The 72,089-nt window shown below is 40.0% G+C and overlaps 1 long non-coding RNA gene across 1 annotated transcript; it reads right to left on the bottom strand.

Annotated features, from left to right (window-relative positions):
- Positions 1-12,608: 12,608 nt before the first annotated feature.
- LOC144471430 (uncharacterized) lies at positions 12,609-65,327 on the bottom strand. Its single transcript, XR_013494277.1, has 3 exons — positions 64,971-65,327; positions 23,252-23,299; positions 12,609-12,836 (listed from the first exon to the last, which is right to left on the bottom strand). It is a non-coding gene; the product is annotated as an uncharacterized LOC144471430 (long non-coding RNA).
- Between the last annotated feature and the right edge of the window lie 6,762 nt (positions 65,328-72,089).

The following is a 72,089-nucleotide window of genomic DNA, read 5'->3' as shown; positions in this document are numbered from 1 at the left end:
AGTTATTTTCTTCAATGAAAAAATGATTGTACGTACCAAATGCCGATACAAATGGTAACTATGGTACCATATAACGGTGGCGACAACGTTTGAAGAACATGCAAACATACCGCGTCCTTGTGCGCTACGATTTCCGCTGTGCGAAGTACGGCGAAAAAAATCTGTTCCGCTAAAACGTGGCGGTAAATTGCCGCGGCGTCGGATTGCCACACACTTCTTCGCCAGCACTTTTCTGTGCGTGCCCTTTTTCTGATAAACGTGAATTTTTGCCGCCGAATTATCGCCTCGCGTAAATCGCTTCGTATAAATCGTCGTATTACTAAAACGTGGCGGCAGGGAGCCACGGTCGAATGTTTTTTCGACGGAAAATTGCCGCGGTGGTAAATTGTCGCAAATCACTCGCCTGAAGTTGTCCTTATGGTCGAAACATGCGTTGTCTGTGCGGCAAAGTATAGTCCGGATATGGTGCGTGCGCATTGTCAGTGCGTCGTATGTCTATACTATACATATTATAATTTCGATTAGTAACAGATCGGATCGACACCTGATCAGCTGAATTATTCTGCGGTTGAGGAGAAATTTAAGGTAATTGTTTTGTTGTCAATATTTCATTTCCCGATTTGTTGGAGTGCGTTTTCATAGGGCGATCTACGATTCTGTTTAAAAGAATTTAGTACAATCATTTTAAAGCTGTCCTGTCGAGCCATGTTTTTTAGCCGAGAAGTTTCTAGTTTCATACATATATACTCAAGACACTAATAATGTATACAGAGCGTGCCTTTTGTTCGAAAAAAGGTCCACAGCATATCGAGACACTTTCGAACTTCGACACCGAGTAATACGATTCGAAACAATTTCGAAACATAACCTGGCATAACCTGCCAATGTGTTTTCCCGGTCCCGAGATCTTGTTTTTTTTACCGAAACGACATCAGGTTAGACGTATCTGCCGCTACGGAAAAAAAACGTTATTCGCCTTCGCTCTCCCACCCCAGAGGAGCCAATTAACGTATATAAAAGATAATCGCGAGGACTCGTTAATTCGCACGGAAACCACCTGTCGTTCCAACCGAAGATGCGTTTCTTGCGACACGACGCGGTGGCGGTGGTTGAACGAAGCGATTTAAGCAATCCCTTGAACATACATCGCGGAATCGCAAGATCGGTGACCATGCCACCAAACAATAATTAGACATTGATGGAATCAAAAATGGAATCAAAAGTGTAGAAAAATGGAAGAATAAGATAAAAAACTGAACAATATTAAAAAATTTAAAAAGGGTTATCGCTATACAATATTTTATCGAAATAAAAATATACTAAACCGTTGCAAATAATTTGATTTCAAATTAAATAACTGTATTTCGACGAAACGAGTAAGTGAAAATAGATACACTGAATTTAGTTGACACACTGTTTTCATCGTTATATTTCTATACGGTATCGCGATTAATACTTCCGATGATTTATATCGAATTTTATAAGGAAAGTCAACGACGGTTTGATAAAGTGCTAACGATCACGTGGAAAACACTGTGGCCTCGGGCGGTCAAAATCGCAGTGGAATATTATTTGTACGTTTAAAGCGCCTGTAATCGTAAAAGTCAACGGAATAGCTGAGCGCTATTTCAGGTGGTCAGAAGTGCCGCTCGAACGTCTTCGCTGCTCAGGCACCTGTCGCGCCGGACAAAGCGATAATGACGGCCGGCTATCTCTGGATTTGAGTCGATCCAAAGCCACTGATTGGTCGTTTCAAAACGCACTTCGCGTGCAGATCACACTTATTATTTTCCTATATACCGGCACAAATACGGCGACTATAACTTCCAGGAAAGGACTAACCTAAAATCGCTTCTGGTTCAAAAGTATTTGAATTTCGATCCTGCTTGCAAAAGTGAACTCTTTTTAATAAATCAAATTTGTACTTTAACTCCTTGACCACGCCAGACTTGTTACGAGAATAATATATTCAATTTTTAAATATTTTTTCTATATATAATGTAAATATGATATATATTATAATACAGTATAGAATACTGTAGCATAATGTACTATATATCCTATGTACACTACAGTATAGTATGATATATTATATTATACAGCAGAGTACAATATAGTATAGTATAGTAAAGTACAGAATATTATAGTATAATATCCTTTTTTCCTATATTATACTATAATATGGTATAGAATATAGCTAATACAATACTAGCATAAATTTACGAGCGGGTTCGCGAGTATTACATCGAAAATAAAATACAAAAACATCAAAAAATCCGAGCAACGAAACGAGCACAGCGATTCATCATTTCGGTTGCGTCGGTCGTTCGGCGAGCCATCAGAAATTACGTCCCGAGCTTTTGCAGTCACGAGTTTCTAATTAATTAATCCGAGGAGCCAATAGAGAACCTCGAGCTACGGATATTAGTGCGAACGCGCTTGGAGCGCATTAACTTTCAGGCACACGAAAGAAAGGAACACGGGACGGCGCGCGCACGGCCGAGTAAGCAAACTTACGATACCTGAGAGCGCGTACTACGCCCCGGGCTGGAGAAAGTCCTTGTGGCCGTACGCGGTCGTATGCGGTTTGTATACAGTCGTATACAGTCGTACACAGTCGTACATAGTCTGTGCGCAGGGACATTGCAGGAGTATACAGGAACTGCACTCGCCTGCGTATGTAAGTACACAGATTTACACGGATGGGAGAATATCGCATGGTTTCGCATAACGCGCATGCCGAACGACTAACGCAAGTAATGTCGCCACCGAGGTCTTCGATGTGGACAGTGACGAGTATATACGGCGATTATGATGTGTTCGCGAAGCTGAAAAACCCACGCAACGTAAGCTCCGCATAAAAATTCGTGGAACGCAAATATACACAATGTGACAATTAATTTTTATTTATATATCAATAATTTATATAATAAAATAAAATATAATTATAGGTTATGTTCGCTTGCGGATTAGCAGCGTTTCGTTGACCGGAGGGAGTTTCTGCTGAAAGCAATTGGAGTACAATATAGCAATGATAGCGGGAATACCGCAAGCAAATTATGGTAATTCAGGAACGAGGCGTTTACCAAGGGGAGAAATCTTTCAGCGGCGATGTTCGCGCGTCGTTCGTCCGCGGAAACACGCCGATTCCCTTGGATGCGCCAAAATTTCATTTGCCACCAAATTACCGCGATAACAAGGATAATCAAAAGACACTGTGGCGTATAGCTGACCTCAACGCGAGATTTCTAAACAGAAGAGAAATCTATGGAAGATTTTATCGCGAATGTTCGCTCCTTTATTCCGGAAGGATCTTAAGTAGGACGTCATCGAAACTCCACTTCGCGTGGCTACGTGTGCAACGCGTATTCGTCTTCTTCGAACGAGCCTCCATTTGAAAGAGAAAATTATCTGCGTATCGGTCGAGAGAGATACGGGCATATTGTCCGTCGTGATTTTCTTTTACACTTTCATTTGAATTTCAAGTTCCACTTCGCTCGTTCAATAGATTGGAGAAGGAAACACACGCTGCAAAGTTTAATAAATAGTAATAAAAACTAACACTTTTACCTGAATAATAGATAACAAATTATTGGTAGAAATCTGATTTATCGGCTTCCAGTCAGTGATGTGTTAACGTTTACAGCGATTATAATGTATAGTATGATTCTCTCTCTCTCTCACTCTAATTGTTTGCACTTGTTCTCATGGCACACTTCACTTGTAAATGTTTGACATACTTGCATTAGCAATTTGCTTTCCGTACGAATAAAATGAATTTTATTCGGTGAAACTTGAAACCAAAAAGAAAAATTATAAGATGTGCGACGAATAGATAAAAAAGACGATCAGAGCGACTTTTAGTTGAAACCTGTTCGAAATTATTAGTTGCGAGGACGATCTGGTTGCGAGTTAAAGATTCTCCGAGTTGTAGCCTCAATTGCGTTGCTCCACAAACTTGTCATACCACCGGTATTATAATATCGAATTACTATGCGTTCATAAAGAATTTTATATCGTGCTGGAACAGTTCAATCGTTAGTTTAATATTACCACCACAATTATTATTACCTTGTTCATATTGTTATTCAAGGAATTGTATAAAGTAATTCAATTATATTTTTATTCGTAATTCAAATCCCCATTCAAATAAATTACAATGTAATTCGAAATTGCAATTCCAATAATGTTATCAAATAATTAAATTACATTAATTACGAATTACGATGCAATTGAAATAAAATTACAATACACGTTCCCAAAGGTATTTCCACAACGATGATATTAAAGCATGTTCAATTTTTGGCATTTCCATGCTCTCGGTTCTTTGCCTGCGGTATCTCGGTGAAACAAGGTAGGTGGATTCGACCGCGTTGCAATTCACACGCGAGAGCGATTCGACGAATCCGCCGAAGCAAGAATGCGCATTGTGGGCCGAGATTCAGTCGCATTCCGCTCGCAACGGGTAATTTAGATTACGAGTGTCCGACAGAATGCGACTGACGCAATTCATCGGGAAACAATCGTGCGTTGACATTTACCGTTGACTTTTCAAAACGTTAACCAATAAACGATCTTCTTTCTGTCTTCGCTGTGTATATACCGTTAAAACTCGATGCCACATCCGGTCTTTTTTTTCCAGTATAATTCGTGCGTATTTTATTTCGCTCAATGTTGGTTTTCTAATCGAGTCCGCGTTGCTACCTGTCTTACAGGATGTCTTCTGCAGTTTGTCGTTCCGAGTTGGAACTCGTTTCTGGTCCTCGTCGAGCAGCTTCTTATTTACTATTAATAACGATCTTTTTTCCATAATGACGTTTCTGTACTTCCTGATAACTAGCTCGAATGCGAACAGTATTCTTGAAAAATTGTCCAGCCTTGGTATTTATAGACGTGCGCGTCTTTATCACAAGGTCCACTCGTAGAATGATTTACCGCAAAATTGTTGCGTTATTCGTTTCAATTTCCATTTCTCGCTACTATATTTGTAAAAAATAATTCGTATAAATATGTCAGTCCTTCGTAAAAAAATTATTGCATTATATCTGTAGGGATTCACCGTGTCTTCGAACGTTCTTAGAAAGACGTGTTTTGTTTACGCGCTGCTCTGCGGCAACGGTCAAATCGAACTGAAGTGCAAAGCGGGCGATACAGCGGAACAGACGGCGAGAACAGCGAGCGTATTTTGTTTTGTAGTATCGTGTGAGTGTGGCGAGAAAGTGAGAACTATTTTATAAAAAGCGAACGTTGCAGTCTGTATTCTAACTGCGCCTAACAACCGATAGGTTACACCCACATAACGCAGTGTCTTATATCGCCATTTTGTATGTATATTTAATCGGGGAACCAAATTTCGACACCTTCTAAATATATAAATTAATTGATAAATGTACTCTTATTTGAAGCAGCTAATAAATGGGATCATAGTTAGATAGACAGGCATTATAAATACATATAAATTCATTTAAATACATACCATTCACTTGTTAAAGCTCCATAAAATTAACTTCGAAATAAATTAAAGATATCGTAATAATGTCCTATCGTTTTTCCAAATTTATTCAACATTCTATAGCGTTATAATACTTTTGGAGCTATAAGAGGATTTTAATTTGTAGAAAATGAATCGAAATTATAAATCAACAGCAGAGTTATTAAAAATAGGTTTTTATGTAGGACACTCCGGCATCTGTTTATCGAGCAATCAGAACTCGTTACGTTCGCGCGAGATTTTTCGGCCGTACTGCAACATCATGACTGATACGCAAGTGCGAACGAGCACCAATCCGCTGGACACGTTATTACACAGTTAATACACCTGTTACCATACGCATTGCGTAAGCCTCTTCAGACGCGAGCCCTCGGCTGAAACCCGGCCGCAAGAATTCTGTACTTTCACTCGTTGCCTGTAGAGAGAGGAGGTGTCGCGATATATACACCGTGACGTTCGATAGGAGGGGGGAGGGGGAGAAGGAGAGAAACGTTTGTTGCATACCTTGAAGTCGGCCAGTTAACCGGCTAAATTAAAGTGAAATTAATCCTGGAAAAATTACGGTCCGTTGCACGATCAATGGGAGCGCGAGAGTCGGCTCTCGTTTGTAACCTTTGTGTGTTCCTCGCGTGTACAGAAAACACCGCCGCGTCCCATCGGCTGTGCTTTGCATTCACTGAACCAATGTAAGTAAATTCGATATTATTGATGCTGGTTCTGTGTTTTGATTTTGATAACCTTTTTGGAACGAAGCTGCGGAGCTTGTTTATACAAATCGTTTCGTATAATATACTTAGAAATCAATCGCAACGAACGATTTTTATGGACGTTCAATGGTAACTGATGTTTCATATATTTTACTCGATTTGGTATAAAGATTTCTTGAGTTATATTTACTGTAGCAAATGATACACAAAATGAAGGACAACTTCTACTTTTCAAACGGGCGTCATATTTTTCTACGTCAGAAAGATATGAATTCGAAACGGTACAGAATGCGAATGACATAACCTGACAAAACTCAATAGTCGTGTCTATCACTATACGAGTGTATCGCTTCGCAGAAAATGCACATCACAACGGTAATTGTTATAAATAATCGTATATATATTATATCGTACATATAATATATCATATACTAAAATATCGTATATTAAAGCGCGATGCATGTTCGCTTTGTAAAACCGTTTAACATAAAGTGAACAGCGAACTTTCGTTAATTAGAAAGATAGGAATAAACGAATTTTTTTCGGCGCTGATTCCTCGGCGCAACAATGCATCGCGAAACCAACATTCCTCGTGCAAAACGCGCCGCAGAATATTAATCGATTTTTACATTTCCACATCGATCTCCGCGCAGCAATTATTTCGAGTCGGATTGCGGCGCCCGCTTTCGTTTGCATTACTCTTCCTCCTCAGTTACGCCTTCATTATTCCGAACAAAAAAAAAGTTATACCCGGGCACGGCATTCTAGCACACCGGGGTCCGCGCTTCGGCGCCTTAAATTTCTCGCATTGAACATGACATAACGCGCTATGAACGTTTCTTTAGCTTTCCCCGACCCTCGTCAAACGCGGCTCGTTACGACTATAATTTTCGAGCATTATACGCTCCGCGGTTTCGTACATCGATATTCTTATTAGTCCTGTAATTTGAAAAATATCCGAGATTTCTAATCGACGATCGTTTATTACGTGTTCGCTTGCGCAATCGTTTTTCGCGGGGATCTTCGATGTTATAAATAATACGAAACAAAACTCATTTATGATAGAAATGACTAGACTGGTTTTGTTCAAAGACCAACAGTTTAGTCATGGAAATATATTTAAGTTAGTCTTAATATATAATTAGTTAATACTTAGTATTTAGGTATTATTATTAAGTATTTGCGAATACTTTTTTCACTCATTGTATATCAACAATTCGTTTGCAATTCAATGTATGATCACACTTGAAAGGGAATTTTATAGAACCTCGGTTCGACGATTCGTATATTGTATTCAACTGGCATCGTACATATATCGGTGGCAGTGTATGCTTTAAATGTCCCAGACTCGTTCAGTTTGGCAACTGGGCGTCGCGAGCACGGAGCAAATATTTCTGGCTCTGTAGAATTCCGTTTCTGCGGCAATTAAATTCCAATTCCTCTGTTAAATATTTGGGTCGTGGAATATTTAAAGGGAGCGGTATAGTACTCGTGCAAGAGAATTACATGGAATTTAATTTCGCATGCTCAACCATAGAAAATGAATGATATTTTAATAAATTTTACAGTAGGTTTGAGTAATTGTCGGGTACGTGTTATCGATGTTTCGCATGCGAGACGATTTGCATTCGAGGAGTGAAAGCAAATATTCAAATCTAACTCGACTTCGTAAAGGATTTTATATGCTGGTAGTCTGAAAGGCTAATTGCGCGGTGAAAACAATGCAGAATTGTAGCAGTAAAGTATGCAGGGTGTCGCAAATGTTATTCACAGTCGGAAATTATTATTATTTTTCAATAATAGTATAATAAAACTAACGCCACAAAAATTCGAAATATCTTTTAATTTCCTTCGATTTCAAGCAGAAAATATGATTATTCACTTTTTGTCCAATCGCTTCGAAAGTTATTTCGTCTTCGTGTCCGAGACGAGAATAAAAATTCAAAGCAACGAACTATCGCCGTTTCCAACATAAAACGATAAAATAGAAATGGAGAAATTTTTTCGTAACTAAATTTTTCATGACTGAACACTGAAACTTATGAATCGTTTTACAAATACAAATTCGACGAACCGATATATTTCCTTACTCTAGAATTGCATAAACTAAAAATTCCTCAAAGGAAATATATACGTCGCACGTTTGAAATTCTTCTTTAAAAGAAACACCGCCGCCTCGGGTTCGCCAGCTCAGGCTCCGCAATAAAGATCGCGGCTGGAATTTCGTTGCTTTTACAGGCAAGTTGTTCGACCGTGAATCGAATTCGCGTTGCAACACCGATGTGATTTTCCTTTCCCCTGAATTACACAGCCGCGGCGTTACCAGCGTTCTTGTTCTCGAATCAAAGGAGAACTTGAACCTTGACTGTAGAGCAAAGATGACGAAAGTTATGAATTACTGGCCATTTTTTCTTTTGTCCAACCGGCAATGTAGCAATAAAATTCCGAATAATCTTCCAATCGAGAAGAACGGCTTCCAATCGTTTGTTCGCATAATCGGCTCTTTTACCCGGTTATTATGACGTGTTTTCCAAACGATTGCGTTGCCGGTGGGTTAAGGTTGTTCGTATCGTTACTGTGTGTGTGTAAGTAGCTTTATGCCTCGTATTCCAATCGTTAATTATGTTAATCGAGTGCCGGATAACGATCTACGTTTTCTGCAGCGTTTTATTCACCTGTAGAATACAGCCCCCCCCCCCCCCCACCCTCCACCGCCGCCTCTCTTTTTATTGCTAGGAACAACATAAGTAAGCAGCGTCGCGCGAGTCCTGTAATTTTCAATGATCTATTAATTTTCGAAGCGCTGTTCGATAGTTTTTATCTCTTATCCGTCGTCCGAATAATATTGTTAAATATAATATAATATTGTATATATATATTATAATATTAACACTAGAAAGACGGGAACTTGAAGACGGGAAAATGAGTGCTTTCGGCAATATAGGTATAACACATATATATATACCGGAAATGAAGGAGGGGGGGGGGAGGGCAACAACAATGATTTATAAACGCATTTATATGTTGTAGAAAAAGTCACGAAATTATAAGAAGCTGTGTCATTATTTACATAATTATTCTTCTAATTGAAATTGAAAAGCAGTCAAAATGACTTGCCTAGGCAATCTAGTGTTAAATATAATATTGTAATATTGTTAAATATTATAATATTATAATATCGTAATATTGTTAAATATTATAATATTGTTTCCAAACTCTCCGCTTTCGAAAGTAATTGAAACGAGTTGTGCAAACAATTTCGCGACACCTTGTAGAACAATTAACCTGCGAGCCTCTCCAGGAAAGAAACAATTACCTAAACCGGAGCCAATCTTCGCGGGTCGAGTTAAAGTAATCGAAACCACGGAAAAATTCTGTTCCAATTGATGCGCCGGATGCACGCAATCCTTTGATCGTCCGTGGAACATCGTTCGGGGTCTGGAACGTTGGTTTTTCAGTACGGCCCCACGAATCGCCTTGGTTAATTCAGATCGACTCTAATCGCGTCGGTCGCTTAATCACAGTGCCTGTTCGGTCGCGAAACGAACGGGGCCCGGCCAAGGCTGCATGAAAAACTTAAACGCGAACTTAATCCCTAAAGAGCCGACTGTAATTAGACGGTCTTCGAGCGGGACTTCTTGCGGCGCGCGCGCGCGAGCGCGGGCATGGGGCACCATCGATTCAACGAGAGCTCTGTCTACTCGCGGGACGGTCGTTAAATAGAGCACGGAGATTCGCTTGATATCGTAGGAATTTCTCTGTCTCGTCGAGCATTATTTCACGGATATTTCGAACATAATCACTATAGTCAATTACTACCAGAGGGAACCACAGTGGGACAATTTACAACGTTTAAGTAAAACGACTCGTATCGTAAATAATCATTGTCGTACGAAAACGTTCTTTCGTCGCTATCGAGACATCTCAATCATCCGCATAACTCGGCGACGAACACCGAAAACGGTAACCGAGAGATAAAACGGAACAACGCTACCGTCGCGCATAACTACGGCTAAATGCATGAAATTTAAATGAACGGCGCGTTATCATTACAAGTCCGCATTCTTGCGGCACGCGGCGGCCGGCAATCAAATACCAGCCGACCCAAGATAACCAAGACAGCGAACGCGGTAGCTACTAATGCACAGCCCACGATACGATATACCAACGGACCACAGAGAGTTTTGACAAACTGCGAGCATAGGATACTTATCGACTTTTACCACTATCCGCGAATTCTTGGGACTCGGGAACTGCAAATCTTCCGTCGAATTTATCGTTTCGTAACCGTAAATTTTTGTTGTAATTTTTTTCTAAGTTATCGAGTTTTTTCATAAATAACAGCAACATTTTTACGAGAATTTTATTCCATTCGATGTTATTTAGTCTAGTTTATATGATTTAATAAAAACAAAATTTTCTGTTCAATCACCGTTTTCCATTTTGCGAACGACGTGAATTTTACGTAATTATTACGAATTTTTACGTAGTTATTTCACCATGAAAATTCGCATCCTAAAAACATAAAATCCAGAAAATGTTTGTAATTGAAACAAACTGTGCGAAAATCTGTGTACGCTAATATTTTTGAAACGTGTCGTTGCAGAGAATAAAGTGGGTTGATAAAAAGTACTTAGGTCGTGTTTTTCTAATTTGTCGACGCTTCTAAAGTTTCCTCGCTGAAAATTCATTCGTAGAGAGAAGATCAACGAGATAATCGCTGGTATCTTCGAAGCCGTAGAAGTCGTCCCGATGAACTTTCCGCTTTCTCAAGCCCTATAGAGAAGCCCGGCCGTAAATAAATAATAGAATTTAGCCAGAGCAGAAGCGACTGAAAGTTGTGGAAATAGATCCGTGCACTGACCCCGCGGATCTTCGATCTGCTACGAATCCCCCCGTAATTGAAGTGCCACGCAAAGTCGGCGAGCGCGTGTTTTTCTGCGCGAGCACTCCGCGCCTGTGCGCGAGTCTGGTCTATATCTATACAGTCAGTCCCATAAGTGTTCGTACCCTCGTTGCTTGTAAGAGAAATCTGTTGAAATCAAGGGACGCGTGTACAATTTTGCAATAAACTTTTTATTAGCTTATTTAATATTTATGGATGCGACGGGAGATTAAGAGTTTGTTATAATTTTTCCTTTTTTTATAATAAACATTCTAGGTATTATTATTTGTCTAAAGATATTTGAAGAAAACTCTAATAATTAATTCAAAATCAAAATAATTTCACATGCATAAATTATACTAAGTGCTATATTACAGCTGGTCGAAATAGCAATTTTGGATCTAATCTTAAAATTGTCCCGACTGCAAAGGGTTAAATCGAATCATAATCGAAAGTATTTAAAATAATATTTAAATATAAAGCCACAGCGTGAGAAGAAACCTACTCGATAAATTGTAAGAACGGATAAAGAAAAAGTAATTACTCTGCTTCGTTTTGTTAAGCAATTTATGTACATAACATGTACAATTCCTTAATTGACAATTATTCATGCAGCTCTACTGTTTCCTGTCACTCCATTCATAAGTTGTTTACTTGCAAGCAGCGAGAATCATCAGTGTCGTGTGAACATCGCTCTGTGACACGTAATGCGCCAATAGCGACCCAGACGTCACGTCATACCATAATAATTGCAGGGCTAAATATGGACAACCGAAGACGTGTTGTTCCTGATATGAATATTAACTCACTCTCCTAAGTAATACTTCGTAATTATTAATAGTAATTCGATGTAATTTACCACGCGTATAGATTATAATACTTAAAAGTAATCTTAACTTTACAATTTTCTCAATATTCTTCTACCGAAGAAGAAGATTTATTGTTAACACTTATTATTACATACCGCGCGGTTCTATTTGTAATATTTCAATTCATAACTCCGACACTATCGTTGCTTTGCCAATCTAGTAATGAAGTAAAATATATAATTATAATCAAGTAGTATATATTTATTTTGAATTAATATTATATTTTCAATTTACTTACATTTATTATATTAGAGATAGAACGAATATTTAAGATAGAACGAACATAAGATAAAATAAAAGAACAGAAGCATGACATCTTTAAATAATAAAAATATTCAAACTATTAAGAGAAGAGATAGTCGACTCTCGTTTCTTGTAATTTCTGCAGAAAGTTCCGCGGACTATTTATTAGCTTGTCAATGTGCGCCACGATTCTTCCGTGTTTCCTTATATCCTTGATTGTACGCGTTAATGTCATAAGATCTATTGTATAAAACTTTTATATAGTGCAGTCGATAAGCTTTATTTCCGTCGTTCTCCGAGTCTATGTCCTCGGCAACCCCTAAGCGATGAGACACGGTAATCGATATTCTTCGCGAATATGCGAAACTCGATACTCGTTGCGTGTTCGAGATATAGTAAAAAGTGTTAGAACTCTGCACTATTGCCTATATTTTGTTAGTCGCAAACGTTCATTTCAATCTCTTCTACATTTGTTGGAGTTAAATATTGGTAATGATTACCGTCCATCGATAAAATATGTTAATAATGTTATACCTGAAATGTACTCACAATATACTTCTACTTCGAAGAGAATCCAATAACCAGCAGTTTATAGCATCTTTAATAGCTGTTCTCGTCCTACATTTACTCTGGCAATAAATCTGAAACACAAATTATTTTCCATAGTGAATTTGTCGATTATTACCGTTTTCTGGTTACTATTAGAGTTCAATGATTATTGAAATATTGAATATTGAAATATCGAATATTGAAATATTAAATATTGAAATATTGAAATATTGAAATATTGAAATATTGAAATATTGAAATATTAAATATTGAAATATTGAAATATTGAAATATCGAAATATTGAAATACATTACACGCGATAAAAACGCACAATATTTTGCAAATAAGCTTCAACAATTTTGGAAAGAGGGCATAATGAGGCTTCCTGAGAGATGGGAGAAGGTTATAGAACAGAACGGTTCATATATAACATAATAAATCCTGAACAAATATCGTGTATTCATTTCGCATGAAAAAAAGGGAAGAAACATATGGGACATCCTAATACATAGGGATGGGGGCCGATGCGGCGTAACACCGCGTTCTTTCGACTTTACGCGACCGATGCGACGGCACGCCGCGGAAACACGGGGCGTTCGCGCGACCATAGCACTCGGAGCACGGAGAGGGTAATAAGAGAGGGAGGAAAGTAGACGAGAGAGACCAAGAGGGGGGATTGGCAGTGCGACAAACGGAACGCTGGAAATAGCCACCTGAGGGGTAGAGACTCCGAGTTATAGTTAGCTTCTCTTATAGTTAGCCGCTGACTAGTTCTCCGCAGAATGCGAAATGGGTCTCTCTCTCTCTCTCTTTCTCTCTCTCTCTCTCTTTCTTGTCGCTTTCTCCGCGACTTTTTTCCCTCGAAACCTTTCCGGCAAACGCTTTTGTATCTCTTATCGAATTTACAGACGTATTCTCGCGTCTGTCGTTTTGCTTTCTGACGCGTCTTCTTCGCTCTTCCGAACCTTAATCGTTCGTCCTTACCGCATCGGTCCGCGGGTACCCTTTCCGTTTTCGAGCTGGTTATTTTGTGCCTACGCGTTATTTCTGCACGGCGAGTCTACTGCATCGGGATCGTAGACGGTCCTCGAGCATGTCTTGGCCCAGACTCCGTGGACGTCGAGCGACGGAATTTTCAGAAAAAGAAGAGGCAGCACCGTTGCTCGGGGTCGGGAATGAATTCCGGGCGGCACGCACGGAACGGTATGGGATTTATGCAGGATCGAGGGGGGGTTGTAGCGAAACGAGCTGTTATGACTAATCGATGAAACGCTACTGAGACTAAATTCGTCGAAACGACAGCCCCCAGATTCTTTGTTTTGGCATTAAACCGGGGCATTACCGCTATCTCATAAAATTATCGATCTTAAACGATTGATTGTTAAGATATCTCGATAGGAAAATGAAGTATCGGTTCGGAAAACATTCCCGGATTATCTATGGAGATTTCGCTGAGTTCTCTCAATCTTCCCTTTCGTGACCCCTCAATTTTTACGTTTATAAAAAATTCTTAAACATCGCATCATTACCCAACAATCAAACAGTCAAAGATAGTTATATAATTTTGAGTAACTTGTCAGCGTGTTTTTTATTTTTCAAACTGCTCATGTTCGCGTTATGTTCACAGTTTCTCATTCACGTCGAACGATCAGAAAAGATAATCGGCCGGCCAACCAAGAGGCAGTTTTCCCGCGCGTGACTTCCGCCGGATTCGTGTCGACAACGCTTCCATCAATAAGTAGACAGACAGTGCATCCATCGACGTTTCTCAGACGAGTCGGCATTAACTATACAATTCGCGTGCGCGCGCTCGACAGTGAACGCATTCTGTATACGGGCGTAAGTATGTTACACCAATATTTAGATCGATTTCTTGAAATCGAATGCCAACTTGTTTTAAAAAAGATAGGGGAAAGCCGGGTAGCGCGCCCGGCGCAGCGAAGAAAGTCGACTACGCGAGGTGGTACATTGGCAAAGAGTCTAGCGCATAGGCGTAGAAGTCTTGACGAACGAAATGAGTCAGTCGCAGGCTTCAACTACTGTAAAATTGAATAAAATTAATTACATCAGATTATACAATATTTAGTAGAGAAGCGTTCGCTCGTAGTAATTAAATAAAACCATATAAACAACTGCTGCGAACAGTTGATTATTATTGCAACTTGCAAACAACTATTAATGAACCAGTGCACGACCACTCGAGTGCAAAGGGTTAAAAAGTCTAATCCGCATCTCTAATTACGCGGCCCTTCCGACAAGACTTTTACGACGGAGAAAGTTCTTCCGCGCGCGCGAAGTAACAAATATAACGTACGAGCGGCTGTTCGCGACAAAATAATTAACCCGGGAAAGGCGGTCGCGTCAATTCCATAAATCCTCCCCTGAAAGGATACGGAATCGTGACTCGCATCGGATCCCCCTCCCCGCTGCCCGTCCGCGGCCAACGCCAAATTATAAATAGATTGAACTATCCCATTAATCACCGTCAATAGAGCCGTAAATTTCGCGCGGTTAACTGTTCTCACTTTACCATCTTGCTCGCGCGGAGCTGCGCGAAGCGTTGCGAAGCGTTGCGAAGCGGCGCCGGGAAAAATTGTCCGCTAGCGCGAGGGTTTGCTAGTTTGCAATCATCCACGATTTCAGGATGCGACTTCGCGCGGCGGCGGTCACGGCGGCGTCAACAATCTCAGAGATTGGACGCCGGATAGTCCGAGCCGTGTTAAATGGTCGCCGCATCTATCTAGATCTCCGAAGTGCCTATTTCTGGTAAGGGGAACCCTAGCGAAGAGTCCCGGCGAAAAAAATCGCGGAGAGCCCCGGCGATCAACGTATTCTTACGTTGCCCGGGACAAAACCCGCGTGGCATTCCTGTTAGACGAGTTATCTCCTTCGTGTATTATGTTTCAACGTTATTTATTGGTACAGGATCGTTCGCGTCTTTGTCGCGTTCATCCTCTCCCTTCGTCACAGTCTTGTATTAATATTCAATTTATCCTCTTCCCTTATGTACATTACGTTCTAGCCTTAATGGCTTCCATGTTAGGTAATTATTTATGGCAAATAGTTAACCCCCTCCCGACCGCCGTTTCTCTCCTCGCGAAATGCGTTCTAGTTCCATTAATTGAATACCGATACCCTCGCGCACGACGGCGTTGCAATTACAACCGGACGAGGCGTGCATATTTATCGGATTCGATTTTAGCGAAACGCGCTCTGGTCGGCTTGTTGCTGCGTATTCTGGTGCTGGTTTCTTGTTATATATCGTCGCGAAATATCTATAATACTAGTTTTTAGCGAATGAGTTTTATAATTATAGCTTTTACTTAGAGTATTTTTTATTGAGATAAAATCGAATCTTCACGAAGGTAAAAATTTTCGTCGCGTGCCCGACTCGTCAAAGTATAGAAAGGGGTTTTACCCTTTGCACTCGAAGACATTTTATCTAAAAAATATGAAATAATTCTTCTGGCTCATGGTATTTCTATTCTGTACAATAAAGTGCACCTTTACGCTTACGAAATTGATTCTTGCGATTTATAGCAACAATTTCACTATTCAAACATTTTTTTAAATCTCAACTATATTTAAAATATATAAATAAATCTCAACTAATTATAAAAATTATTATCGAACGCAATAGAATAATTTTAGTGGTGCCTCGGAGTCGCCATTCGAGTGCAAAGGTTTAATAACACGGGGAGTCGCGACCGCGCGCGATCGGCTCCTTGCACCTACACGCTCGAGACACGCCGCATAAACGAACGGCGGTTGCTTATAGCTACTGGATACGAAGATCACCGCGAAGGTAATCCTGATCGTGCGCCTCTCGAAAGATTCCCCCCTCCCTCCGGCTAGATTTCTGCCCGCCTTATTTCCTTTTATTCCCTTTCCTTCTCTTTTCGTTTCTCAACTCTTTTCGTTTCTCTTCTCTTCTTCCCTTTTCTCTTCCTCTCGTTTCCTTCCCTTTTCCTTCGCTCTCGCTCTACCCAACGCCCCGGACCCGTGCCCGCAACACCAGGCGCGGCCTCCTCGATTTTTACGAGACGGCGCACACAGCGCCACCGACAATCAACGACGTAATTGTCCGATAAAAAAATTCGCTCGAATCTGATTTGTGGTAGCATTCCTCGGTCAATTTTCGTTCGATGCGATTTAGAAAATGAAGAAGAAACTCGTTGTACCGGTTTCAACTGCTGATTTAATAGATACAGAGCGACGAGGAGATCCAGGCTTCTTCGGTGTATGTATATATATGGCGAGCATCCGCTTGCTTCGACTCGGTTTTCGGTGTTGGGATTCAAATTGTACGGCCGTAAGGCGAGGGCCACGGTTACCAACATTATATTGTTATACAGGGTGTTCCAAAAGTCACTCATAACCGATTCCTGAAGTAGTTTAACACTTTGCACACGAACGGTGACTCTCAAGCACCACTAATATTGTTCTTTCGCCTTTCAAAATCATTTTTATAGCAACAATGTTTAATTTTAGAAAAATTGTTAACTGTTAGTATGAATCACGAGAATAAATTTCGTATATATATATATAAAATACAAAATGAAAATACTGTAAGACATTATTTTAGATTTAGAGCTAGAATGGCCTCGAGTGCAAAGGGTTAAAGCAACTTTTTCCTTAGCGAAAATGCGTTTAACATTAGCATCCGTTTAAGTAAACTAATTAGTTTAATCTACTAGCATTTCTGATTCTATTTCAATGTGTATCATCGACAGTACGAAAAAACTTAACGCCGAGCATAAAATGTTACCCAAACCGAGTGAGAAATTATTCATACTAAATTCATAGATTCACACTAAATCCGCAGGTGTCCGCTTTTGAAGAGAAGTACACAAGTCAAAATGTAAAATTCTAAATTTCCTTTCCAAAACACCAAATTCCAAGAACGCTGAAATTCGGGGCGACAGATATTCCAATTTCGGGACCAAACGCGATGCAAATCTGCTTTTCGGCCTCCGAAAAAACGCCAGAAAAAGGATCAACTTTTTCTCCCTGAAAAAGTTAATTTCACGGCCGTGTGTGTGTGTGCGCGTGTCACTTTATGCTCCTTCTTCCCGCGTCACGGCCTCCGTCGTGGTTCAGCCGCGGGTCGTTCTATTCGCTAAAGGAGGGCAGAGGAAGCAACCGATTAAGTTTTTGTTCCCCTCCGGAGAATTAGAGACCGAGAAGCCCGATGAGAAGGACCGAGGGATGCTGGAAGGTGCACGGAAGATGAACGGAGAAGGAGGACTGCTGGATAGGAAAGAAGGAGACCTGGATAGGAAAGAAGGAGACCTGGATAGGAAAGAAGGAGAACTGCTGCATAGGAAAGAAGGAGAACTGGATAGAGGAAAGAATGAGCTCTCCGGGCCCCGTCGAATGAACCAATTCGTGCACCTGTTCGACTCCGACGGCCGACTCTTGCCGGCTCGATTCCATATAAACGTTAACTAGCGTGGTTGTCACGGAACCCAGACGGGAATTATCAGGCTTCGACCGGCCCCCGAAGCCTTTGTTCTTCTTTTCCTGCCGACTAGTTGGATCCGATCTTCTTCCCTTCCTCGATCGATCCTACGCAATTCATTACAGGGGGAACTGCGTTAATCGTCCCGCAGACTGGCGGCCGCTACGGGATAATGGTCGCAACACGCTCTAATCATTTCCGTCAACGCGGTGGATAGACTCTTATTGTTTCATTATTATTATTATTTTTATTATTATTATTATTACTATTATTATTATTATTATATTATTATTACTATTATTATTATTATTATATTATTATTACTATTATTATTATTATTATATTATTATTACGTTTATTAGCACGGTTTTATGACACAGTCTAGAGTAAAAGCGAACAACTATTAATAGTTTTTGCTGTCGAAAATTATCGCATGTTTTTCATATCTTCCAATATATATCCAATTCTATTGAATTTTTAAATATTTCTATCTCACTTCGATAACATATTTATTTAAACTTTGTTTCATTAATACCTTGATGAAAATTGAGACAGTCCTTGGAGCGTTCGATATCAGCAATTATCAAATCGCTTACAAAATCGAAAACAAAACGATCGTACCGTGACATAGATAACTTAAACGATATCAACGAGAAAGTTCACGAAAATTTGCGAAAACTGTTTCGGCACTAAATTAACGTCGGCAAAAGTTACTATCGCTGTACATTTGTTGCTACTCGTGTATCGCGATACCACGAATGTCTCTCTCGATACCATGGAATATGATTTACCGCGACGCGCAGTGTTTAACATACGCGAAATTATATATTCGAATGTTTGCGTACGTTTGTCAGTAATTAATCTCGGGACGATGGTAGTCGTGGAGGGGGGGGACAGTAATCGATTCACCCTTTTAAATCGTTCCGACGTGGAACATACGCTTTAGCCTCCGCGAGGCAGCGAAGCTGTATTTTCGCTGAATGAACATTTCTATGCGGCCTTTTATCAGACATTAGACAGATTACGTGTTTCGATAAATCATTCGTTTCCGCTCGAAACCAGCGCGCGCGCGCGCGCCGATAGGGACAGTCTCTTTCCTCTTACGGGACTGTGCCGTGCGTATCAGGATAATACCATAGACTCGGTTGTATCGTTTCTCTCTTCCTTCTAGCGTGGCGTTCGCGATGTCGTCGAAAAGATAGAAATTCCGCCTCGTTGTTGTTGCACGAACGAAAGCATATTACGAATCCTACGCTGTGAATGAAGGAAATGTAATTCCTTGTTCAGCAAAGCCAACTGTATATATATAGTTATCAACAACTATAACGATATCGAATTGCAGACAAAATTGAGCGAACAGGTGGAAAGGAAATATATCATTGAAATTCAAACGAATTCATATGTCTCTTTGTATAATCAAAATTATATAAACGATAACCAAAATACTATTGCCAATTAAAAATAGGTTGCAATTATTCAAAGTTATTTATATCAACAATATTATAGAAATGTCCTATATATCTTCTTAATATTTTAATAATAAAAACTTGCATTTCTTAGCGCGCGTTCTTAAGAATTTTGCGACTGTTGTTTTTCATAAAATTTCTATCAGTTTAAAATTATTCTATAAATGGAATATTTTATATTATATGAAAATATAAAGAATGTTGCCGCCTTCTGGCTGAGATAACGGACTAGATTAGTAGCGCGTGACTTACGGTGCAATGCTCGACTAAACATTTATGATACGGAAGCAATTTCTTCTCCGTTTTTGGGATTAACGACGTTTCGAATAGATTCGTATTATATTTTTACTATGTTTATGCATTCTGTCCATAAGCGAAATAAAAACGCACCTAGATGAATATTTTGCAAATAAGCTTCAACAATTTTGGAAGGAGGACATAACGAGGAGGCTTCCTGAGAGATGGAAGAAGGATTATAAAACAGAACGGTTCATATATAACATAATAAATCCACAACAAATATCGTGTATTCATGGAGAAGATCTACCAAACGGGTTGGTTCGCTGTGAATGCGATAGTAGAATCGTTTTTTACCACTATTTTTAGCAAAGGCAACAAGAAATGTTATATATTTTTTATTAAACATATATTTCAAGATTTTAGGTACTACAAAGTTTGAGGTTATGTCAAGCTTTTAGGTAGTTTAAGGTACTTCATATATGGCATAATAAAACCACAATAAAATGTCGTGTATTCGTTTCGCATGAAAAAAGGGAGAAACTTATGGGACACCCTAATTTTTCGACGGAACGGTTGAACGTACGTTACGGAACCGAGGTGAATTTAATCGAAGCGAAACTTTAATTAGGACGTCAGAATGATGACCTACTGTCGGGCGTCGTATTGGTCCGCCCGTATCGCTTCTATCTCGACAGCGGCGCGCAGCGATGCCGTAATACAGGTGGAAAACCTTGATGCGTTCCGACGACGCGATAAATCACGAACTGTATCTACGAGAGGCACGAAGACGCCGTATTCTGCATTGCCGCGTCCGCGTCTTAGAAAGAAGAGGAGATGACCGAGGAGAAGAGATATGCAATTCCGTTTGTATAATTCCGCGGAGGACGAAAGGAGAAGATCGAAAGTCGGGGATCATAACGGGCTCGATGAACGAAGACAAGCATAGACTTTCATCGGTTCAGGAAGTCATTTATTCACGGAACGTGAACAGTTGCTCTGCTACAACTTCTCCCGAGCATGCGTCATCGAAGATTTTACCGAAGTATGCTGAAAACTGGCCGTCCCGACGAGTCGACGAATATTTCTGACATAATCTAAAATAACATAATAATATTTCTGACATAATCTAAAATAACCTAATAATATTCCTAGCATAGTCTCAAATAACCTAACAATATTCCTAGCATAGTCTCAAATAACCTAATAATATTCCTAGCATAGTCTCAAATAACCTAATAATATTCCCAACATAACCTAAAAGCGATGAAACAACAGGAATTTAAATTCCTATTATTGAAGGTAGAGGAGTCTTCCATCAATCATTCGAGTCGACGTTAAAAACAGCTCCACAAAATACGTGGAACGAAATTATAATAATTAAGCGGGCGACAATCATTAATAATTTTCGAAAATATATTTGAAGTGGAAGAAGCTACCAAATACGACGTTTATGGAAAACAGTTAACTGATTTGTCGAATAGCTGATGGACGCACCAATTTATTCCATAACCCCAGCCAACGATTGAGTTGTAATACTCCATTCACCATATTTCATGGATGAAGGATTAGGGTCGATTTTAGAGCAATATACTTCCAACGAAAAAAAAAAAAATGTTAATGCAGAAATGGAAGGAAGGAAGCGGGATGAACTCGTCGAAGTCATCAACCGGCCAGGCTCCGTCCTCCCGGGACCATGAATGTATGTATGAGGATCGGACGAGCGATGATGCCCGGAGAATTCGAAAATTATAATTTTCTACCCGGGGGTTATAGAAAGTGGAGGCAGAGCGAAGGAGGGTGCGATTGGTGCCGAGTACTTAACGACGGAAACGATGTAATCATAGCGAGAATAAGAGCGACTGCTTCCTCCAGGTATCGAGAGTCACCGTTGCCGGAGCTTTATTACTTTGCTCAAGCGGAGAATGTAACACGGCCGTTTGGCTTTGGCGACTGCGAACACCACTTTGCTGTCGCGGTCTAGCTGGAACTGGAATTTCCTTTCGAAGTTAACGCGAAACTTTGAATCTTTTACGTTTTGCACACGACGCGACGCGACGTTTCCACAGCATATGTTTACACTTGACGCTACACATATACAGGCAGTCCCAGAAGTATTCGTACCCTTATTGCTTATAAGAGAAATCTGTTGAAACCAAAGGACGCGTGTAAAATGTTGCAATAAACTTTTTATTGTCTTATTTAATATTTATATAATATTTATTTAATAGTTATTTATATAATATAATAGTTATATATTTTTCATTTTTTCCATAAATGCATAAAATCTACGCTCGTTTCCACCAATTAAAACCTAAAACCTGAATTCTATTCTATCACGCTCTTATATGTACATTATATTAACTATTTATTGCGAAGGCGCAATGTTTTTGTCAACGATTCAGTTACGTCGGAGTTTCTCTCGAAAACGCAGGTTACAAAAGCGAGATACCACAGTCTTCCATGTAAAAGTATGCCAAGGATAAGGCACAGGCATTATTCAACGCAAAAAACCTATGGTTGTTTAGATATAAAAGTCCTTTCCATTCGAAGCGGAGCATATTAGCATGCAATTAGGAGCAACGAAGGATTGGATACCATACACCTGTCTGTCCTGCCGCCGCCGCCGCCGCCACGGCCCTCTTATCCTTTCCTGGCAGCTAGGAAAAGGATTACCGACACACTCGATCACCCATCGAACGCGAAACGCATTCCGTCGCGCCGCGGTTAACGTTACAGTATCTATAATCCGATCGCAATGTTTGAGCAGCCAACAGAAATTAAAATGATCTGATTTTTAACCCTCTGCACTCGAGTGGTGACTCCGAGGCACCACTAAAATTGTTACAGCACGTTTCAATATAATCTTTATATTATGAAAAATTAGATTTCAAAAATTATTTAAAGTATAACTGTTGTCGCACGAGTTACAAGATTAAATTTTATATGCATAATTAAAATTACCATTTTAGTAAAAATCGTGTTAATTAAGATTAGCTCCGTGACTACGTGAGATACTTTTTCATTCGTCCGTGACTACGGAGTTGCCAAACCGAATCTTCTTTAAAAGGAACAAATATAGCGTCGGTGTTCTACTTTTATGACACGTTACTGTATATCAGCTGCTTGCAATTATTTCGATTTGATGGAGAAATAGTTTTACTCGAAATCTACTTTGAGACGCCTGTGTGCTTGGGTATAGTGCGTGTCGTGTGCATCGGAGGTGAATAATGCAATGAAAATAACGGCAATTGAATCGTGGAATCATTTCTATAAAGATTTGGAGGATACTGCTACATTGTTCATAAGAAGCTAATAAATTCTAATTAGTTTGGCACTTACGGCAGCTTCGTTTTTATCGAAGTAACAGCAATCATAGGGAAGAAGTATCTGCAACAGAAATTATAGTAAAATTAGCACGTAGAATTAAAGCACGGCGTGGAAGAGAATTAATATACAGTGTGGTCTTATGCATCAAATACCACCATTGACAAATAATTGTCAATAATAAGTTCAATAATTGTCAATAATAATTGCAATAATTGTCAATAATAATTGCAATAATTGTCAATAATAATTTCAATGGTTTCACTCCAAAGTTATCATGAATTTATTCGAATTCATCGTACTCGGTTTGTTCCGAACGCGAGACGCGATACCGAAACGGCGCGATGTACAGTGTGCGATCGGTAGCCGTGAATATATTAGTTCAACTCGGCGGCGATTATTTATACCGAGTCACTATGCATCACTATCCACGGCTATTTATTAAAACACAGCGCACGGGATGTAGTTACGGGATATTCAATATCTGCCGAGAGCCAGTTTCCTTAATCTTGCGGAGCTGGCTGAAGCCTCGGCGAAGCGATTTTGTGATAGCGAGAGACCGGAAATGAGCCTCGCGCGAACAAAAGGAACAAATCTTCGATCGATGGATCGAAGAATTGTTCGGATACACGTAGTTACGCGTGAATCTCTATACTTATGAGCATGCAAATTTCCTCTCCAATATCGACACGATTAAACGCACCCTTAAGTATTAAAAGAATTGAATATTTTTACTCTTAAAAATTAAATTTTTCTTATATAATTCTATGCAAAAATTAAGATTGGTTTTTCTCGAAATAATTTTTAGCTATATAACGTTATATTAATGTCGTTTCGTTTAGATATTTCTGAAACGATTATTTAATATCTGTTAGAATTTGTACGCGTATTGTTTGAATCAAATGGCAATTTTAAAGAACTCTGTCATTTTTCAGATTACCTGATATTACTACATCAATGTTACGTAAACTATTTACAGAAACATATTATTGTTCAAGTTCTAATATATAATTTATGCATGAAAATGTTCTGAATGCAAAGACTAAAAACGTTCTAAAATGCATACCTTTCGGTAATAATGCATACTTTTTTAATTTTTTCCGAATTACCTTCTCATTCGTTATTTAATTAAAATGGATACAACAATAATATGAACAGTTTCTACGACATTTTTCCATGTTCTCGGGGTAAATGCCTGACCATGGACGCGATAGACCAGGGCTTCTTAAACTATGGGTCGCGACCCCAAATGGGGTCGCGTAGCAAAATTCTGCGGACGAGAGAGATTTTAATGTCAAATATAATTAAATATAATTAAATCTAAAACTATATATTTTCATATGTATATGTATTTGTATATTGTTGCCTAATAAATAAATCATCAAAAAATATTAATTTATTTTTCTTTTATATTTGTATGGGGTCGTCAAGAAACTCGCAATCATAAATGGGGTCGTGAATGACAAAAGTTTAAGAAGCCCTGCGATAGACGATAGAGGAAGAGGCCGTGTAAACGCGGGAACAGTTCTACAGCGCGTCCGCGCTCAGGAAAACCGGAGGCGTTGCGCGCATAAATCACGATTACGTTTCCCCGTGGTCGGCCGCGATCTCTTTCGTCAAATAACCTGTTGCACTTGTTGACCAACGGGGAACGAGATAACCCAGAGGGGTCAACCGGCACGCGCCGGTATTTTCCTTTTTATCGATCCTGGAGCGCCGCGCGCGTGATGCGCCTTCCTCTAATTTACCTGCTGTCAGATAAGACAGCGCGAATCCAGTTTTCCCCGGTTGCTGCTGGCCAGCGAGCGGTTCTCTGCCGCGAGGCTCCCTGCGCGTTCGCCGGTGAGCCACGAACGGGGCGAGAGAGCCACGAGCAGCGAGAGCACAGCGTGCCGCGAGGCAGCGCACGCGGCACGTGCAGCGAATAGAATTCAAATGCGCCGCTAGAGAAATTCCTTCGACCGGCGATCACGATCCCCGCCTCGAAACGCGCTCCGAGCTACGTGCTCTTACTCGGAACACGCCGGGGACACGAATTTCAGGAGCTGCCGCGCGGCTAAGCCGATCTTGCGAGGCTAATTCGATCCTCCGACGATCGCCGATCGACGACTGACCCCATAATTGCTTTTGGAGAGTGGGCCATAGCCGAGCGATCTCCAACTTTTCTGACTTTGATGGACACCGAAGTTATTATAAACTATCCTCCATATCTTATGGATTCCTTCGACCGTCAGAGTCCACCACCACGATTAATTAAACCCTCCGTCAGACAATCGGAAGGAATTTCTTCTAATTGCTTTCAACTATCAGCGCCTGTCCAATTTCGTGGAAGTTTCTATTCTAGTTGCGAGACGTTCGCATCGCTTTCCAATTACATACATCGCAAACGCGATGCATACATTAACCCTTCGACTACTGTTGGCGCATATTGGCGTCCAACACATGTTGGCCACCCGGTACTGTAAACGCCAATACGCGTTCAGATCAAATTTCGCCTGTTTCACCAGTTTATTATTAAATTTGATTGTTAACAAGTCATCCATTTTTAAGAGACGAATTTTGATGCAAGTAATTATTGTAAACCTATCGACCTTGACTTTAAATATTCTTATCGGCTATGATGTATAATAAACTTTGTGTATCAAATAGTTTATACCTATTAATGAATAATTAAATAAACGAACCTAGTTGTCGCATACATGGTGGATATTTGTGGTCGCAGCAAAAACAAAGATGTATTCTAAATGAAATGAAAAATTTCTACGAACTCTTAGCGATCGCAACTCGTTCCTCTCACCAGGAAGAAGAGCGTCGCCGTCGCGTCGGCGAGTTATGGGGCGGGATGAATGAAGATCCCCCGGTGAAACGTAACCGAGCGTCCACGACAGTCGAGTTACTATCGCGGCCACGTGGGCGTCTTCCTTTTCCCCAATCTCTTTTCTCCTATCTTTAGTAACTTCCATTTGGTTCCGCGGTGTATCCACGAAGCCGTGTACACACCGCCGCCGCGTCGACTCGCGAACCTTTTTCACCGCCGGTCCGAAATGCCCGGCTGAATTTTATTCAGCGACGCGTTCCCCCGGTTAAACGACGCTCGGGATATTTATTAGACAGGGGGCCGCGTCGGATCGGACATGCGGGCGAGTCGGGAATAGAATCTAAAAAGCCGCGTCAGGTCGCGAGCGTTATTCAAATTTCATGATAACGGAGGATTTCGCGACATCTTCCTCGAGACGATTCACGTTGTTTATCGGCGCTTCGAGGCTCCATCTTTTGCAACAATGCGCGCGCGTACAACCGGCGATGCGTTCTGTTTTTTCGCGAGACGAATTTTCGAGCTCGCGGATTCGTGAATGGAATAAATGGTGCGGTTAAAAAAAAAATTTAATATTAAATTTTACAGAATGATAAAACGAACGCTTTTTAAAGTTTTAACAAAATTGTTCAACTTAATATTTTCGCTTTTTTTTGCTATATGATATGTAGGAGAGAATTGTCACGAATAGGACATTTTTAAGACAAGGGTGTTTTTACTATAAAAATGCGTAGCGTCCTCCTGTGTTTAACCCTTTGCACTCGGAGCTATTTTAACTGTAAATTTGAAATAATTCTTCTGGCTCGTGGTATTTCCATTCTATTTAACAGAATCAATTTTGATGCATACAAAATTGATTCGTGCGACTCCTACCAACAGTTTTACTACTTGCCAATTTTTCAAATCTAAACCTTATTGTTGCAAAAGTTGTTTTGGAATCAAATGGAATAATTGCGCAAAAATACGCGGAGTACATCAAAGCGATTAATCGACGGCTTAGATTGTCGGAATGTTTCCTTCAAGGTTGGCTAACTTCGCTCGATCGCACGAAAATTCATAAAATATTTGATTACGCTTCGTGCTTTCCTACCTCACCTCCCCCCCTCCCACAAGTTACGAGATTTCACGCATGAGTTTAATCGCCTCGAATTACACGATTTCACGGTCGATTAGCTGCCATTCTTCCCCAACCCGAAGTTTGTACTCGCGGCACGTCGTATTCCAGTCTTGGAAGTGATCCTCACGAGATTTCTGCATCGCGGGCGTGCTACGCGGCAACACGGTTCGCTTCGTAGTTTGGGACAAGAGTTCCCGAACTAGTTTCAAACTTTGGGTACCGTAGACGTTTTCGGGAAACGTGCGCGTATAGGTATTATATCTTAGAAATTACAGTTATTATTGCGGACGAACTGGAATTTCCACGTTGGTCAACTTTCGTCGCATCTTAACCCTTTGGCTACGACAGAGTCACCACGTCCGCTGGGTAAAGCGAAGCTTTTCGTTCGACACGCATTTCTCATTAAAATTCAGTATTTTTAATATTAAGATATTACAATATTAAAATATTACAATATTAAAATATTACAATATTACAATATTAAAATATTACAATATTAAAATATTACAATATTAAAATATTAAAAATACTGAATTCTATTACAGTAAACCAATATTACTTAAAGTGAACATTAATTTTAAGCTTTCTTTACAATATTTAACACGTTGAGTGCTACGCCGATTTTGCTATACTTTTCGCTCAGGCGAAGGCTTAATACTGATAAATTTATATTGATATTAAAAAATCCATATTTCCTTAAAATATATAAACCAATAAACTAAAAAGATGTCATTATATGACACAGTCCTTAGAATCCATATCGTCGAAACGAAAGGTCGATTGTCAGTCCCTAGGTACTGACGCCGCCTGAACGGAAAGTTCACTGTCAGTCCCTGGGGACTGACGTAGCACTAAACGCGTTAAACCACATCAAACGAGTTTCGAATACACGCGAATCTTTCGGTTGGCACTGAAATGGTTAAAAGGGTGTTTCGATTTATTTCGATGATTTTATAAATTCTGCATAGAAAACGGAAGGGAGGCCGCGAAGCCTAGAAGTTGCATTCACTTCCGTCAGATGGTTAATTCGCGAAACGAGCGTGTGCATACGCAGAAGTGAGTTTTTGTTCTGGGGAGTCGTTCCAAGGCCTCGGGGAAATGAAATCCGTTCGGACCGGTGGACAATGATGCGGAGAGAAGAGGCAACCATCGCGGAGACTCTCCATTATGGCAATCGCGGCGCTAAAAGACCATCCACGCGTGTGTCTTTTCTAGTTTTTCCTCGAGAAAATAGTTTCCTACCGTCCATCGAATGGATGATGCAGCGCGTTCCGCACGGCGGCCGCACAAAAGATTCCACCTGGTCCGCGGTGATTCGACTGATTCTGCGTTTCTGCGAGTCGGAATCCCACCCATTGTGACGATAATCCAACGGGGTTTCAGGATGTGTACTGATAAAACAGACTAATCAAGACGCGTATTGCGTACACATCGCAGCGATGCTCACGGCGAGTATTGTGTACAATGTATTAAGTTATTAACTATGAAATGCATAGATTATACAATACAGTATAATTGTAGAGTAACGTTGAATCATACTTAATAACCTAATATAATATAATATAATATTATATTAATAGTTACTGTATTGTAAATAATGAAATAATTGCTATATATTAAAGCTCCACGAATTACTTTCGCATTTAATTCTTGCACCGTGATAGCCTAAGTTTCATCTATCAGTAACATCAATTTTTGCTTGTGTGGATCACTCATACTTAGACATCATTTGCTTCATTATGGACATAATTATAGTACTCAAATAAGTAATCAGTCTCTCGATTATTCTTGCGTTATTCAAATTTGCTGAAATATACCCTATTCATCTTCAATCAAGTTTTGAGAAGAAACTGCAAGAATTTGGTAAAATCTGATAATTAACAAATTCGAAAAGGATGGAGAAACAAGAGATGAAATTGTTATTTAGTAGAAATATTAAGTAGAAATTAACCGTTCCATTATCAGAATATTCGCGTTTCCCTAATTACCATGGATAATCGAGGTTCTACGGTATCCACAATAAAATAATACCAGCCGGGAAGCAACGATAACATAATCCAGGCCATAGAGAGTTAAAGAGACGTACGGTCCAGCACGTGCAGATTACAAGCCGTGTTGCCCTGGTAAAAAAAAAATTGGCTGCATCTAATCTTTACGCCGGTACTAATAATCAATTTCAACATTCAGCGTTTTCCGTCTCGGATGAAAGCGGATAGAGAAAAAAACAGCAAAAATAAAAACAGCACGAAGGATGATTCCGTTGCGGGGCCGCGCCGCGAACGTATATTTTAGAATCGCTTTAATTTTAATCGAACCACGGGGCCACTATCAATTAAAGTGCATTAAAGCGAAGAGAGTAGCACGAGTATTCCATCCGGAGGGAAGAAGCAGTTCATTCCACTTTGGCTGCCCGTAGCGGCGCGAACGCTGGGTATCGTAGCTTATCGAGGAAAGGACGGCAGAGCTCTCATAGGTTTCAGAAGCCCTCGGGGCCCGGAGGCCATCAGCCTGGAAGCTTAGAATTCGCATCGAGAGGCGCGTCACGTCTCCGAGGGGTTTTCTTCCTTCCCTCTGCGCCACCTCTTCGCCCCCCTCTCCTTTTTCATTTTCTCTCCGTCTCTTTGCCCCTCCCTCCTTCTACCTCGCTCTAGCCATCTCTCTTTCTCTTCTCTCTCTCTCCACCTCTTCTCTCTCTATCTCTCTTTCTCTTCTCTTTCTCCCTCTGTCTTCTTCGACCGCTTTCTTTTCCTCTGCCTTACACTACCGGTCATCGCAGCAGATCCACGAAGGACAAAGTGCCCGCGAAGGGACACGCGCTTGTACGCGTCGGTTTAGAATGAATTTCGTCCGCGTCCGTCGAATTGCATTCCGAAGGGCCCCACCACGTTTCCTGTCTCCGCGTGTCCTCCAAGCAGCCTTGCGCCGCGTGCCTTTCCTTTGTTTTTGTTTTTTTTTCATTATTCGACCACCGATCGGGACGAAGATACAGCGCGCTGATGAGAAGGCCAATCATGCTTGTCAGTTTATCATTCAATTTATCAATCATGCGTCTCGTGGAGTAGCTTCGTTCAATGTTTCAACGCTTCGTCGAACAATAAGTAGGAATGAGGCACCAATAAAATTGTTACGGTACATTTCGAAATAATTTTTATAGTATGAAAAATTAAATTTCAAAAATTATTAAAGGTATAACTGTTATTTTATGAATTTACAAGATACAATTTCATACGCATAAAAAAAATTTTGTCATATAAAATGAAAATGCTGTATGTCAGAAAAATTATATTAGAATTACAGTAAAAATGGCTTCGAGTGCAAAGGGTTAACCTGGCAACCTTTCAACTCTATACAATTCTGTAAAATACGAAGTCTTCCGTATCCTTGTCGTCATCGAATAACAGACATCGAAATTGATACTTCCCGACATGTCTCTTTAGAGATTCATTAATTGATAGGTCGATTGGCTGAATCACCATTGTAACATAACCTGACATAACCTAGCATTAAGAGAGGAATCTCTACAATTTCACTTTCAACATTCAAAGTTCATTCGTGAAAGTATGCGCCGGTGCATTATCTAATTGCCAGGCTAAAAAGAATCGAACGTAAATCGTCCCAGCTAACGGTGGAATGCTTTACTGTTACCGATTATCTCCGTCTTCGGTTCAATTAACCGAACAATCGGCTTAATTAAGATAGCGACTAAGTAATTGCTCAGTTTAAAATAATCGAAGTGAATCTTCATCGTGCGCTAATTTTAAGATTTTAATATTCGTAATTTATTGGCTCGGGTTCCAATCGTGACTATTCTGTAATCTTAGCAGACCTATTTTTAGATTAGATACGTTATATGTAATTATGGTACAGGAAATGGGCCAATGATACAGAAAGACTAGCTTCTACTGATATATAAACATAAGTTAACTCGGAGCAATGACCTCGGGAGAAAAAAAAATGTCAATAATAATATTCCTAGCTTTGAAAAAAAATCAGGTTATGTTAGGTTACGTCGAGACATCTTTTCCTGTCAGCAAACAAAACGGAGATATTCGAATGTAAAGAAACACCTTGCATAAGTTCTAGTTAACTGCAGCAGTGTAACAGTAGTTGTCGCAATAATACAACCAGTATGCGGAAATACTAATTTTCAGCAAAATGACAGACCGTTGAAAAGTAAGCGGTATATAGTATCCGAATGTTTCTTTTTCTCATTGTAGTACACGTGTCACATGTCCATCGAGTTAACATGCATCCTGTTAATTCAATGCACTCGCCGGTGGTAAATATGCACAACTTGTAAGCAGCACGTGTTTACAGTAGCGGAAGCATTTTTACAAGACGACATCATTTTGTATAATATAATCTGTGATTAGTACAACGCGTGGAAGTCGGAATAATTCAAATAACTGGCGTGTATTTGCATCTAATTTGTAACTCATTAAAACGATTAAGGAAACAACCGATAATTCAATTTTCAGTTTTCCGTAAAAATCCGCGTAATATCTCAATTGACCAAACCAATTGCTGCAAAAAAATCAAAATAATGAATGAATTTATTATTTCAAATTGCTATGATTTCAAATAGTTATTTTTTTTTATTTTCATTGCGAATAAAATATGCCAAGGTCTGGTACGAATTTGTGTAGCTTTTATTTTTTGTTATTTTTTAAAAATTCTCACTTCCCGTCATCTGAATGTTAAGAGAAAAAAAAACACCGCGTGTCCATTCTATTACTTATTCAATTCGATAGGTTAGATTTCCGTTGCAATTAAGAAGTTCGAAGTGATAGCGAGCAAAGTGTACGCATGATTCATTGGGTTCGTTCTATGAATACGTTTATGGACACAAAATAGCAGAGGGGGGGAGGTGGGGGGACAAGGCTGCCTGGAGGACACACGTGCAGGAAGTGGCACGCCCTTCGGAATGCAGTTGGACATTGTGAACGGGGCACCGCGCGCAAGCTGGAGAAACAAAAGAAATGCATTCTAATACGTTCGATACGCGCGCGTCGGGTTCTGTGCGGTGTAGCCCTTCGTGCCTCGACTGCGACGACTTTCACGTGAGATATCCTCTTGGCGGAGAATTTTCGATTGAAAGGCCTCGTGGAATACGCACGTGTTCGTCTGTTCCGGGAAGAAAAGTCAATGAACTGGAAACTTTCAATCTTAAATCACAATCGAGGCACTCGATTAAATTGAATCGCCCTGCGCGCTGCAAGTGGACAACCGTCCCGAGAATTTCATGATTGACTCGTTTGGAAAAAATCAGGTTGCTTGCTCGCCGACCGTTTGCATCTTTGTAACTGTCACCTCGACACGTACACGTGGGTATTGCATAGATTTTCTTTTCTTTTCATTCTTCGTTTGTCTGTGAGGTATTTTATCTGTCTTCGTTTATCTATAAGCGGTGCTTTTCCCCGATGAAATATGTAAAAACAAACTTTTCACCTGACATAACCTCACAAACTTTTAGTCCCTAATACATTCGTACGATTCGATGATAATATATTCTCGTCGAAGTAAACGACGATGTTAATCGTTCTTATATTTTTAAGGATTTAAAAAAACAATTTGAAACATATTTAGTGAAATACCATTGAAAAAGTGTGATATACAAGATAAATATTGTTTCTTTCCAAAGTGTTTAGTACTTTGTTACGTTGTTTTAAGGCGTGAATACACTAGCAAAGTAACTTGCGACATGTTCCGAGAGAGCAAATTGCATAAGTATGTACACTCATTTGCAAATATCATTTACATATTGTTCCACTCACTGAAAACACCTGTTGCAAGTGAGTTCCACTTACCGGCACACTAAGTCAGAGACGTTTACGCATGCAACGAGGATCGCGCTCGCAAAAGATTTATTTCAGTAAAGTCGATAATCTATAAAAATATGGGCTCTTTCCTCTTGCTTTTATTGCTCATATTATTATTATTAAAAGTGGTATAAGTTTATCTGAAACTAAAAAATTGCTTATCGTCTTCAACAATTCTAATAATTATCGTTTCATAATAAAAAGCAACAGGTTTACGATATTAAAAATATCACCGGAATCGATTAATTTCTGCCAATATTTTTAAACCGATTCAAACGCAAAAATATCTCGTTATAAAAAAATATATATATAATATATAAATATATAAGTGGACTTATAACACTTTCAAAAGTAACGACTCGCTTGATAAATGTTATTTTCATTCAAGAATAAGTTAAGAAATTGTGCTTGATGAATGTATTGGTTTTCTACAGCAAGATTTTCCGTTATTATCAAAGGAGCAATGCGGAAGATACATCGAAGGGTAAAACCGCTTTTGGACACCGGGAATACGGTAACTCGATGAAGAAGCAACGTAGCGAGCATCCTTTGATCGATGATCGTGTTACCGGACTAACTCTAAACCCACCAGAAATCCGCTCGGGTTTCTCTATGACTGGATTCATACCGAGTCACTCGAGTAACGAGGACACGTTCGCGAAATGAAGACACATGATCCTGGGCAAAAACGTTCGACTTGCGATCTGATGACACTATGGTGAGACGGTTTCTACGGCTCAATTTTTTACCGGCGCTCGCGAGAACCGCCGCAGTTGGAATTCGCTTCTGAGAAATAGTAACTGAATGTTGTTGTACGCGCCCATTTTAAATGCTGAATACAATCGTATCATATACGGTTAGTAAATATAGTAAATATTAAAAAATAGTTATTACTCTTAAAACGTGTTACCAAATATTTCAATTTCTTTTTTAAAAATTCTTTTATTATTCTTCACTATTTCAGCTGCCTGATCGTCGAATCGACGATCGTTCGATCACGTCGTGATCGACGAATGTTCGATCGATGATTCTTCATTCGGACATACATAAATCACTTCGTTGCTTGTAAAGAGCCAAGGTGATATCGGAATTCCATTCGAAAACGAATTTCTCCTGGAAACAGTCGCGAGAGCCGGTAAAGGCCGATTATTTTCCGTCGCTGAAACAAACATGGAAAGTGATCGGAGAAACTTTGAACGAACAACCATTTTCCACATTGCCGGCGGCTAAGCGATCGTGAAATCTAATTTACCGGGACGGAATAATAAAAACAACGAGACACAACTTCGCGTCGAGGTCACGGCGAAAAGAAACCGTAGGTCCGCGAGTATTTTACAGCGGCGAGGGAAGCTGAACCTGGCTCGGTATAAAAACAAGTCGCCACACGAAAATAGCGTATAAACGATAAAATCGTTAAAAGTTTACTATCGTTTCGAAGAACGTGATGCTTCCGTTATTAAAATTTTATATATCGTTTCTCATATCGATCGTTTATTATATTCGCTCGTTGACGGGCGGTTTTAAATATTGTACCGTTATCAGCGATCGAGAGCCTACATTCCGGTTAGTTTCAGAATTACTCATCCACGCGGTAGCGTAGGGTAAAGCTAATGGCTGTGATAATAGAAAAAAAGAAAAGGATAAACTCGAGATGATTGCTGTGCGACCTGATTTATACCTTTCCCTTCTGTAACGCGCGGCATTTGCGATCGCGACCAAATAAAACGCAATCTCTAATAACCACCTTGCGCTAATAACAACCCCATTTTTCTATTATTCTCTTTTTATCTTCGAATACGTTGTATTTGTTCCGGCGCAATTTGATTTCTAGATGCCGCGATATCGATACGTTCCATTCCAGTTCTTCTCCGTTGAAATCGAACAGAGGAGGTTCGCGGACGCTGCGCCGCGATGAGAGTGATATGATAGAAGCGCGGCTGTACGGTGTATTCAAACTAGAGCACGTCGACTAGGAATTCGATGAAAATCTACTAAACGGGTTGGTTCGCTGTGAATGCGATAGTAGAATCGTTTTTTACCACTATTTTTAGCAAAGGCAACAAGAAATGTTATATATTTTTTATTAAACATATATTTCAAGATTTTAGGTACTACAAAGTTTGAGGTTATGTCAAGCTTTTAGGTAGTTTAAGGTACTTTATGTATGGCATAATAAATCCACAACAAATATCGTGTGTTCGTTTCGCACGAAAAAAAGGAAGAAACTTATGAGACACCCTAATATGTACGGGATCGAAATCCGGTGAAGCGTCGCCAATGAACGTTTTCCAGAAACAACTCGAACCGACGTAGTGCGGCCGTTCGTCGCGGAAAGGAGCCGAATGAGTGGATGCATAATGGTGAATCATATCGCTACCGAAGAAACTAGATCATTAAGCCATGCAACCTTGGATTTCTTGCCAAGTTCAGTGCACCGTCCGACCGGCTAGGCTGAATATACCTACCCCGGCACTATTCGCCGGCTCTGTCTCTCCCGTGTCCGTTCTCCCTCCATCTTTCCATCCGCGCGGTACCGGCTTCTCTGTTGCTCCGTTTCACGCGATCAATTCAACTGGTGCTCTCTCCTCTTCCGTTCCCCGGCCACGCACTTACACGCGTGTACAAAGGTGGAGAGAGCGTCTAGGTGCGTGCCTCTATCCCGGCTCTCTCTCTCTCTCTCTCTTTCTCTCTCTCTCTCTCCGGCCGCAACATTTTTCCCCGTCCGTCCGCTCGCCCGCCCGTGTCCACCGCGAACCGAAGGAACAGCCATCTAGGCCTATCCTAGTTTTTGTCTATCCAAGCTGACCGAGGAGAGAGAGAGAGAGAGACCTGGGGAACTGGGCCCGCGCGGTAGCCTGCCACCGGTCATTCAAACCATCTAAGGCCAGTCCCCCTCGGCCTTATACGATCATTTCTCTCGGCGAATAACGCGCGCCACGCGAATCCAAATGCAACCCGGGGAAATAACGACCAAATAGAGCGCGCGCGCGCGGACGGTGGCTCGCGTGTACGTCGGATGAAGAGAGCTAGAGGAAGAGAGTTCAAGGTGAGAAAAAGAACAACCAGAAGAGATCAAAGCCTGAACTCTGGAGGAAATCCGCGGAACGAGAGACGTCGCACCGTACCGCGGCGAGAGGGCAGCGGGCGAGAGGGTGGGGGGAGGATATAAGACCGAGCGATGAGGACGAAGCATAAAGGACAACCGTGATCCGAAACACGCGCGGAGGAAAAAGCGAGGGAAGAGAAAGGTTCTCTCGGCAGACGACGATAACGACGACGGTGTACGCCTCCACTTTCCATCGTAAACATTTCGCGGCTGCTTCTCTAGACGATAGGACGACCGTCTGGATTTTCTAACGCGGGCCCCGTGCTGCGGCCTTCGAGACAGGGAAGCGCGTTCGCCTCGCGGATGCTAACGCCGTACACTTTGCCTGGCCTCTGCCGGCTGGAATTTCGTAGCCTTAATATAGTGCTCGAAGGGAAATAATGCGATGTGACTGAGCTACGTTCACCGTGATTACACTGTTCCCGGGCGTTAAACGCGAGAGACGGGTCTCTTACGATTCTACGATCTTCGCGCAGAGTTTGTATCAATCCAGCGCGATGTAACATATTACTCGACGACGGGGTGTAACCTTCGAATAACCAGTAATTTGTAGTTCGCAATTGGACTTAGTTACAGAAGGTCGCGACATTCTCATGCTTTGTTCGAGCTTGCGTTGCCGCTCGCGAGATTTGCAACTATTTCCCGATGTCTACATATTCATATAAATCGAATATTATTATAACAATATTATACACACGCACACACACATATATATCGTATACTATATAACAATATAAATGTTTATAAGCGCTGGTAGGTAACATCCATGACGGCACCGAGTGCAAATTACTAATTTTTATGATACTAAAAAAAATTCAGTAAAAACAATATAAGGTGATATGGATCCATAATGAAGAATTTTACCGATAATTAAATTCTCATGGTATAAACAATAACACTGCGCCACACAGAAAGCTCAAATGACTTTGCGTAACACTTCGTACGATTCTATATACCATCTCCTAACACAATATTATCGGGGAGCGTAAATCGATATCGATAGTTCCATTCGGACGACATCGCGATATCGGTGAAACCACCGACAGATTGCGCGGAGAAAAAGCTTATGCAGCAGCTCGTGCATAAATAGCTCCTTCATCCGCAACGATAGCGAGCTTCCGAATTATCGCGGAGCTACTCGCGCAGCTTCCTCGAACGTTATCGGCTCCGAACGGTAGCCTCTCTCCTCGTTTCTTATCGACAGCCGATAAGGGCCCGCAGGATTTTTCGTCTCGAGGCTCTCGACGATTTATCGGCGCACTCGCGGTGCGCGCGATCGTTAACGCTATCGCGCGGGCTCGTGGTTTTTCAGCACCATATTTAGAACCGAGGCTCTCGCCGCGGCGCAAGCGTGGTATATACGCGCGCCGCCGTTAAGGGTTCCCCGGGGACGGGAGAGGGAAGAGAAGAGACTTTAATCGTTCCGAAAATTACAGCACAGCCGCCAGCTTACGGGCGCTGTACGTTACGCTCCCCGATTCGCTGTTTGCTCCTTGCTCCCTTTGCTGCACGCGCTGCTACTCTCTCGGTTCGTGGCTCGCAAATCGCGCAGCTCTCCTCGCGTCTCGCGCAACTCGCGCGCGCAGCTCTCCGTGCTCGCGCGACTCCACGGAACCCTCTCGGTGAAACACACGCCGGGAGAAAGAGAATCACGGTCATCGCGAGAGCAGTAACTACACTTTTAGCTGGCCTATACCTGCTATCCCCGCGAATAACTGTTCCCCCCTTTGATATCTATTAGAAAGTTACGCGCCCCTCGCGCCTGCGATATCGGAGTATGAGCACGAGGCACGGCCAAGACTGCGAGAACCTATCTGTGAGTGCAGATGGAACCAAATATCTATATATTATTATAATAAATGTAATTGGGTTGGGGAATAAGTTTGCAGCGTTTTTATATTTTCTTTTATTTTGCGATTTGTATATAATATTGTACAATACATTTGTATATAATATTGTATAATACATTTGTATAATAATATTAATTCGACAGAGCTGTTACTGCTCTACAAAACTGTGCTAATCGTCTTTTTAAATCACTTAACCTCTTAGGCACGACGCGCCACTATAGTGGCTTTCGCGAATGGTTCGTGCTTTACTCGATTGTTTTATTATTTATTAAAGCAAACAATTAAAGTGTAAGTGTGTATATACAATATATTAAGAGAAAATGGTAATTTAGTTACGAAAAACTTCATCTGCGCAAAATCCTGTCGTAATATAATTATAATAATTATAGTTTAATTATATAATAATATTGCAGTTTAATATGTTACCTTCTTCGTCGTGTTCCATGCTATTTTATTTTCTTGTATGCGGCGCGTAAAATAAAATAAAATTGATCAAATAAAGCGAGAAAATGGTGTTTACATAATTATAGGTCACCCTGTATATAATAATATACGGTGTTCCAAAAATGTTCGAATCAAGTACAACAATGAATTCTCGAGGACACTTATTGACACTTTTTTCTTTATCGAAAATGTTCAGGATCCATTGGTATATTTATTTTCTAAAAAGCCGTGCATTTACCTAAACGTCCATAGACAATCGATATCCTAACCTATAAATTCACTAGCGGATTTCGAACTTGATCCCTTCCTCGCTAGCGAGGTCTCGCGATGCTTGGTTTATCGTCGTAGCTTTGTGCTTAACGGGACTTCGCGGATTCGGAATAGGCGTGCATTAAAGCGATCCGCGGCGCCGCCGACTCGCTTTGATTATCGCTAATAAATGTTTACGTTGCTACGAACGAGGTTTACGAACGAAAATGAACGGTAATACGCCTAATTAACACCTTGTTTGACCGATGACGCGCGGCGCCGCGCTATAGCGCCACGGATTTGTATATCATAATAATTCACGTTGTTGCCGGCCGCTGCGCGACAATGGATCGGCTAATGTATTATATTAACCTGTTCGTAATGCGACGTTGCGGATGGATAATGCATAGGCTTTTCAAGGAACTTGAAGCGCTTCGAATCGGTCGATGGTGTGTACACGACGAAAATAAAAGTTAATGTTCACGGTTGTGTGTGTGTTATAGCTGAATACGAGGTGACAATGATTAGTTTTTGTATTAAGATTGTTCGCGATTATATGGTAAATATGCTATATTATAGTATGCTATACTATACATATACAGTTGCATGGAAGATCGCCATAAATTACATATTTCATTTTCGAGATATTTCGTTGGCTCAAAATAGTGTTGTAATAAATGCAGACAATTTTTATTTTGCATAAAAAGCCGTACTAATTACTTTGGGCCATTTTCTCGTGATCCATCGTAGAGGGAAACTTAATCCCCCGAAGATGAACCCCATCCACGAACATACGGCGTTCGTGCGAACCCGGAATCATCTAAACAGCGTGGCCAGGAGGAGCCAGCCAGAAAAAGTCAGTACGAGGACAACCGAAGTAAAAGGAGCAACGTTTCCCGTGTAATTCGGTCCCGCTCAACGTTGCCCTTATGCTGCGCAACATCCGATACCTTTTGCGTACCACCTCGCGCGACTTTGTGCGCAGACGACGTAAGATAACACCTGTGACATATAACTAGCGAAAATAAAACGGTCCGGTGACCGAGCCACTCGCGCGTGAACACGTAAGCGCGTAAAACTGTTGACCAACCGATCAGGGAAAAATTGAAACTCGACCTCATGGTCTAACGTTCTAGAAATCTGCGCGTTATGGCGACGAGCCTCGCGAATGTCATTCGAACGGGTCCTCGAACGTGTTGAAAGATTAACAGCTCTGCGGTAGAATATTTAAAGGAAAAGCCGAGGAGAGTACCAAGAAACTTTTTCGATCTTGAAGGTAATTTAATCGTGACGGTGTAAACGAGAATTTTTAACTTTTATTCGCATTAATTATTATGTGATTCAGAAACCTGGTACAAATTTTCTGACACGGAATATTATCGACAAAATATTTTCTGCATATCCCGCAAGAAACTAAATTGTAATTTATATTTATTTTGCATTAAAAATTGGTCGTATTCGTCTTTGCGCAAGCTGCGTTACGCCTCTTATAAATCAAAGAAAATTAAACTTATCACATAACATATACATACATATAGCAAACAAAATATTTCGATCGTAAGATCTCCAAAAATAAGAGAGATATTTAGGTGTTTCTTTTTGGTTGAGACACCTTGTATACCGACAAGCAATGAAACTTAACTAAGCCGTATAAATGTTGCAAGTAGATGAATCACCTTGAAATACTTACAAACTGTGTAATTGCAGCAGGAGATTATGTTTGAAAATAAATTAGTTGTGAAATTTGATCGGACTATAGCGTGGCCGCATGATTATAACAGGTGCTACGCGTTACGCAAGGAGAGGCTTTACACACCAAGCAGGTTGGTATGATTGTACGCTGCTCAATGAACGAACAAACAAATGCAATTTACAAAAATGTTGTTCTTGTAGCTGCAGAAAAATTAATATGTATGTTATTTCTTATTTTCATTTGGAATTAAGTTTGCCTATACTCGACGTATAACACCATTTGTTGTATAAACGAGTAAATATCTAATAATATCTGATAACACTTTTCTGTCACTTTAAAAATATAACTGTTCCATTATAAGAACACTCGTGTATCCGTCATTAGTTTGGATAATTGTATAAGTAAAAGCATAAATGATTAATAGAAATCACTCCTGGTACAAATGACTTCGTGAAGTCTTCACTGGATTTCTTCGATGTTAGTCTCGTAATTGGTATGTCTGTCTTCACTATCACCAGAGTTGAGTTTTTATTTAACCCATATACCGGGTAAAACAAAAAATGTTCTTGTTCCTGCATCCGTTCTAAAGCCGCGACTGCGATTGCGCGTATACATCATCGTATATGTCACCCAGGTTAAAGTCTTCGGCATCGATAACGCCAATCCAGCGCGGTAGAGGATGTTTTATTCAAGGGAAATTGATCTTCCGTGGCCTGCATATGTACATCGGCTTGTACGTGCTGGTTTTACGGACACATCGACGCGGTCCGACGGTCGTGAATTCTTGCGTGGTTTCGCGCGACGAGCCGTCAAAGATGTCCCGTGGAATCAAGTCGAAAGTGTGTAACGACCCGAGAATTATACTTCGCGCTGGATGCTGCAATCTATCGAAGAAATTTCTGTCCTGATTGCGGGCAGACGGTTAACGTTAATTTTACCGATCTTTTTTATTAATAACCTTCTTTTTGGAAAAACGAGACGAAGAAGTGGAAAACTCGCAGGTTCAAGACCAAAAAGAAAAGACAGTGATATGTAACATAGTAATTTTAATTAAGTGTACTAAGTGGTATATAACAGAAAGAAAATTGTAAGCTGGGAGTTATACTAACCCAAAAGCAAGAATTATATGAAATCATATAACGTTCACTTATTATAAAATAGTTCTAGCTTTCTCGCCACACTCACACACTATACTAGAAAAAAAACGCAGATTAACGCACGCTGTTCTCGCCATCTGTTCCTCTGCATCGCTCGCTTTGCACTGGAGTCCGATTTGACCGCGCAGAGAGCAGCGTGTATACAAAACACGACCTTACAAAACGTTCGCAGACGCTCGCGGTAAATCCCTGCATATGTATCCATCCTTTTCACTTGAAACGTTGCGTGAAATTGATATTTGGTTGTTTACGATCGAAATTAGATTTCTGATTAAAAACCGCACAATTTAACACTACTTTTAGCGATCTTTTATATATAGTATTTACGTTAACACTCGTCGGCGTATCTCTAGCAAATAGTGAACATCTAGCAAATTTCCTCCATTCAGGAAAAACATGAATGGAGTAAATGTTATACTGTCTTTTTATAAGTGACACAAGAGTGGCTGTAATATCGTTTCGTTTTATAAATAGATATCTTTTAGAAAATGATTTTTAAATTTACAATTCCGATTAAAACAACAGCAATTACTAAGCGAATAATATAGACGTTATTGCAGTCAATAAAAGAAGCGATAGACGGACTTGCATTACTTACAAAATGAACGACTCAATTGCATATTTTCTAAAATATACCTCAAGGAAGTAGAGTAACATATCTTGGTATGCGCCAAGATCGGATCTTGGCATTATCTTGACATGATCTATGCATATCTACGCTGCGCACGCAATAGACACACGCACCTGAGGTGTTCCGAGTCGAAAGAAATGACAGAGAGCGAGAGACGCTTCTAAAAAGAGTACATGTTATACAGTCGCATAGTACTGTTATACAGTCGTATATAGTACATGTTATACAGTCATATATTGTACTGTTATACAGTTTTCCTGTAGTAATTATACATAAACCATATTATTCTCCATTATATTAATATAATATAATATAATATATAATTTTACTAAATGCAGACAAATTGCAACAGCGAAATGGATAGTGGAGAAATAATTATTTCGTAACATTTGTTTAATTCGAAAGGGTTTTGATACTTTTAGTGGAAATGGTACTGGAGATTCTAATAAAATTAAGATATTGTTAATGATATGAAATGGAACGAAGAATCGGCTCGCGGAACACCGAAAGAAAATCAAAGAAATAAAGACGACCAGGGATATGCCAGAAGCAATGACGCGCATCCTGCGGTCCATGGAGAGCCCACCATCTCCGCGTGTATCCGCTGTTTTCCGCTTGGTCGAGAAAGGATGACTCGAATCCCCTCTGGCGCGATCTGTCCGCCCGCATGAAAAATCCTTCGATGTGCGTACGTACACGGACCGGAAATACCCCCGGGTGCCCCGCTATACGGTGCCCAACTATATAGCTCTATCGCGGAAGTGCAGCGCACCGAATGCAAATTTATATCGACGTGGCCACTTTACGGGCAAATTAAATTGATAACACTTTCCGCCGTAAAATTCTAATCTATTCTCGCTTTTCGACCGATGGGGTTAACAATTAGGCTTTTCTATACGAATAAACGTCCGTGGAACTTTTTCAAATCCCTTTTTATTGCCGGCGATATCGTGCGCGCGAACGCAGTTAAAGTCGCGGAAATTGTTTCTCCTGTCGTTGTTAATTCTCGGTACGCTCGATTTATGTACTTACGCAGTTCGTAAATTTGATTAACGGGAAGGTACGAGCGGACGCGCGAAGATAAAAATCTCGACACATGTTGTTGAGAGGGTGTAATAAAATTTGTTGAACGATCAATTTCCCACGAGCCCGGATCGGAAACGATTTTCACGTGTTCCTGTCGTCCCGGAACCGTGAATTAATTTATAATAATTATTATTATTATATTTATATTATCATAATTAAGTATATTTAATAATTTTCGCATTTGGAGAATTGACGTCATTAAATTTCCAGGGTTAATAATTTATGGGGTTATAAATATGTAAATATGGGGTAATTTAAAGGGTTAATAATTTATGGAACACAAGAAAATTGACACGCGCGATATTTTCACTTTTAACAGTTCCTTTTAAATATAAAATTCGATGCCGTCGATATTATTTTGCTGTAAAATTATTCTTGTTATATCGAGCATCAATGTATAATTGTGTTTTATAAGTAATTTGCAAATAATCATTGTCGCCCCGGTACTATAATTTATTTTTTGTTTATCAGGCGGTGCAGCGTGATCGAGGTTCGAGATCAAGGCCAAGGTTAAAGATAATTAATCATTTCGAACGAAAGTATCGAGCCGTCGGCTCGGAGAAGCACAATTCCCGAGTTCTCGCCGAATTAATCTGGCTGTCTAATTAAACCCATAATTACGGCCGACATGCATAATTGGACCGAGAGTCGGAAACAACTTCAGCTACGAAAGGATCAAAAGGTCCACGACCGATTTCTCGTGATATACGGTGATCGCCGAGGTCGGTCCACGGATCGAGAGCCACGAACCGGATGGTAGTACCACTCGTTGCACCTGCGTCAAAGGCCTTTATTGTCTTAGGACCAGGTAGATGATCTTTAATAGGTTTCGGACACGCTTCGTGCTTCTCAGGATCTCCAGTGGACTGCGTCGCCACCGTGAAACTCTGTAGACAGGAATTCTATCCTATTTGCTTCTTCCTTTTCTATCAACTTCTTTTTCTTTCATTTTCTTTTTCTTCCTTTTCATTCTCCTTTCCGATCCATCTCTCTCAGATATTCTATTTTTAGCTCGTTTTTGGGGTGGAGACCTTTTTAGAGGTTTTCAGTTCCTTCTCTACGGGCTCGCGCGTCGTTTCCGTTAGCTCGAGTTTGCTCATCAATCTCGTTCCATAATTACTCCCAGCGGTAACGTGACCTTTTCTGTGGTTTGCTCTTTTTCACATATTTTCCCTGAATATTGTGCAACTCCCTGATTTTAGTATAGAACGTTAGAACATTTAATATATTGTACAGACGCGCGAAATACAAATCTGGGCACTGGGGAGATATCAGTGGAAGTTTATCATTTTTACCATAAATACATAACCTCCTTAGTCCAGCAACATGAAAACCCTTTTTTTTACACGACAGTAGTTACAATCAGACTGCCGATCTTTTTACATAAAATAAAAATACTTTCAATAGAATTTAATCCAATTTAAGTTATAACTTAATTCGTATATTTTTGTGTTTTAACAATAGTAACAGAAAATAGAAATATCCGAGGACGATTCGTTAAGTTTTTCGTTTAGATATGGACGATGTAAAAGTCGCTCCGAGTCTATAATTATGCATGCAACTGCACTTAGCGTTGTGTTTTCCACTTCCGTCACCGTTGTATCTCCCGGAAAAAAATGTGATCGCTAATCGACACATGTTGTCTCGATCCTTTAACACTCACTAATTGTCCTCCTTATCTATTTCGGTACCGTCTTCCCAACGTTGTTGTATCACCAACTTTTTCCGTTCGCCGACAAGTTTCCATCCTCTCTTCCCTGCATTTATTCACGAGTTTATTTAATCGTGTCCACGGTACGCGACACGTCTAGTCGATATATCAACTAGTTACGCTATCGGTCCACCTGATCGCTCGCCGTCAGACTCTTCCCGTTCTCCCTCCTTTCCCTTCGAAGCGGTCTTAGGCATCTTAATAGCGCGTTAATGCCCCACTCGTCGAATCGCCTCGATCGTCTGTATTACGTGATCAACAAAACGATCTCGAAGTTATGCGATCGATATCGTTCATCGATCTTTGGGAAACGAAAATCAAGAGAAAATCGTGGAGCTATAAAATCGGTAATTTGTTGCCATTGCTGTAATATTGGAATTGTAAGAAATTTTTAAAACAACCTAATTTAATAATTCCAGTTGGTTATAATAAGTTATAATTGCAATTATATTAAGAATTTCTTTTTAATTTCATCGTAACTTGGAAAGGATACTTTTCAATGTTTATTTAATTTCCCCATTGCTTCCTGTTCACAAAGAGCAATGAAAAAGCCGATTTTTCAAAGCTTCTCAAACATTTCTGACGAGTTTCTATTTCAAACGTATCAGCGCTTGCTTAACTATTCCATCGAGAGTTAAACAAGATTTTATTCGGACGGCGAATATTTTATTCGAAAAACAATCGCTTCGGATGATTATCTTAAAATTCACTTATTTTTATCCGAAACAATTCGAATAATATTTAACTCTGTCTACTGCCAATAATAATTAGCCGAAGGTAATTATTCGACATTTTCAATTCCGCATATTCTCTTATCTTTTAATTCGGAGTGATCACGATACACAAGGTATTTATTTTATTTATTGTTTATTTATCGTAGGCCAAGTTCCTCCGGTTCGACGATATTGGTCGCCGTATAAGACCGACGTAACTCTTTCTTTTCTTTATTGGCGGACGAGTGTTCCATTAAGAGATAATGTTCTGTCACAGGAAACCGTAATCGTATCATGTACAGCGCGACGTTAATGTTTCTTTGGATTCTGCCGCTGGACGCAGCGCGGACGAGTTTGCGAGAACCCACGCTTCGCCGGAGTTTCTGTTTTCACGGACGATTTGTACACCGACTTGTCCCCAAAGTATATACAACACATAAATATTCAACGAGCGATTCTTTTCTTTCTATAAAGTATTCCACGGTGAAACGGCTAAATAGACGTCGCATAAATTATTGAAAATTTACCTAAGCCAATTCTGTCCGCTACTATATTTCGTTCTTTTTTCGTTCTTTACGTCGGAAACGGGCAACGCGAAAGTAGAACGTCCCCGCGCATAAATACGTCGGCGCGCTTCCGACGTGTAAATTGATCTGAAAAATATGTCCCTGACATTTACGACGCTTAAACCTGTTTTATGGACGAATGAAACGGCTCGACGGATATCTTCCGATTTAATTTATTTAACATCTTTATGCCGTCCGAGCAATTCCAATCGGACGGTTGATCTACAAAGTTGTCTGCGATTAACAGGTTTCGTTAAAGAAAATATAGATATATTTTTCTGGCCTTTGGTTGGTGCACACTGTACACAGTGCGCGCTCTGTTACTCTCTGTTCGCAGCGAGCGTTGCAACGAGACAACGGTGGAACGCTGCAACCACTTTGCGAAATTTTTATTTAGCGCCGAAACCATCGGCAATCCGCAAATATTAATCGCGATAGTTAATTTTTACGGGTCTTTCTAACGATTCGGAATTTTATACTTGCGACACGGGGCTGCTTTATAAAGAAAGAACAAGAGAGCGAAGAGAGTTAGTCATGCAGATGGTGCAAGCGTCCGCTAATAAAGATTTATGTTTCGTAAGAAAAATCTTGCGCGGCGGCATCGAACGAGCATAAGAAGGTAGGCGTGAAACTGCAAGTGCGCTCGAGAACAAGTTACTAGCCGACTGACCCGGCCACTCGTAAAGCAACAGTTCGCATGCTTAGAAACCGACGTGAATACGTGAAGACGAGAGTGGCGAACGAAAGAATCCGAGCTACGAGTATCCGGTAGCTTAACGATCGAATCAAATGTCACGATTCTTAGTGAAAGATCCGCGTTGAGAAAGAACAGGCGCTGCGAGTATTCGATCCTAATCCGTAATTAACGGCTCGAACTCGCGTGCACGGAAACCCCTTTACAACCGAAGCAAAACATTTCGATGAATGCAAAACATTACGATAAATGCAAAACTGCACGAGGAGCGCTTATGCGCGCGAAGCGCTTCGATTCCTGTGGGACTTTAGAGCCGATTCGCAAGATTAATGTACGCTTCGGTTGTTCTTAGTTTCTTTAGGTTTTCAACCGCTACGTAACCTGACATAACCTAACATAAAATGCTCTAACTGGTTTCTCAATTTTAGTATCAAAATTTTTATTAGAAAACTTAGCGTACAATATTTATAATTTGCGTACAATATTTTCTATTTTTTTCGTTTATTTACAAATAAATAAAATATTCCTTTAAGCGTGTACAAATAATGGTGGGAATATAATTTTTAATTATCGTCGGTGCTAAAACTTCTTTATCGTTTCGATACAACACTGAGAATTTACAGTCTAATTTTAAATTATAATTGTTGTTTTTTTATTCGGATCCTTTAATTCTGCAGAAGATTTTTTAAGGTATAAAGAACAATTTAATAATAAATAGCAAGACATGTTGGCCTCCTTTCGATTAGGTTGCTACGTACGGAAAGTTTCCATCTTCGGAGACTTTTTCTAATCTCCCCTTTGTGACCCTTAACCTCCAAATCATGTATATGTAAGTGCAGAGGGTCTTTTATTAAGGAAAACAGTTGCCTTGTTTCAAGCTCCAGCAACTGATTATATAATAATTAAAGGACATTAGACTGTGCAAAAACACTTCACATTTAACCCTTCGCACTCGAAGCGATTTTAACTGCAAAATAATTTGTCCGGCTTCTGGTATTTCCATTTTATATAACAAAATTCACTCTGTTCGTATGAAATTCAGTCGCGTGACTCATATGATATTAACACTTTCAATCATCTTTTAAATAAATAATAATAATTATATTAAAAATAGAAATATTCCAAATAAACGTTCCAAATTAATTTAAACATTCAGTTATAATCTAATCTAATTCAGTTCGGTAATATACAATAGGTAACATATAGGTCTTAGTATATATATTACTGTATAATTATATATTATATATTATTTATATTTTATAAATAAATATTAAGCTATTAAAAATATATGTTGTGCTATATACGTTGGTGCTATATATTTGTAATAACTATGGTCTACAGCGTACGTTAGAAATTCACAAGAAACCATCTTTCGGACATGTTGAAGATTTCAACATGCTCCAGAGGACAGGCTCCTCCACGCAACGGGTAGTAGTAGTTGTAGAGCAGGCAGTCGTTGCGTGTGTGCTCTCCTCGCCACGCTCATTTATTTGCCTTCGCGACGACCGCGGTCGCGTATACATACAGTATATGTATACAGTACAATATACAGGTGGTGGGGCTACATTTCAGCGACAAAGTAGCGCGAATGCGCGCGTGTACTTGCGCGTGGAAGCGTGGGGCGTTCCGTAACGTGCGGTTATCGTTGCAGCCACTATAATGGATAACATTTCTATGTTAATGCAATTATACATACTAATGCACGTAATAACATTTAATTGGAATGTTTCGAACGTATCGCGTCTTGCAACGAAAGCAGAAGTGTTCGAACCCTTTTATTTAGCGCGCGAACGTCTCGGCGTGGCCTTCGAATTGACTTCGACACAAAATTCCGTGTAGTTTCGAGTGCATCGCGACATGCAAGTATGTATACACTGCGCGACAAAATGATAGGATTAACCCTTTGCACTCGGAACCATTTTAACTGTAAATCTGAAATAATTTTTCTGGTTCGTGGTATTTTCATTCCACTTAACAAAATCAATTTTTATGCATACAAAATTTATTCTTGCGACTCCTACCAACAGTTTTACAACACTGGACAACTTTTTATATCTAAACCTTATTGTTACAAAAATTATTTTGGAACGTAATAGAATAATTTTAGTGCAAGGGGTTAACTCTTGTTATCCTATCTGTGGTTAACTGTCGTCATTTATACCAACAGTTTTGTTTTCAACAATCTTTCTGAAATTAAACCTTGTCGCTGTAAAAATGATTTTAGAAGGCGACAGAACAATTTCATCAAAACATTGACATTAAATGAAACATTAAAATTAAATAAAAATCGTATTTTTTCTGCCTACCATCGAAGTTTTCTATTCTTATTATCGAGAGGATAAAGAGACTGCGGTTGAAAAAGTGTCGCCGGTCGGGCGGGGTGCTTCCGGTCTTTGGAACGAGCTATACTTGGGATAATTGTCGATCGTAACACATCGAAACGATATCGCGCATCGATGCTCTTGTCAAGCGGGGCGAAAATTATGGCCGGGACGACAACGTGAATATCGGGGTACTTTAATGCCGCGACTGGGTGGAATGCCGTAGTGTCGCTGGGAACAACTAGTTTACCTCCACTAGTAGACGCGCGAGCGTCCGTACCAAGTGCGCTCTCGCAAAAAAATCAGCGCGCACACACACTCTCTCTCTTTCTCTCTCTCTCTCTCTCTCTTTTTTCTCGCTCCATCTCTCTCTCTCCCTCTCTCTCTCCCTTGCTCCGCGATGGCAGTGGCTATCGTGCGGTCTGCAACTAGTCCGAGTGACACGAGAAACTCCGTTAGAATCGCTGCGAAATGAAAGTTTCTCGACCGATACGGCCGCTGAAACGCTCGATGGAAGACAGTGTCGTCGGCCTGGCCACGAACATCGGTGCATTTATTAGTTCCAGGAACGAGATCCGCGCTTTTATGACAAAAACTTGACGTTCACTTTGGAAACATTCAAATACCACTCTCTTTCGGCATTTGAGAAGGCTCGAATGAATTCGCCGAGATTATGTTTTAATAGTGCATCGAGTATGTAATAGTACATCGAATATGTAATAATACATCGAACATGTAATAGTACAATGCTGCAATATTAAATTGATAAATACAAAATGCGATAACCGTGCGCGCATAGTTTTGAGGTTACTTCAAGGTCACAGTGTCGTAGGTCGTTGAACTCGTCCCAGCGTTGGTTGTCGCATAATGAAATTGAAAATGCATACTTTAGTTTAATAAAATATATATGGATAATCTTGACACGGTCTTGAGAAAACTTCCAGCTAATCTACAGTGTGATTGAATTGCACGGTTAAAACCTCTCAGTCGATTGGATTAAATAATTATTTCAATCCCGAGTGTGATTGACCACAACAGTTAACAGCTCTTAACAATTTTCTAAATATAAATGAATGCGATAAAAATGATTTTGAAATGTGGCATGATCATTTTTAGCGGCGCCTTAGAGTCGCCACTCGACCGCAAAGGGTTAAACATCGGACAAAGTCAGGACCGCTAAAAGATATTATTCTTGGACAAAAAGTTCGATCGAATTTCCTCCGATAAATTGAAACACTTAAGACAGTCATTTTAGAGGAGTTTCTCAACCACGGCGCATTTCACCAATTTCATCTTTTCTTTCTCACCGAACTTGAATCTTTTGTCCGCCACTGTGCACACACGTGTCTCGTTGGGACTACGGAGACACCGTGCTAGAATAGAACGTTGTTCGGTGGCCGCGTGATCGTAGAAACGACAACTGGTTACTAATAACAGATTGTAAATCCATTGAGGATATCCCTACACCGGTTGGTCTCGGCCACTCCGCGCGGCAGCCATGAAATGTAAATGAGCTTGGACACCTCGTTCGAACGGGCAGTTACCACACGTCTCGGTCACGTGTCGCGTCGTAGAATTTTCTTCTGACAGGTCGCGCGAGGACCATTAACCCCTTGCCGTACCACGTTCCCTTTGCAATCGCTATCATTCGAATTTTTTCGATCGCGCTGATTTTTTTAGAAAAATACAGCAATTTTTGGGAAATGGAAATTTTCGAAGGTTTAAATATTGGCGAGAAGAGAATGAAATTTGATTCCTGGTTAACCCTTTCACTACGTTGGCGCCTATTGGCGTCCGAAACATGTTGGCATCGATAACCGATGACTCTATCACGGAGGAAACGTAAAAAAGGAAAGGTGGCAGGACGAGAAAGAGAACGGGAGAAGAGAGGGGTGGAGCAAGAAAGAAAAGTAGAAGAAAAAGACAAAGGGGACTCGTAGGAAAGAGAAGGAAATTTTTTGCCGCTAATCTGATCGCGATTCGAGGTAACTGCGCAGAGGAAATCTTCATCTTCGCTTGTAAATCAGAAGTGTGAATTCAGAACATTTCTCTCTCTCTCTCTCTAGTCTATTATATTTTACAGCCGATCAGTACGTATCGAGGCTATACACGACACAGACACCTGCGCATCTTTCCGAGCGCCGAAGTCACTGAAGATGCGAGTCGGGTAACTCGAAGCGGAAACGTCGGCGGATGCATCAGCGGAAACACGTGTCGACTTTCTAACTACACGCGCTGTAGGAAACGCGAGGGTAAATCTTTCTTTGAATAGCAAATGATTGGTAAGAAATCATTCTAACGCATTGTGCACTTCCTTTCATCGTTCGTGGTCGAATCTTCATGCTTTCTAATATCTAATGAAATCGGAAAATCTCAGCGTATACTTTACGACGCATCGGTAATTACCAGACTGTGGATTTTTACGCATCGGTGATTACCAGACGTCGGATCCTATACTACACGGACAATACGTACGAACAGAATGCGAAACAAAACCTCTAACGAGTTACAAATGTTCTGCTAATGTAACACCGTATACTATAGTTTTTTGCAGTAATTGGAAACGAGATAACCGTTAGAGGTAGTGCGAGAAGAAATTCAGTCAACTTCTCGTAGTAGCACACTGAACTGTACCTCGATTGGGAAATTAAATTTTTTATTCACCCTTTGCACTCGAAGCCGTTTAAACTGTAAATCTGAAAGAATTTTCCTGGCTCAAATGATCAGATTGTATTATTAAAATGAGTGTTCGTTAGTGAAAACGTTGCGTCCATTTTATGGTAGACGCGGTGGCCCTTCAAAGTCGGCCCTCCAACGTTCGGTGGCCAAATTCTGACGACCGATTCGGTGAATGATCAGCCAACGATCGTACGTCAACGGAAAGCCAGATCGGCCGAGAACATCGCCTCTGTCCGTGAAAGTGTGTAGGAGAACCCGAGGGAGGCAATTCCTCGCCGTGCGCAAGAACTTGGTCTTTCGCAGTCTTCGATTTGGCGAATTTTGCGTCCGGACTTGGGCCTACACCTGTACAAGATCCACCTGACCCAGGAGCTCAAAGTTAACGACCACAGAGAACGCCGTTTGTTCGCTGACTGGAATTGACCACCGAGATCCTGCGATTTGACCTCTCTAGACTTCTTCTAGTGGGATTTTCTGAAGTCACAGGTCTATACCAGTAAGCCACCGACGCTCTCAAAGTCAACATAGCCCAGGCCATCGCACAAATTCAGCCGGAGCTGTGCGGCAAAGTCATTGATAATTACGTGCCACCGTACAAAGCCAATGGGGACATTTGAACGATGTCATATTCCATATACAATAATATAATGGCATATTGGCATACACGTATGCCTGTATAATGGCATACCCTGGCCTTTCAAATAAAAAAAAAAATTCGTTAATACCTCGTACACAGCCCATTCTATCCCATTTCAAAATCGTTCCGCCCTTACTGAAAAACCCTATACGACGCCCGTGAAATTGTGGGACACATCGGCGAGCTCGACGAGGAAGCGACTGAAAGAAAGAACGAGGGATGAAACGATACGCGACGGATAAACGCGGATAAACGGAACAGAGAGATATTTATTAGTGTGGCCGGTGTGTCGCCTCTATGAAGCCAATTTACATCTCGTGCCGCGTGCATAAAGATAACTTGTCGCGGGTAGCCGTAGATATACGCGGACGTATAGATCGCAGAGGTCTCCGTTATACGCGAAAGGCCATTAGTACGTCGTGCCCCCCCGGGGAGGAGGAGGAGGGGAGGGGGGAAGGGGAGGAGGAGAAGAGACGGACATTGATTTGTGTTTTGATGCGAGCTACCAGACTGCGAAACCTTCGCGCGGAATTAGCGAAACGTATCTATTTATCCTGCTAATTCTCACGGCTTGATACCCGCGACGAATTATTATTAGGAAAACTCACCGCGAATAAATACCGTTCCGCCGTGCACTTTTTTTTACAATACTAACCACCGCGTCGCGTCGACGCGTAGCCGATTACCCTCGCACGGTTTATGGTGTTAGCCGCTCGCGTACTGGCAGCCTTGCGATACTTAAGGGGTAAAAAAAACCCGACGATCCAGCGTGGGAAAAATCAACCAAAAGCGCGTTCCAATTTTATTAATTTTTTTGGACACATCGACGAATTTGGATAACAAATTATATTTGCACATTTGTTCTTCGAAACTTCTGAAAGCTTCTGGGATGTGTTTTTCTTTAAATTTGTTTTTTATAACTTTTCAATTTTATTTTATAAGCATTCTTTATTAGCAAAAAAATATCAATTATATTGCGTACAAGTATTCGTAAGAAATTATCTTTCGTAACAAAATGCAAATATTAACCATTTCCGTCGCACGAAATGAATATTCCGAAAGAATCATTTCAAAATAATGATCGACAATAATTTACTACATTCTGTTTCCGTTTTAATGAACCGAAACGCTATTTCGGCGTGGAATTCTTGAATAATTTATTGGTAATTTGCGTTGCTTGCGCTGTTATAATTACTCTTAAACATTGGACATAAATATGTAAATGAACACGAGCGGAATCGTGTTTCAATTAAGACGTACATATACGGAGGATATCAAAATCGAAAACAAAATTTTAGTATTATTTAAAATATCCGTTTGCATCGTTTAATATTTTTTTTCCACTTAATAGTATCCAACTATTAGCTGATCATCCCGCAAGGGTACTATGTCACAGGATGGAAATGCGAGAATATCCTTAACATGATATCATGCAGTTATGCAGAATTTGACAACCGTGACAGCACTTTTCCCTTCCAGTGGACAATTATGCAGCGACAGTGGAAAATATTCACCTCTCAACTTTACGCGACAGTTGCAAGTTTTCTGTTAAAAACCGCGAATGAAAAATTTAATTACAAATTATCGCAGAAAAATATTTGATAGACGAATATCATTTTTGTTTTTTTTTTCTAATTAGGAAATATAAATTTCATGTTTAAACAACAAGTTAACATTTCGTTTCAATGAAATCCTATTCAACATATAAAAACTATACGGCTATTAAAGATCCATATTATGGAATACAGAATATAAGAATTTCAGGTGCGTAAATATTATTTTTTAAAAATAAACCCATCTTTTTCATCGAATATCTTAGCAGCGCAACTTGCTCTGTGATCGACGAATATACTCGTCGCGGGTCGATTCTGGCTACACAAAACTGTGCGCACTTTTAAACGAGGGCGCCACCGTTAACTGGTTTTAATAATGTCATCGATAAAAGCTAAAAAGAGGTGTCGCGCAGCGTTCGTTCCGAACGCGTCGTAAAAGCGGAGAAAACGGGGCCCCGTCGGGATCATCGATTTTCGGAGCGGGCCGAATCGGAACAATGGCATAAGAAGGAAAGAACGTCGCCGAACTCGGGGTAGCGGGAGGGGGAGGCATATTATGGTATGCAGCTATGCGGTCAGGCACGTTATATGATTATTTTGTGCGGGCCAACGGCAAGGCCACCCTACGGCGAAGGTGACAGGGATCTCCTCCTCGCCGTCTAACCCGTTGTCTTGTGGATCAGGAACCTTGAGGAATTCCCGAAGAGGAGGTTCTGTTTAAAGAACCGAACCCGGTGCGCGCCCCCACCTCGGACCCGAGGCGAAAAAAAAGAAAATAAAAAGGAGAAAGAAAACCACGCGCGTAAAAAGGGAAGAAAATGTGTCGCACAAAAGGCCCCCGAAGGGGTCAAGCCGGGTCAAGTGATGCGATTTGGTTTATGGCGCGAGAGAGAGAGTGCCTCTTCGCCTTGCATTATTGTATTTTCGTCGATGATTTACGATAGGTACTCTACGTTTCTGTTCCTCTCTCTCTCTCCCCTCCCCCTTTTTAATCTCTTTTTCTCGCTTCGTCGGCTGGCCTCCGCTCGACAAACACTACTTCGTCAATTTTCGCCTCGATTAACGCGCTTTCTGGTGTCGTCGATTCTAACCTATATAACGGGAAAGTACTTGATCGTCTTCTGTTTCTCTCTGCCGACACAGAAATGTCTGTCTGAAGAAATATTTTGGATTTCCAGTTAAAATGGCTCCGACCGCGATGGGTTAAGTTACTTTATCAAATAAACATTCCTTTGCATCTTCAAATTTAACCTAATATTTCAATTGAACCTAACTGACTCAAAGTTGATACAGCAATAATTTTGTTAAAATTTATTTCAGAATATTCAATTCGGATGATTAAAGTATTGATTAGAATAAATAAAAGTATATTTTATTATGAGTTTATACAGTAAGTTTACGATTCGTTTCGCGCGTCTTTTCAACATTTTGGCACGCATAGATGACATAACCTGACTTAAGTCAAAATTCTCGGAAATGTCACGCCGATAAGATTCGAGCTCGCTTAATTAGAAACAGTGGATGCATCGCTTGAAGGTAGCTCGTTTCGAGGGAATTCGCGATACCGTTGTTTGCTGGGAATTAGCTAGCCACGTTCCCGAGTATCCAGTTACAGGTGTGTCCCAACAAATTAGCCAAGCAGTCAATTCCGTGGCGTGGTGTGCCCGATGGTGCGCCGCGATTAGTATTCGATCGTCGAAGTATTTGCGTTACGTAAACCGATCACGAAAACGCGTTTCACGGCGCAATTATTAACACAATGGTCGGCATTGTTAACGAGGGGGTCGTAGTTTAATTGCGCTGTAATTGCGACTGGCACGAGACGCGGCGTCGCGGGTGAAAATTCATTAGCCTACGTTGACGACGAACGATTTGTACCGCCGTTAGAAGCGGAACCCTTTTGTTTCTTTTGTTCTTTCGAAAATTCCGTGATTCGTAGTTTCATTGACACGCGATTCTACTTTCACCGACTAGATTTACATGATGCGAGATTGATACTATTCAGGCACCTCTTAACCCTTTGCACTCGAAAAATTATTCTATTTCATTCAAAAATAATTTTTGCAACGAGAAGGTTTAGATTTAAAAAATTGTCAAGTAGTAAAACTGTTGGCAGGAGTCACGAGAATACATTTTCTATGCGTAAAAATTTATTTTGTTAAATAGAATGGAAATGTCACGAACCAGAAAGATTATTAAAAATTATTAGAAATTTACAGTTGAAATGGCTCCGAGTGCAAAGGGTTAAAACGAAATAGCTCGAATTTCCTGGAAACGTTAGAGGGTTAAGATTAGCATAGATTGACTAAAATACTTTTCTATCTAATTCTGCTATTCCCTGTAATATATAAGAAATATAAAAGCTCGTGTTTTTCAATTTATCCGAGCCTATAATGAAAACTGAAAAAGTGCTATTCGTAGATCTCGATAATTTGTATATGTTTTCTTCGAAATCCGATGAGGTCGAAAATTAACTTTTTAAAATAACTTTAACACATTGATGAAAATTTTAACAGTTTCATCCGAACCATTAGTCGATTTCGTGTGAACCGTTATCGGTGCAGGAATGGGAAAGTGATGTTGCAAAAGGGGGTTGCTTTTCACCAAGAATGATTGCTCGCGGCGCAGACTCCGCGCACCGGGAACAGCGCGCAGATAAGCGAAGCCCTAAACACGGCCGTGCCTCGCGCGGTTCAAAAGCTTTCGAGGAACAAAGGCTCGTAAGTTCGCGAAACGAGAAGTACACAGCGAATGGTGGAATCGGTTATCGACGTCAATGACTCTCCTTGTGATTAATTAATTGGCGTTTCACTCGTACGTCGCGGAGAACTAATTTGCACGCTGTAAAGACCCTACGCTGTGAAAGTACAAGATAAAATTACATGAAACGAAGATTATTCTGCAAACATATACTTAGAAGACGAAGGTTAAAGAATTTTAACATATCGTTAAGGTTTCCAGTAAAATCCGATATTTTAATAAACATACGTCTTATTAAATTAAAATTAGATATTATAGTGAAGAATATAACGTTATTCATACTGCAATATATTTTTGTCTAGCGCGTATAAGAAATAAAAAATATTGGAAATAATAGAAACATAATAGAAATTGAAATGAAAATTGAGAATACAAAATTAAAAATTCAAACTATTAAAAATTAAAAATTAAAACTACTAAAAATTAAAACTACTAAATATTAAAAATTAAAAATTAAAACTACTAAAAATTAAAAATTAAAACTACTAAAAATGCAAATGAATACTTTTGTCGACGCGATAGAAATTTTTATATTACCTTAAGAAACTTCACTATAGTAATGAACACGCGTCTGTGCAACATGTTTATTAACTTTCGTCGACGACTGTACATGAACGGACGCGCGAAGCAAAATGCAAACGAATCGCGGTTGCAAACACGGATTTTCGTACATCGTCGATAAATGAGTTTCGAGATCTCATGCTCGTGTTAATGTACATAATTAATGACGCCCCGATGATATAGGAGGAGTTTTATTTTTACGGGAAGCTGCTTGATTCGCGAAGATTATCGGCGATATCGAAGTATGATATTAAAAGTCGAGAGAATCTTCTTTCGAACTTCAACATAAATCGTGGGCCAGGTAGCGACACAGAACGAGAATAAATGTACCCGGACGTTTTATTATTTAGAGGTTTCTTGTTCGATACCTGAGCGGGATTGGCCATTACGAAGATACAGGTATAAATAATGATAATATAATATCGCGTGTAGGGGATTGAAAGAATTATTGCCGAATTAATAACATAATATGACGCGCGGCATTACATTTCGCCGATTATACAGTTCCTATTTCATGTTTTCATCCTCTTTCACCGTTGGATGGTCAATTTTATTATTATTTTAATAATAAAAATTCAAGACTCGACACGGTACAAAATACGTATATGATAGTATTATATTGCAACATTGTTTTATCGCTAAATATTGCTTCTTCCTGTTGCACTGCGCCTATAGTTTAAATTAATAAATAAAAATTTTCGCAAAATCAAAGTTATTTAATTAATGAAATCGAAATTTGAATGTTAAATTCTTCTATAAAATCTAAAAAAGATTTAACAAAGCTGAACATAATTAGTAAATGTTTAATCAGAAGTACAAGTATCTGAAAAATGTGAAGCTACAATTATATAAACTCTGCAGTACATATTAAATGATACTAAAAATTATTAATGTTCCAATGAATTATGAATAATCGACAAACGTTAATAAATTCAGCAATGCGAGTGTTGCTATAGTTACGCATGCTCTGTAGCACGATTTAGAGAAATAGGGCACAAACTAAAAACCACCATCGGATTGTACGAAGACCGAGCTGGAACGATAGATGCCCACCAGCGATTTCCTTATAAGTCACGATCGAAGAAAATTCATGTGTTTCGCGGCGTTCCACGCCGATGTGTCACTTTCTCTACGCCGCCGAGGGGGAAGAAACGGTCCCTGGCCGTGCAGCACTACTAATTGCTAACAAACCTCTGTTAACTGACGAATTAATTATGCTTGCGTTCAACGTCGGTGCTGGGGGTCCGGATACAGACGGAGATACCGTTTGAATGGATACTTTGTTATCGCTGTACCGTGAAAACCATTACCATCGCATTGATCGTATGATATTTATTGCGTATCCGTAGATGCCAGACCGATACTCGAGACATTCGATGTTCCGAGACTCTCAATTCATTGTACGTACTTGCACGGGATGACGCCGAATCTTTTAATGCAAAGCGATCCGTTTGAAATATAGAGCTTTGCTATTATTCTTTAAAGAATCTGAATTATTCTGTTAGCGACTATATAAAACCCTAATTAGATTAAACATTTTGAATTAAATACAGTATAAGTACTGTTTTTTTACAATATACAGGATGTGTCAAAAGTCATTCGCTGTCAGAAAATGTCATCCGCCGCTTTGTTTACAAGTTATTATATGAAAAGTCAAAAGATTAGAAACGTAATTAATAGATACTGTAAACTACATATTACAAATTACTTTATTATATATCATTACACGAAAAGTAATTAATCGCGAAGGAATATAAAACACGCTTTAAAGGAGGAAAGAGCGATCTGGAATTATGCCATGCGTATAATTAGAACTGCTTGCTCAATTCTTGTATCCGTTTAAAGGAAAGTGGTTACCTGATCGAAATAAATCACCTGTTAGGCTAGCGTTGCAATTTATCCCTATTTGCATAATCAATATTCCAAAGCTATTATCAATAAGATTATAATAGCCAATAAGTCACGCGTGTTTTATTAGTTAACAGTTGGCAACACCATTTACCATTAAAATATTGGATCAACTTTTCGCGCAGGTATCCATTTCGAGCTGTTCGATTATGCAACGAGATGTAATATACAACCGAGCAGTAATTCTTTACACCGTGCGATACGTTGCAATAAAGAATAGGAATTAGTTCAAGCGTGTTGCAAGCAATTTACGTAATTTCTATTAAATAAAACTTGCGCGATATTAATATCAAAATTAATAACTCATTACATTTATTATCTATTTTTGATTAGGGTAGTCGGAGCCAATTAATTTCTGTGCCTTTGCTTTCTTTTTGGCGTCCATTAACCTTTATATTTATCAAATCAGAAATATTAAATTTTTCTAGTCTTTCATTTTGTTTATTTTTGAGTAACGAAATTTTAATACGTCTTACGTAACCTTATTTCTCTATTATTTCGTTTAGTCAGTTCGAAACCATTGGAAAATTGATCTCGTTCGTACTTGCAACGTTCTCACTTGCTTGCCTTGCTTACTTATTAATTAGTATCTGTCAAGTATGAGAACAACGCGGAATAATTTGGAAAAAGGGGGATTATATTCTTGCGCCCCTCGTAGATAGATGATGAGTAGGTTTATTTTGGTGTAACGTGTGAGTGACCCGGCGTCCGCTGGGTGGAACGGTCGGATCGCAGAGGACGCGGTGAGCGTCGTTTCGCAAACAACATGTAAATCGTCGGAATGATATCGCGACGCCTTAATCGCCCGGTTCATAAACGTTTCCACCGTGTGTACCGTGCGCGATTCTCAAAGTTTCGCCGGGGGGTTGGGGGAGAGAAAACAGCAATAAAAAGCGACGCCGAGAGACGGCTAAGCGGCAGCGGCGAGATACACGGGGAATGCGGCAATTCAGTCGGGGATCAACGGCGGAAATATTTTCAAATTCAATGAAAAAGTCTACGGCGCGCGCGCGCGCGGTCGCAACGCGTCGCATGAATTATTGCGCCGAATATATTCACGGGACAACGAGCACGCTGAAACATTGCGCTTCCCGGAGTCGACGACGACGGTGCAATAGTCGAAATTTTAGCCAGAATAAAGATTATAGCCAGATAAAATGATTTTTAATCGGTATATCTCCTTCTACGTGAATATTAAAAGTAAAATAGAGCGCGACAATCAAAGTTTTCAACAAATTCAAGTTTCTTTACCTTCATCGCACTTCTTGAAACATTTAAAATGTACGTTCTAATTTCTTTATAATTAAAATATATGACAAACACAAAATATTAATATATCGATATAAATGTAAATTATTCGTCAAAATCGATGTCACATTGAAGTAATCAATGCATCCACGTCTACATTTTTACAATATTTGTTAAATTCATTTAACAACGAGTTATATTCATTTATAGATTAAAATTCGGACACCCTATATACATAACCTGACAAAAATCATTTTGCTCGGCTAAAATCGCATTTTAGACCACCTTGCGATGGCACGACACAATTTCGATACCGGGAATCGCGGGACTCCTGCACGTGTTTTGCTTCGTCAGAATTTCTGTTTACAGCTCTGTTCTCTGTTTTTTTACGAGTGAACTGAACTCACCACTGCACAGTGACCTCGGAATCCCGCTTGCCGAGACCCTCTATTCAATGTTCAAGTTCAATGGATCAATAGAATATTTTCGCTGCGAACCGTTGAATTTTCTACATCCAAAATATTATTAATATTCTATGATAACTGTCTACATTTAGTACAAGAATCAGAAGTCACTTATAGGAATTTCTTTTAATTATTATAATAGACGGTGAGTAAAGTTTCAATCGAACTATGGTACAGTAAATAGTGTAGTAAATTCTCTGGAATTGCCCGCCAGCTTTTAAACAAAAATGGACAATTTGTGAAGTCCGTTTGAGAAACTGTGACGTAAAAGCAAGGTAATCGCTGCCTTGTCGGCACCATAAGCAGCTTACATTATAATTGATTCATTAATTGGCAAACCGTCCTTGAGCGGCCTTGTTCAATTAGACGTCCGTTAAGATGTCGAAAGAGTTTTACGAATCAAAATCTCATTCTTCGCAGAGAGATTAGTTTAATAAAATGATAATATCCAATTAAACGGTCTGTTGCTATTTTAATCGGGTCTCCTGTTATTAAATATAATTGAAATTCGAAGCGAAATCATACACGTTTGGGAACAAAAATTCCCTGAACGAACGACCGGCAATTTTGCCCAAGGGGACGACACCGTTCCAACGTAACAGAGAGACCACATGTTGATAAGTTTTATACCACTGCTGTCCGTCCGTCTCCTTACGGGCAGAGCATATTTATAAAATTAACACGTTTATTCGTTTTCGCTGACAGCTTCGACTACTGGCCGTAGCATCGCGCGCAGCCGGTACCATCTTTATCGCCAAACGCCTTCATTTTCGATCGCGAACACATCGCCGGGAAACGGAGTTAATACGAAAAGTGAATACCCGTTGGCGAAGCAGTTGGCAATCACTTCTTAAAGAACGGCTGATTTTGTAGTTTAATTGAACCGGAGAAAGGTCGACGAATATGGAAATACAAGACACGACTGTCGTTTTCAAACAGCTTCGGGAATTTAAATTGTCAAGATAAGGAAAAGTGAATCGGCCGCTTTCACGGTTGCTTATATTTGATTTGGACTCGTCGATTAAACGAACGGTCCAATTAGATCAATTCAACTGCTCCCTGGATGTGTACGGTATTTCCATTAAGGAAATATTCTTAACGTTCCGCCGTTGAATAATCTCGAACGGGGTCGGTTGGCAGCGTGAATGAAATAAATATTATTTCCAACGATCCGAAAGCGACAAATATTGTCGACATTTGTTACGAATTCGAATTATAATAGATTTTTCATAGAATCTTAAATCTATTTAAACGTTTTAAATTACAATGGATATTTCATAGAAATTTAGATTGTATTGCATTTTAAATACGAATGAAAATGTTCGTACTAGATTTTTTGCATAAAATTTAATTACGATAAAGTTTTTGTGTAAATAAGAATAATGGTAGATTTTAATTGAATTTGTTATGTTTGCAGAAATGATAAAGTGTGCTCAATGAAAATACGTGAACTATTGGAGAATGAACAAGGCAAAAGAAGATCAATAACTTCTCGCGCAAGTTTAGAGCGCAGCATCGAAAATTGTCAGTGCACTGACCTCTCCTCCAGAAATAGTAAAACGATAATTTAATTAGACTAGAGCGAGACAAGGTATTTTAGAATTTCGATTAAGTGGGATCATCGAACCTGTTACATTTCACGGAACATGGTTTAACAAGCAGTTCCACAATCCAGTGAAGTATACATGACGAATAAACTTTGTACGCGCCGTTTCAAATTAAAATTTTATTCGAATTAAAATCGGAACTCCGGTTTAATTTGAATTGGATTTTTATTTCGATTTGAATCGACGAGCAATTTAAATTAAAAAATTTCAAGTCGAACGACTTCTTAAAAAATCAAAGGAAATTTAAAAATTTTGGAAGTTCGTTAATACATTAAAAAAAGATTTCATTTCGAGTGGAGAAACTTCTATTCGACACTTTTGTAATAGTTCAATTGAAATAAAAAATCAACAGTTAGGAATTCTTGGAAATATTGTTCAAAAATTACAATAACATTATCCAAAATGCAACAAATTATCTAGATTAATATGAAGTAAGAAATTCTTTCGAAATGAGTATATAAAAGAAAATTATTAAGCAACCCTTAACGCGTAGAGCGTAGTGATTAAAAAGCGAACAGGCTTCCAATAAATAAAGGTGTTAAATTCGATTAGGAGCGGGAATATAATCACTTAAAATCCCGCGAATAATTTCCATTGGCTTTCATGCCAGCCGCTCGAAGAATCGAAATTCTTGTAACTCAAAGTTTGTCGGACGCGACTGCGAGCACATTCACGGCCTTCCCACTCCTCGCGGGCCATTTGTTCCATTAACAGAGCCACCTTTGATTTTCAACCCCGTCCTTCTTTGCCTCCGCAATCACGTACACGTCGACTACACTCGAAGAGAGACAGATACACACGCATACACGTCCCCGCGGGGACGCGCGCGACAATAGCAGTTCCGAAGTCGTTTTATTGTCAACGCACTTATTGTCCATCCGCGTATCGCGGCTCGTAAACACTGTCTCACGTTGAAAGCATGTCTCGTGGGCAGATTTCGTAATCGCCGCGGAGGTTATGTCGAAGGTTAGCCCTTCGCGCGAGAGCTTTTCTCGCGTCGACACAAACGGTCCTAGCCCGCGCGGCGAGTACAGAGTTGCGAGTTTCGAGTTCCGACGCATTGCGGACCTACGGAACCGAAGGGATGGCTCTGATGTTAAACGGAGAGCACTGTAAACCAATTTCGAACTGTTCGATCCTCCTCGTACTTTTCCATTAATATATTAATCCATCTTAATTTCAATTCGCTCGTACCGTCGAATTCACAGCGATGCATTGATATCAAAACATAAATAGTTCAATTAAGAAATTTCATCTTTGATAAGGAGATACTGTGGCTGTTCAGAGCGATAATGGATAATAAACGACATGATGTACAATGACAAAAAAGTAGTGCAAAACGCGCCACATTTTTGTTGAAAATATGTAAGTTAATATAAGGGCGGAACGGTTAGCATTCGAAAGGCAACCTCGAGAAACCATTCAAAATTATCATATGATGTACAATACATGTAACCATTTTTGTCTATGAAATTTTTTTAATCGGATAAGATCTGTAGCTTATATAAAATTTGCGGAACTTTGAGTCACTGTAGCTGTAAGTGCAATCAGCTAACTTTCTACAGTGTCTTTATGAACCCTTGATATTTTTACTATATTATAAAAGGACAATATGCTAGTACTTTTGCAGTCAGCCTGCTGCAACGTTAATTAACCCTCGTACCTCAAGGCTGGGTCATCTTGACCCGCAAGCGATAAGACACCACTTTTCAACGCAAACTTTATTACGTGTCAAAGTTACCCTGCATTCGTTTCCCGTGGCCATCGAGAACTATTCGTCCTCGAAGGGTTAATATATAAATATGTAAAAGCAAGAATAAAGTGTTTATATACGATTGACTAAAATCTATTCAACTATTCTCCAATATTTCTCGTCATTTCATTCAACTCACACTTTCGCTGAAAACTGTCACACATAACCTGACATAACCTGGCATAATAAATTTTTGAGTCAGCTTTTCGATCGTAAATTCGAAGCAACGTGAAATTATCAGCAAACGGCGATATTCAACGTAACCGTGAAATTGAAAGTGGGAAGCCCGGCTAATTGGCTCAAAGGTTAATTCGCCGGCAAACAAAATCACTTTCGATCGAAGCGAACAGAGGCAACGAATCGAAAGAAAAATGGAAACAACAGCTTCGAGTGCCACTTGTTTCATAAATATTTGGAGAGCTTTTTATCGCGGGGAGGAAGGGGTTTTAAGGTACCGGCGAGAGTCCTGTACGAAGGGACTAAACAGTAAATCACTCGAATCGCTTCGCAACCAAGCAAATCATTAATAAAAGAGCTGTTCAATGCCGATGCAAACATAACAATCAAATTACTGTCGAAACGGAGTACTCACCGTTGGCGAACCTAACGAAGTCAACACCGTGTCATAGAGCTAATCTCGTACCGGAAGGTGGGGTAATCGGACGATAATTAGCAAAAGCACGGTACACAAGTTGCGATCAGTCACGATTTTTCAATCCTTGTCTCGAAGGGCACACCAAATGTCACCACTTGTAAATACGAGTGAAAACACGAGACGCGATTTCGACGAGATGAGACGACACGACGCGGCGCGACGGTTCCCGATACAACAAATCGAATCGCGTCCGATTCGATTGCAACCGCGACCCGTGCGGTGTCGATGAATCGAAAGGAAAACACCGGGAATTTCGGGGAGTGGAAATGAAACGTGAGCTTCGATCGATGTCCGTGCGCAGACTGCCCGCACCTCGCTGCTGCCGGGCGTTCGTCATGTTGCGGTCTTGTCCCGTCTCGCTCCCACTCTCTCGCTCCCACTCTCTCGCTCCGTGCCTCTCTCCCCTCACTAACCACGGTTGCGCCGTATCGCCTTCCCCTTCGAAATAAGACAAACCGTTGCCCCGGCGCGGCAGGACGAAACACCTATTTCTTTTGGATTTTATCAGCCGAAACGTCTTATCGAAATTTTGTAATATAACTGCATTGAATCTGTAACGAGTAGGAATTTTTAGAGGGTCTTTTTAGAGAGCGAGAGAGATAGAGAGAACTTGAAAGGAAGCAGCCCGAGCGATGCTCGAGTTTTGATAAATTTACGATAGGAATTTAGCCTGCGCGCGGCTCTAATTGAGGGTGCACGAGACCTGGCAACGGAGAACGCGTCGCGCGGTGGGGTCGAAGCCCCGAAAACCTGGCAGAAACTCAAAATATGAGAACTCAAGAATTCGTGATTACCCGTCGGTAAGTTAAGATCGTGCTCTTGTAGAATCAGTAAAAAATAGTAACGTTGAAGGAACAAGTTTTGTAAAATTTGACTTGAAACTCGGTGATTACTGTTAAGGTTAGTTGCAGAGTAAAAAATAGATGTCTTCCAAAGTATATTTTTATTACGCGACAGTATTCGTCAACTAGTTCATTTCTTTGTGTTCTCTTGTATTCTAATCGTTTATTAAAGATTTAATGAGAACTATATTAAAAAATTTCGTCGACGTTGTCCGAGGAAATAAAACGTTTCGTTTCCACTGTGCGCCGCCGCGCTGTCGCCGCTGTATTCGTACACTTCGTTCCGTTCCATTTCGTTCCCTTCTGTTCCATTTCGTTTCCTACCACGCGAGAATTGGACGTTTCTTCGCTTTACAAAAGTTTTCCGGCGAACGTTGTAATTTGCGCGTGCTCCCCCGTTTCGTTCCGCGAACGCAATTGAAACGGACGGCTCCTCCTGGCGCGCTATAGTTTCGTATCCTGAAAACGTGGCCGAAATATAAATACACTTGGATTCAATTGAAAAAATGAACCAAACTGCTAATGAACTGAACTTAAAATTTCAGGAAACAAAATAGCGGATCTAATGTAGCGAAGAGGCAACTTGAAAATATTATTTTATGCCCGTAAAAATCTGCATCGAAATGTTTATGGAACTTATAAAAATTTATAACAATAAAATTGTCCGTTTGAATTGTGCATCGGACAATCCATGTTACATTGATATAAATAAGAGCAAATCAGAGATGAGGCAACGCGTGGTGTGTAAGATGGGTGTAGAAGAATTTCCCACTCTAATTCTAACAATGTTTTTTTTTAGTCGCAGCAACAGTGGGTCGCTTTTCTGTAATAGAAACGAGGTTACGTTGTTGCTTAAGATGCTACAGGTAAATTTAAAAATCGTGAGTACACGCTTTCTGAAATTTATTTGGCTCTGTAGAGAAACAAATACTATATAGTACGGTTTTTGCAACAATAAGAGGTTATTTATTTAGATTTAAAATAGAGGAAATATTGAAACGAGAAGACAAAGAGGATTGCATAGATAATATTTTTTTCACTAATAAAAATTAATTTAAAAATATTTTTTTAAATTAATAAAAATGCGGATACATAGATTAAATAATTTTTGACGAATAATCGGTAATCGAATAAAGTAATCGACTAAAAAGAATTCATTCGAATAAATAAATATTTATTTGAAAAAAAAACGGAACAATTAGAATAACGTTCAGCTCTAACCTCCAATTCGTACAAACGATCACGACGTTCTAAACGCATTGTCGAATGTTCACGACGATCGTTTGCCGACCTCCATTCACCTAATCGTTCTGGTAATTGTTTAATAGAAGCCTCGGTCGTAGAGGGGGCCACCCCTTTCACCCAAGGCGCTTCACATCGGTAAGAATTTAATGGGATGTGTTTACGCATTCCACTTTCCTCACGCGATCTCGTTAATTAGCCCGCGCAGCGCTTTCATTGATTAATGATGGACTCCTCCCAGTGCCAGTTTTCATAATCACCGAGGAGCTCCCCCGACCCACTTGACCCTCATTCGCGGGCAATCGAGGGATAAAAGGGTCGTTGAAAAAGAAATTGGCACGCTTGTCCCCGCGACCATTGTTGCGGTTAAACGTTCAAACCTCTTCGCTCCTTGGGGGAGGGGAACGAAGCGAAGGGTGAAATCAGGTCTCGTTCGTAGTTTAGCAAAAGTTATTGTCGCTTTATCTGTGTTGCGGCAAGGTGTGACTGGCCAGCACGTGAAGTCAACGAATCCGGGCATCGACGAGAAACGGAATCGTTGTGAAAGGAGCATCGTCGCGCAGGAAGAACAGGGTGATAGGATACTTCCTGATGGCAATCGATGCGACCTGAATTCTACCGTTTTGTGGATTTTGACGTGCTGACCTTCTTAGCCGTGCACTCCATCATCCATATTACAATAAATCTTTCGAACGATTTTCGATCAGAAATTTCTGATTAAAAGAATTTTTATCTCAGAGTATACTCGATTTATGCGACGCTTCCTCGCAAATCAATAAATATACAGGATAAACTTGCAAAGATACGGAAAATGTTGTACAATGACACGCTAGCTTCACTTTCACTCTTTACGTAATTAAACGAATTGCTGTTTATACAGATATAGTTAAGGAGTTTCGCGTGCGACTGCCGTTTCTCGTAGAGGAATTTTGAATGATGATATTTGTGCTTTCTAAGTAATTTATTTAATCGGAACAATTAGCATTAGCTTGTTCACACGCTAGTCAACGATACTCGCTCATTGTCGGTTATTTGTGCATTTACAATATAGAAAGTGATCTTCTTTGTTAAAAACGAATTCTTACATGTCTTATTTTGCATTTTCTGCGTATTTTTCAATTGGCTAGTTCGTAAAATAAATTTTAATCTTTCTGGTGGTTAAATGAAAAAGTAGAAGTAGAAATAGTACAGAAGTAAAAAATATAGCATTTTAAGAAGTTAGTAGAGCTCAAGAAAAAATAATTCAAGAAAATCGGTGAGTTCCACGGGATAATGGTATTCGTGGCAAAATTAATAATACCAACAACTTTTTGGACTTCGCTAAAATAGTCGCCGCAAAATTTGCAACATCTTATAAACATTTGTAATCTTTCAGCGACCCGTTTCGTATCGAAGTAAAGCTGAAAATAAAAAGGGAAGCAATAATAATCATGACGTTGCAAATGAATTTTATTATCCCGCGCATGCGTTATTACTCCGCAGTTGCAGCGTTACGAATCCACTTCTCTCGCCTCGGTGCAAACGTAGAAAAATTCCGCGGGACTCACGCTGTAACGCATTCAGCGCAATCGGTTACATGTTCGTTAAAGGGTAAAAGAAAACGATCGAAGGAAAAGTACCGCGGGGACAGATGACGGATAAAAAAAAAAGAACCTGAGAAAAGCACGAGGGAACGTGGGATAGTTCCTGCTACGACGAGGAAGCATCTTCCGATGAGCCCGCATCATACCATCTTTCGCGTTGCCAGGACATCCATTACGTTTGAGCTTACGGGAACCGATCCTTGGGATGAGGTTACCGTCTTTTCACAAAATCCACTTGTGCCGTACGAAACGTTCGAGGCTTGTCGAGGGAGCACGACCCTTGGCAATAAGTATTCGGTCACAAACTATAGCGACGAATTCATCTGGAAAAACAGAGATTGTTTGCACCTTCGATGACACGACGTAGATATAAATAATAATTTTCATTTTAATATAATTATACAATAATTTTCTTCACACAATTTTTCCGGAAATACATTATTTTTCAAAAATATAGTTATATATTGTTAACAAATGTTTGAGCACTTTTGTTGAAAGTCGCTTGCAAAGATATTAGTATTATGAGATATTAGGACATGCTCTGGTCCTAAACTTGAATTAATACATAGTTAGTAACTACTGCTATTAATTAACGACGGTAACTTATCGATACTAATTTCAGTATGCAGCTGACAAGTGCCTTAATATCCACCCTTAATAACCAAACCATTATTTACTATTATATTAAATACTTCTAGCTCCGGTCAAATTCTGTTAATTATATACCATTATAAACTATCCATTCTTCGCCTTCCTTATCGAATTCTTACATAACGATGTACACATGTAGGTGGGTGAATACGAGCCATCGTTCTTTTCTTGTTCTGCCATTCGTGACGTCCGCGCGCGCATACCTTCGAGTTTAGAGAACGCTTCGAAACGGAATAAGTTTCGCGTGAAAAAATTGCTTACGGCTTAATCGGTGAAAGACCGTTGCAACAAAAGCGAAAGCGAAATGTTTTGAACAATGAGCTGTACATGTTTCGCTTTCGTTCGAGCCGTGTAAAATTGCTGCGTCCGCTTTTTCATGGAAAGCCAACTACTATAATAACTAATAGGCGACTCGGATGCACAGACGCGTGTCCCGCCGTGAAATATTCGGTCTACGTCTAAGAGTAATTATGCTATTGTGAAGATTACATAGAAATTACAAAATAACAAAAACAGAAGCTTATAACAAGTGATGGAACATATATCTAACAAAATTGTAATTGGTTCTGTTTCTTCGATAATTTCTATTTTACAGCGCGGAGCAAAAAAGATAGCAATCAAGGTTTTGTATCTGTACTTTTCAAATAACAATTATAAACGTACGTAAATTAAATAGAATTAATTTTCACCAGCCTGAACAATTTTATTTGCCGATCGCGCCTCTCGTTGGCAAATGTTTCTCGTTAAAAAAGATATTCCATGCAATGCATTTCCATAAAATGTAATTTCGTAATAATGTAATAAATATTAGCGGTCTACGAGATCCTCCACAGTAGTTGTGCAAATTTAATGTCTACAGTACTTAAGGGTTAATAAGGTATATTACAGTCTGTGGTGAAAATGCGATGTTCACTTGCGGTTACGACTATCTGAAACGCTCTTGCGTTAAGAATTAAGCCAAGGAGCACAAAGCGAGTAAATGGCAAACAACTGGCTTGCTGATTCTAAGTGGATTGTTGACGTTGCATCTACTATAGCTAGATTTCATTGTATTACTTCTGAACACTTCACCGTAAAGAGCAATCATTGCCCTCAACGCCTAGCCATTTATTATCGAAATTAATACCGTTGCAGTACTTATACATAAATAACAGATCTATAAAGATTAATGATTTGAATTTGCACTATTTCATAAACAAAAATTCATGTTAAATGACGAAATTGAATACACAACGGCTAATTTTGATCCGAGCAAGAAGATGAATTTGATTTGTAAAACTTGCAAACAAAAAGGTGAATATGATCTACAAAAGGATTAATTGGAACCTTCGAAAAATATTACCTTGGAAAAAATTGAATTAAACAATATTTACAACAAATCTGAAAACATTCTTTGAACCGATGTCAACTCCAATAAATCTAAAAGCGTTCTTTTATAGCGTTATATGCGCACGTTTCGTTGACAATTATACATTCGTGTCAACTATTTTTTCAGGTTATGTCACGTTACATCGACAGACCAAGAATTATGCTAGACGAACAGAGCATATTTAAACAGTAGCTATACGATCATCCGAATCAGTCGCCATTACACCCACGCCATCACCCGAAACCGAGACTCACTCGCGTGATTTTATAATAAAGTCTTTATTTGAGGGATCCGGAGCTCGTAAAATGGGAAACGCAGAGTCGAAGTCGCTGCGCGTCACGTTCAATCACGAAGTCATCTTTGTCTCCTCCGTGCGTGGTGCACTAGTCCTGTAAATCATAAATGTCGTACCGGCGACCGTAAACCGTGCGATTGCGGTCGTAATTCTTTTCTGGTGGTTCGCGATCACGTGGCTCCTCCGACCGACACTTTTTTTTTCAGTTTCGCGCTAGACGGAAGGGTTATTGAACGAGAGTCGCGGCGTGGCGAGGCAAACCGTGTGGAACGAAAGACAACGACATGTCCATTGTTAGAGGAAAGACGTCCTGCCGGCCTTTGAACGCCGCTTTCCGCGCGCGTTCGCGTTTCGCGGCGCTCGAACGATTCTCGCCCGCGTGTCTCTTGACGCCGTGCAAGAATCGGCCGAGTTCCGGGAACCGTTCTATTTCCGATTCGATATACTATTTTATGTTATAAATATTTTTTTGTTATGTTAACTCGTTTGCATCCTCGAGCGAAATAATTCGCGCGCTTTTATCGCCAACGCCTTGGCCAATGTCTTTGCTGTGACACAATCTGAGTAGTATATGATAGTTAATTAAACTAAAATCTTTAAAATATTTAACCAATCGGTGATAGCTTACAAATAGGTTATACTATAAATATTTCAAAGATTGCTTGCGGAAAGATTTGCTTGAGTTTATAAACGAAACTTGAAATGTTTGAGAATTAGAAAAAAGCATTTCTGTTATTTTTTGAAACTAAAAGAATTCAAGTCGTTTAGTCTAGTTTTAAAAATGTTATTGCGTTTTAAAGGTTGTTCACTCTATTTTCTCCACTGTGCATTTATAATCGACAGCCATGAAAACCTACAATTACAAATTTTCAATCTCAAAGTCAATTTCCAATTTCAAAGCTCAAGTCGTCCTTATATTTTTGTTGCGTTTTCGTGTTCGAATCATTGCGCGCCAATTTGTCAGGATCCGACAAAAGTGGTGCGCTCGCAGCATTGCGTTACATCTACGTAACAGTACCTCTCGAAAAGTCAAAGCCACTTCTAACTGTACCGCCTAACGTCAACGTTCATCTT

Source organism: Augochlora pura, chromosome 6 (assembly GCF_028453695.1).
Source record: "Augochlora pura isolate Apur16 chromosome 6, APUR_v2.2.1, whole genome shotgun sequence".
NCBI lineage: Eukaryota > Metazoa > Arthropoda > Insecta > Hymenoptera > Halictidae > Augochlora > Augochlora pura.
Note: the sequence above shows the minus strand (reverse complement) of the source record. Positions and strands in the feature narration are given on the sequence as shown.